This window comes from Cannabis sativa, chromosome 5 (assembly GCF_029168945.1).
Source record: "Cannabis sativa cultivar Pink pepper isolate KNU-18-1 chromosome 5, ASM2916894v1, whole genome shotgun sequence".
Classification (NCBI taxonomy): Eukaryota; Viridiplantae; Streptophyta; class Magnoliopsida; order Rosales; family Cannabaceae; genus Cannabis; species Cannabis sativa.
The window spans coordinates 49,067,649-49,139,737 of record NC_083605.1 but is presented as its reverse complement, the minus strand read 5'-3'; the positions used below and the strand labels follow the sequence as shown (position 1 = coordinate 49,139,737).

The following is a 72,089-nucleotide window of genomic DNA, read 5'->3' as shown; positions in this document are numbered from 1 at the left end:
CATTACTTGTTTAAACTCACAATGGATTTTAATCACTAGTGTCTTCCAAGTTATAAGAAGGTGAGTTCCTAGAAACTCTCCCACTACAACAAGGTACCGTGGACTATGTCTAAGAAAACTAAATGGTATAGACCTCTTCAGTTGTATTAAGACAACAGAGGCAGTGGGATCATCTTGTAAAATAAGATGATAGAACACTTTTGGAATCAAGAAAAAAATATCTCCTTTATTTGCTACTTTATTTTTAGACTTAGTCATTTTCTTAGAAAAGTGGTATTTGTTTAAACAAACACTTTCTTATCTAATGACTATGGGATGCTCCACCCCTAATCACTTAGAATAGCTAACAAACATGCAAACCAGGGTTAGCAGTTTTAGCTTTTCTTGAGATTTCGATTAGGTCATCCATGAATCTAGTAATGATTTACATTAAGTATACAACCATTGCATCATTCTGAAATTTTATTTCCATAGAAGGATTTAGGCAACGACTAGTAACTAATCATGTAATATCCCGATAAGCCTAATGGTAAATAATTAGGGTTTATATTTATATTATGAATTAATCAGGTAATAAGTGGGATTATGATCCTACTAATTTATTTCAGCATAAAATTTAAATTTTGCTATAAGTGAGTAAATAATCGTAATTTGTTAATTACGGAGATTTATATAGCATGTGTGAATGTAATATGAGCTATACGTGGAATAAAAATATTTTCAGGTTGGGCGACCCTGGAGACTCAATAAGTGGATACATAAGCGTAATTTGTTAATTACGGGGATTTACTTGAAATACGTGGATATAATATGAGTTATTTGTGAAATAAAAATATTTTCAAGTTTGGCGACCCTGGAGACCCGATTGGAGGCCAAAAATGTCACAACAGTTTTAGTTAGAAATATTGATGAGATTATTGGGATAAGTTGATTTTTGAAATATCGGGATATTTTAGAGTACTGTGCATGTATGTTATTTAGTGGTAACCCATTTAACAGGGTAGACAAATTAGAAAGATGACAATATGAGTTAAATTGTTGATATTCCCTAGTGGAATATAGAAAATGAGCAGTTAATGGAGGCATCGATCTAATTGATTCAAATAACAAAATCTTTTGTTTAGAAGTGATCTAGCGTTACCAAAGGTGGGACAATTTATGAGTAATGTTTGGAATCCTAGATGAATTGAAGGTGACGATTGTGTAGTAATTTTGAGATTATGTAGGAGTGGGACTACCTATGTTAGCAAGAAGCATCTTGTTTTGGTAGCTCACCATGACGGAACTCCATGGTTGAGTGTCCTTGACTTGGGGTGGTTTCATTTAAGAAATTTCCCCATGAAGCGTACGAGTCAGAGCAAAGCACGTTAGAAACACTTGGATTGGTTCGTAGGACCAGTCGTCAGTCCAAGAGACAGCTAGAGTGATGCAGTCATGTATAAAAGCCATTATTTCGTGGGAATAAGGGCCAATGGAGGCTTGAAGTAGTGATGTTACCGAGGTAATGTATAAAAGAACATCAGGAAGAGTAGTGGTATCACTAAGGTAAAGAAGATTACCTAAATTACTTAAGGTGATACGGTAATGATGGAGAGTACTTTATAATTGACTGGATAGTCAATATGGTATATAAGGAGACCATTGACATTCTGGGAAAAGATTACTATATTATGTAATTATGGAAAGGCATACTCACCCAGAATGGGGAAAAGCTTATGAATTGAGATGCAATTTAATAGACACGTAATTGAGTGATTGGTGGATGTTGGATCACAAAGTAGCTTGTTTATTAAACAACGAGTTATATAATTAAGTGTAGAATAAGTTTTAAAGTGGTTAACATAGTATGAAGATAGTGATGATTGCAGGGAAGCAATGGTATCATATGAACGAGGGAGTGAAACCTTAGTGGTGATGATGGAAAAAAAAAAAGAACACGAGAGTCTCAGATGTTGATGAATTAGCATCATTAATGGGAGACTCACTATAAGTTAGTATGGTAATTTGTACCAAGGGATTATCAATAAAACATATAATATAGTTGAGGTATGTATTTTTCTGGATGTGCTTGAAAATATTATCAATATTTTTACCAAACACAGAAAAGAAACTTCAAGATCAAGGAATGATCTTTAATTAATTGTTATTAGTTGAGAATTCGGGAAATGGGTATTTCCAGTTTAGTTGTGGGTACTTGGTATGAGCAGTGTTGCTTCCACTATATAGGTTTAATCAAATTACTTTATAATGGTGGTTAATCGTAAATGATTGGAAAAATAAATTAATTAAAAGTTGTGTCAATTCAAGGGAAATTGATACAAGTTAAAATAAATTGAGATGAACAAGATTTAAGTTGACAATAAGATGGGAATTCCTCAAGTTTAAGTGAACAAAAACCGATGAGGAATTGCAAGAGGTTTATGATGGGAGTAACGACAATTGAATTTTATTAATGAAAGAATGAAAGCAAGAAATACAATTAGGAACGACAAAGAAGCATCTACTTTCTGATAACCCACCATGAGTTTACTTTGGAGTTAAGCATACTTAAGTTGGGGTAATCTCAAGATGGGAAATCCTTCGGGGAGTCACCCCAAGAAGTGTATAAGTGAGGACAAAGTACGCTAGAAAGATTCATATTAGGATGCAGAATCGGTAGTCGTTCCAGAGATTATTAAGAGGAAGTGATGTGTTAATAAGCAGAAATTTACAAGGTATTGAGACAAGTAAGTGGGCGGAAATAAGAAGTGCTCTAATTGAATATCTATCAGAAATGAATACTTAACTTGTTACTAAGTTAAGTCAGTAGATCAACTTAGGAGATCTCATAGAAAGAATAGAAAGACATAATGACGAATTATGTACTATGAGATCTTATGATTTTGGCCGAGTAGTAACGGTTGGACATACATAGTTAATATGTTGTCTATCAATGTAGACAATTTATACTATAAATGAGAATACAGAATTCATACGAAGGGATAGTCTAATCTTGTAAAATTCCAAGGTTGATATTTTTGGCTATGATGTTAAGAATTAAAGAAGGTTATTGAGAACCATGGAGGTTAAAGCGAAAATAGTATAATGCTTTATTCTTGAAAGGTGGGTAACCTGCAAAGATCAATAGAATATTAGAAATATACTGTGAGCATATTTGATAAAGGTTAGAATATCTTAGAATAATATCTTCCCTGATGAGGTGTTTATTTAAAAAGTGATAATTAAATGTACCACTGGTTAGGTACCTTAATAAGTGTGGTACAAGAGAAATATTATATACCTGTTCACTGGATTAAATAGGCTAGGTAGCCTATTAGCTAGCCTTAACTTCTATGTTGTCCGGAGTGTATAATGTGTTTCATGTCTCCATGTTGAGAAAATATGAATCAGACCCGACCCATATTCTGAGTTGTGACGATGTTAAACTTCAGACAAATTTATTATATGAGAAAAATATCTTGTCCAGGGTTTGGACTAGAAAGATGAAATTAGACAATTCTACTAGTTAAGAAAGTGCTATAAAAAAAAAAAGCAAGATAGAAGCAGCAATGTTAGAATCATAAATATGGGGGTAATATCCTAAATTGTTTAAATAAATTTCGAGGACGAAATTTTTATAAGGAGGGGATGGTTGTAATATCCCGATAAGCCTAATGGTAAATAATTAGGGTTTATATTTATATTATGAATTAATCAGGTAATAAGTGGGATTATGATCCTACTAATTTATTTCAGCATAAAATTTAAATTTTGCTATAAGTGAGTAAATAATCGTAATTTGTTAATTACGGAGATTTATATAGCATGTGTGAATGTAATATGAGCTATACGTGGAATAAAAATATTTTCAGGTTGGGCGACCCTGGAGACTCAATAAGTGGATACATAAGCGTAATTTGTTAATTACGGGGATTTACTTGAAATACGTGGATATAATATGAGTTATTTGTGAAATAAAAATATTTTCAAGTTTGGCGACCCTGGAGACCCGATTGTAGGCCAAAAATGTCACAACAGTTTTAGTTAGAAATATTGATGAGATTATTGGGATAAGTTGATTTTTGAAATATCGGGATATTTTAGAGTACTCGAAGTTGACCAAATACCCTAGAAATAGAGATTTCTTAGTGGCTAAGAAATAATAAGATAATTATTAATAATAAATTTTTTATTAATATTATTATATTATTATATTATTATTATTATAATATATATATAAAAACGAAACAGAAGTTTCGAAACAGAAGTTTCGTTTTATTTAAATATATATATTAAGTTTTAAGTTATAACAGTACAGAATAGAACAGAACGAACGACGAACGAAACTCTCGCTCTCCCTCCTTCGATAAAACCTTCTCCCTTTATATCCATTTTCTTCAATTTTCAATCCAAAACTTAGCGATCTAAGCTCTGGTAGTAGCAGGATAGCAAATCCTTGAAGAGGGAAAGCTTAAGGGCTGAGATCATCGAGGATAGTTCTCCACTTGGGTTGGCCGAAATATATGAACCTGGATTAAAGGTAAAAGAAGTATATTGTACTGCATAGTACGTTGTATGTAATACAGTTAGTATTGTTATGAATTAATCAATATTGAGATATAGTTAATATTGTTATATATTGAAAAGTATATTGTACTGCATAGTACGTTGTATGTAATACAATTAGTATTGTTATGAATTGATTAATATTGAGATATAGTTAATATTGTTATATATTGAAAAGATTGATTGGTTGAGTATTGATAATGTGATAATATTATGCATGTGATATGTGGGCTCACCTGATTAGGTGATGCAATTTTCCTGGTAACGTACTGGGCGTAAGTACGGGCGTCAGTGATATATGATGAGTACCGAGTGTAGGTACGGGCTCACCTGATTAGGTGATGCGATTTTCCTGGCGACGTACTGGGCGTAAGTACGGGCGTCAGTGACATGATAAGTACCGGGCGTAGGTACGAGCTCGTCTAATTAGACGATGCCATATATATTGGTGCCAGATTGTGGCACGGGCTCACCTGATTAGGTGATGCAATTATATGATATATGGGTGCAGGTTTTTTTGGCACAGGCTCACCTGATTAGGTGATACAGTTATGCGACATATGGGTGCTAGGCTATGGCATGGGCTTGCCTGATTAGGCGATACAATACAAAATCATCAGATTAAAGCATCGACTTGCCTGATTAGGCAACATGATGTCATGAAGATGGTTGCTTTATGAGGTAACATATATATTATTTATATGATTAAATGAATATGAATTCCATTATTGGTATAATGGTTTTGTATTACCAAATATCTGTATACTAATGTTTATTCGTGACAGATGCCAGTAGTGATTTGGATTTCATCTTATGAACAAAGTGTGATGGTTTGATTCTTATTGTGTATAAATGACAATATTCGAATAATAAACTATATGATTGTTATTATTACTTTTCTTGCTGAGTCCTTGTGACTCACGGGTGCTATCTGGTGCAGGTAAAGGCAAAGAAAAGCTAGATCAACCATGAGGTGACAGTCTTCTCCAGCAATGTACATATTGACCTCACTGGCCTGCGTGCCGAGTTGCCAGGAGTTGTTTTGGACTGGTTGTATCTGCTGTGTATTTTGATTTTTATGTTTAAATGGTTGTCGTATATATTTTTTTAGCAAAACTTTGTATAACAGGGATTCCCGAAACACACTTTTTATGCCGTTATAATGTCCGTTTTTAGTGTTTTATTTTAGTCAAGTTTTTAATATTATCACAGTTTTTAATAATTAATTATTCTATTAGTATTAAACTAGTTTATAAAATCACACACGTGGCGTCCCTATAGATTAGGGCGTTACAAATCATCAATATGCAACTCGAATTTCTGGGGAGGTAAGTTTGGATATTATTCAAAATCAAATTAATGATCTTTGAACTGCATATCTACTAACTTTTTCTCCACCCCTATCAGTTCGCAAGATCTTTAACCACTTGCCTTCACCATTACTAGAAATTCATGAAAATTTTCAAACATTTCAAATTTCTTTTGCATAAGGTAAAATCTAGAGTGATCGTTTTAAGAATACAACGAAAACTTATATCCACCCCTGAATGTACATCCATCTACGAATGAGATGAACTTACTTTCAGTGGATATAGGCATATTAACTCTTTGCAGAGAATGATCTTGTCAAAACCACTATGAACAAGATACAAATGCCATAGATTTATAAAATATGTGGTTGTATCTTTTGATGACTTAAGTTACATCAACATCAAAGAGTTCTTAGAATAGTGCAAGTGGATTCTGGTCACAGAATACTAAACTCATACAGTTTGAATCCATTGATAGAAAATGGTTATGAAACACTTGTGAAAGTGTAACTGTATAATTAGTAATTCTTTCTTGGACCACCACTACTAATCTAACTCTATGATTTGCCTATACAAGTAGGAGATATCTAAGATTGAGGATTTATATCATTTTGGTATAGAATTCCGGGAATATAATCATATGCGTCATCTAAATTCTTAAGAGAAAATAAGACTTTATATGATTTATAGACCATTCATCCAATGATATGTCATTAAGCTAATTCGAAATGAATAAGCTAAGAGGAATTAGGATAATTTCGTTTTAAATAAGAATCCAACGATGCTCCGATTAGCGAGAGTCAAAGTAATCTTATTTATACAATCTTCTTGTTTCATATTGTAAAACACTAGTCTAAGGTGTCATCAATTGATGAACAGCTAGATGTTGCATATACAATATTTATCTTTCGAGATCTAACACTATTATGTTAGTCTAATGGTGAAAATCCATTAGGGATTTATCTCATTAGAAAAACAAATCAAGTTAGACCAACAATGAAGATTCGAAATTAAACTACAATTTAATAACAGAAAATAACATGGTTCAATACAAATTCATACACAATTCAGAAATTATGAAGCACATAGCAAGTAGGAATGACAAGTGAAAATACTAAAACATACAATCCTAAATAATTTCCAAGGTTTTCAACAAACTGATTTCAGTGTCCCATTTAGGCGAGAGTCAAAGCTACCATCCATTGAATAGAGTTGTCAGCTCATCTAAAATGATCAACATTCTAGCAACCTTTTATTCGATCAAGATTTGAATCCGCGTTGTCCCGTTTAGGCGAGAGTCAAGGCTATTGTAACACCCTAACTACCTTAGGCGTATTACGTGCTTTTTAAACGTACTGTGCAGCTCGTTGCTAATCAACGAGGTTTATGGAAAAACGTGATTAATTAAAATTTTGCTTTTTAATTAAACTTATAAAACCATATTACAAAAGACTCGGGATCCCGATTTATAAAATCATTTACAAAAGTTTTAACTGTTTAACTATTACATAAAATTAAAAGTCGTCTAACGACCAGTTACAAAAATTTCAGCCTTGCTGTCCCGAGGATCGTACGCTCCAGGCCTAACCGCCCCGACATGTACAATCTCATAAGCTCGCTCACGGTCCATCAGCTCTAGCCTTGCCTTTACCTACACATGAACATAAACTGTGAGTCGACAGACTCAGTAAGAAAAGCATAATAATATCATACATAATACTAACTGTCGTGTCCAACACGATACTGAGTCCCGCTACTGCCATGTCCAACATGGTACTGAGCCACTACTGCCATGTCCAACATGGTACTGAGTTCTGAACGTTCATAGGGACGGTACTATTGACACGTAACAACCTGATCGGTCGAACCGGTCATACTCCGCCGCCGGTCATACTCCGGCTGTACCGACGTGTTACTATATCCTCCTGATCGGTCGAACCGGTCATACTCCGGCTGCTGGTCATACTCCAGCCTGTACCGACGGGATACGTCAATAGCACGGAACCACCAACCAAGTGTCAGCCTGATCGGTCAAACCGGTCATACTCCGGCTGCTGGTCATACTCCAGCCTGTACCGACGTGACAGGGTTGGATGGTTCGAAGCCAACATACATAACTAATGTAATCTAACAGGCTTCCTACATGCTCGCTAAACATGTAATCTACATATGCATACTGTTATACTAATCTTACCTGGATTCCGAATTCAGGTGTGCCGGTCAACCTGACTGGAACTGAAGCTGAGCGGCGGATTACTGGCTCCTAAACCATAAAAATCACAACGCTATAAGTGACACGCTAAATCACTTCCCGGGGACTAAAACTAGGAACTAAAAGTTTCCCTATCGATAAAAAGCATGGCAATACCCCTAAAAACATAAAAACGAGGAAAACTAGGGTCCCTGAATTTTCCCCAACCGGTAGACCGGTTGCCCAACCGGAATTCTGGTTCTGGAAAATTCAGAACCCTCATCCGGAATTCCGGATGCACAACCGGAATTCCGGTTCCTCACAGGCAGCAAACCAAATTTTTCATAACTCGACCAGTTCAACCCCAATTGGTACCAAACTTTCCAGACCTGTTCTATACCATCCCTAGAACATATCCAAGGCATCAAAACCACCCAGAAACCTCAAACATGAAAAATGCCATTGGAGCTCAAGCTTGAGTTCTAAACTCAAACTTGAGCAAAAACACCTAAACATGCATTTCACTAGCTTAATTCAACTTAATCAAGCTTATCTAAGTCTCTGAAAAACAATTAAAAACAACAGCAACATCACAGAACAGATTCACAATAATTCAAGTTGAAAATCAAACTTTTGCAATAATAAACCTCTAGCATGATCAACCTAGGAATCATACTTCACAAGAGCTTAATTACCAACTAAAAATCATGCTTTAAACCACAGAAAACATCAACAAAACACAGCAGCAACAACCTCAATTAATCATGCATGCATCATCATTTTCATCATTTTTTTCAAGAAAAACCAAGTAAGAAACTAAAGCCAAGAAATACCTCAATGAAAATCACTTTGATCTTGCTAAAATAACTTGAATTCAACAAGGAAAAACCAGCCCTAGCTGCTCCCCAAGCTTGGCCGAACAAGAGAGGAAAAGAGAGAGTTTTCTTTGGAAAAAATCTATTTGTCTAACTTAGCATTTTTAATAAAAAGAGTAAATGAAATATAACACATACACTATTCATTTCAGCCAAGTATACACATAAATAATTATTTACTTTTCAACTAATAAACTCATATTAGACAAAACACTAATGGGGCAAAAAGACCAATTTGCCCCTCCACCATAAAACCACATAAATCACACTAAAGGGGTATTTTTGGGACATTCTAAATTCCCGGCCATTCCCGACATTCCCAATGTCTAAAACCCGTCCCCAAACTACTAACATACTAAGTTGTGATTTCTACTGAGCCAAACGCCGAGTTCCAAAATACCGGGCACCGGAAATGCAAAATATGCAACTACTGAATAACATAACCATGCATTTCTGAATTCCATAAATAACAGTAATAAATTATTTAAATAGCTATAAATAATTTCTTAATTAATCATAACCAACTGCTAATTTCCAAATTAACTAAGCGGGCTTTACAACTATCCCCCCCTTAAAAGGATTTCGTCCCTGAAATCTAACCTGAATAACTCTGGATATTGAGCTCTCATATCTGACTCTAGCTCCCAGGTGGCTTCCTCCACCTTGCTGTTTCTCCAAAGTACCTTGACCAAAGCTATGGTCTTATTCCGAAGGACTTTATCCTTTCTATCCAGGATCTGCACTGGCTGTTTCTCATAGGTCATGTCTGGCTGAAGCTGAAGACTCTCATAACTGAGTATATGAGAGGGGTCTGAAACGTATTTTCTCAACATTGAGACATGGAATACGTTGTGCACTGCTGATAGGGCTGGAGGCAATGCTAACTGATATGCCACTTGACCTATCTTCTCGAGAATCTCGAAAGATCCTGTAAATCTAGGGCATAACTTGCCTCTTTTCCCGAAACGTTTAATCCCCTTCATTGGAGATACCCGTAAAAATACATGTTCCCCTACTTGGAACTCAACATCCCTGCGTTTCGGATCTGCGTAACTCTTCTGTCTGCTCTGTGAGGCAAGCATTCTAGCTTTTATCTTCTCTATCGCCTCGTTGGTCCGCTGAACTGACTCTGGACCTAGGTATTTCCTCTCCCCTGTCTCATCCCAGTGGATAGGGGATCTACATTTTCTACCGTACAACAGTTCATAGGGAGCCATCCCTATCGTACTCTGATAACTGTTGTTGTAAGAAAATTCTATCAACGGTAGATACTTACTCCATGAGCTTTCAAAGTCCATAACACAGGCTCTCAACATATCCTCCAATATCTGAATTGTCCTTTCGGACTGACCATCTGTCTGAGGATGGAATGATGTACTGAATTTTAGCTTCGTACCCATTGCCCGTTGCAAACTTTGCCAAAATTTGGAGGTGAACTTCGGATCTGTCCGAAACTATAGACTTCGGTACCCCGTGAAGTCTCACTATCTCTCTGACGTACAGTTCTGCCAACTGATCCACTGAAAATGTTGTTCTAACCGGCAGAAAATGAGCAGATTTCATAAATCGATCCACCACTACCCAGATGGAATCATACATACCCGTGGTCCTAGGTAACCCGACCACAAAATCCATCGTAATATCCTCCCATTTCCATTCTGGTAGGGTTAGAGGCTGCAACAACCCTGCTGGTCTCTGATGTTCAGCCTTGATCTGCTGACAAGTGAGGCATCTCGATACGAATTCTACCAAATTCTTCTTCATACCGTTCCACCAAAAGTACGGTTTCAAATCTTGGTACATCTTAGTGGTGCCGGGATGCAGAGAATACGGGGTAGAATGAGCCTCCTCAAAGATCTCATTTCTAAGTTCCACACTGTTCGGAACACAAACCCTGGCTTTATACAAAAGCATCCCACTGTCTGACACTGAAAAGTCCTTGGCTTGACCAGCCAACACCTCATCTCGGATTTTCACTAACTCCGGATCTGTCATCTGAGCGACTTTTATTCTTTCCAACAGACCAGATTGCAGCGTTAAGTTGTGAAGCTGACCTACCACAAACTCAATGCTGGATCTAACCATATCCTCTGCTAGCTGAGGTGAGATCTGAATCATACTAGCTACTTGCCCGGGACCCTTTCTGCTCAGGGCATCAGCCACTACATTGGCTTTTCCGGGATGATAGAGGATCTCACAATCATAATCCTTCACTAATTCCAACCAACACCTTTGTCTCATATTCAAATCTTTCTGAGTAAAGAAATACTTGAGACTTTTATGGTCGGTATAGATCTCACACTTCTCCCCATAAAGGTAATACCGCCAAATCTTCAGTGCAAAAACCACTGCGGCCAATTCTAAATCATAAGTCGGGTATCGCTGTTCATAATCCTTTAACTGACGGGAGGCATAAGCGATAACCCGATCAGCTTGCATTAATACACACCCCAAACCCTGTTTGGATGCGTCACAGTAGACTACGAACTTCTCCTTGTCCGAAGGCAAAGCTAGCACCGGAGCAGTAATCAACCTCTGCTTTAGCTCCTGAAAGCTAGCTTCGCACTTATCTGACCAAATAAATCTCTGATTTTTCTTTGTAAGCTCGGTTAGGGGCATTGAAATTTTGGAGAACCTTCCACGAACCTACGGTAGTACCCAGCTAAACCTAAGAAGCTTCTGATCTCTGTCACTGTCTTCGGTCTCGGCCAATCCCTGACGGATTCAATCTTCCCGGGATCCACCTTGATCCCATCTTTACTCACAATGTGCCCTAGGAAGGACACCTGAGATAACCAGAACTCACATCTCTTGAACTTGGCATAAAGTCTATGTTCTCGAAGCCGTTGCAGTACCATTTGAAGATGTAACTCATGCTCCTCTTCTGATTGAGAGTACACGAGGATGTCGTCGATAAACACAATCACACAGATATCGAGGAAATCCTTGAATACTCTATTCATCAGGTCCATGAATGCTGCAGGAGCATTGGTTAGTCCGAATGACATAACCAGAAATTCGTATTGTCCATACCTAGTGCGGAAAGCCGTCTTTGGAATGTCCTCCTCTCGGATTCTCAACTGATGGTAACCCGAACGGAGATCAATCTTAGAAAAGACCGTCTTCCCCTGAAGCTAATCGAACAAGTCATCGATCCTAGGTAATGGATATTTATTCTTCACCATCAGCTTGTTCAATTCCCTGTAGTCGATGCACATCCTCATAGATCCATCCTTCTTCTTGACGAACAAAACCGGGGCTCCCCAGGGTGACACACTGGGCCGAATGAACCCTATGTCAAGCAACCCTTGGAGCTGAATCTTTAATTCCTTAAGTTCAGCTGGAGCCATCCTATACGGGGCTTTGGAAACCGGATCCACCCCTGGTGCCAAGTCAATCACAAAATCGATCTCCCGCTGAGGTGGTAACCCTGGAAGTTCTTCGGGAAAGACGTCCAAAAATTCCCGAACCACTCTGATGTCCTCTGGCCGAATGGTGTCTGGCCGAGTGGTGTCCACCACCACGGCCAGAAACCCTAAGCACCCGCCGTGCAATAATTCTCTCGCTGACATAGCCGAGATCACCGGGATCCGAGATCCCTGAACTGAACCCACAAATACAAATGGTTCTTCACTTTCCGGTTGGAAGACCACCATCTTCCTTTTACAGTCAATGCTCGCCGAATATTTAGATAGGAACTCCATTCCCAACATAATATCGAATTCGACTAAACTCATCTCTATCAGATCAGCGCTTAACTCTCTACCATCTATCCTGATCGGCATAGACCTAATCCACCTATTGGAGATAACCAATTCTCCGCCAGGTAACAGGGTTCCAAACCCTGATTCATATCTATCATAGGGTCTACCCAATTTACTAGAGATTCTAGCAGCCACACAAAAACAACCTTGACCCAAGCACTCACCCGGAGAATGCCTCTTACTAATAAGACACTCCAGTAGGAATAACGGGTCTTAACACTACCCTGACGATCGTCTTGATTCTGGTTCCCTCGGAACCTCTTGTTCTGCCTCGAGCCACCTGATGCAGTGGATGATTCCTCCTCCAGTCCATGGCCGAACCACTACCTCCCCTGCTGAAACCTGACGCAGAAGGGGTAGGAGCCCCGCCACATTCCGGAGTCCTAACTGATTCCACATACATCTAGATGCGCCCACAGCTCACCATGCTTTCTTCGCCATCTCAGCTTAGATGGTCTTATCGTCGGTAGTGATCATAAGGTCATACTTGATCTTCACATTAAGTCCATCGAGATATTTTCTTTCTTACTGAAATCGGTTGGCGCAAATCCCGAGGCTAACCTCGCCAACCGGCTGAACTGAGTAATATATTCCGTCATGCTCATATTCTCTCGCTGGGTCAGGTGGGCGAACTCTTTCCTCTTGGCGCTTCTGACCGCCTCGTTATAACATTTAACGCTGAAGAGTTCCTAAAACCTTTCCCAGGTCATAGTGATAACGTCATGGATCTAAGACACCATGTCCCACCAGACCAGAGCGTCTTCTTAAAACTGAAAAGTGGCACTCACCACTCTGTCGTTCCCGGTGACACCCCTAAAGTTCAAGATCTTGGTGATCACCGTCAGCCACTGCTCGACTTTCATCACGTCCGGACCTCCCAGGAAAACCGGAGGTGCCTGCTTCCGGAACCGCTCGTACAAAGGTTCCAATCTAATGGCCGCCACCACTATCTCGGCCTGGGCAGCAGGGGCAGGTGCCACTGGAACTACGGGCACTGGAACTGCAAGAGCACCCTGCTGTCTCAACCTCTGAATCTCGAGATCTTGCTCTTCTATCCGGGCTTGCATTTCCGCAAACCGTAACTTCCCAATTCTGGGCTTCCTGATTGACTTGGGCAGCCTGCAGCGAGTTAACATCACTCCAACCGCGAACCCTGCCCCTGGGACCTCTACCTCGGCCCGTAACACTTGAGGGGAACTGAGCTCCTCGACCTTGATCTGACCCGACTGAGATGCCCTGACTCCTAATATTTCGTCTGACGTCCATCTAGTCTGAACCGCCTCGAAATCCCGAGTTGGCACTCAGGTCACGATCATCGAGAGCTTACTAATGCCGCTTAATTTGGAAATTAAAAACGAAACATGCGCCTATTCTACTATCAGGCTACTAACATGCTTCCTAACAGGCTTTTCTTTTCCATAACTGAATAAAATAAACTACTAAAGCAATAAAGGCTTACTGAACCGTGAAACGAGCTAACTGCTGATGATGATTGTACATGTCGTGACGATCTTCGGAAGACAACCTGGCGGCTCTGATACCAAATTGTAACACCCTAACTACCTTAGGCGTATTACGTGCTTTTTAAACGTACTGTGCAGCTCGTTGCTAATCAACGAAGTTTATGGAAAAACGTGATTAATTAAAATTTTGCTTTTTAATTAAACTTATAAAACCATATTACAAAAGACTCGGGATCCCGATTTATAAAATCATTTACAAAAGTTTTAACTGTTTAACTATTACATAAAATTAAAAGTCGTCTAACGACTCGCTTACAAAAATTTCAGCCTTGCTGTCCCGAGGATCGTACGCTCCAGGCCTAACCGCCCCGACATGTACAATCTCATAAGCTCGCTCACGGTCCATCAGCTCTAGCCTTGCCTTTACCTACACATGAACATAAACTGTGAGTCGACAGACTCAGTAAGAAAAGCATAATAATATCATACATAATACTAACTGCCGTGTCCAACACGATACTGAGTCCCGCTACTGCCATGTCCAACATGGTACTGAGCCACTACTGCCATGTCCAACATGGTACTGAGTTCTGAACGTTCATAGGGACGGTACTATTGACACGTAACAACTTGATCGGTCGAACCGGTCATACTCCGCCGCCGGTCATACTCCACCTGTACCGACGTGTTACTATATCCTCCCGATCGGTCGAACCGTCATACTCGGCCGCCGGTCATACTCCGGGCTCGTACCGACGGGATACGTCAATAGCACGGAACCACCAACCAAGTGTCACTGATCGGTCAAACCGGTCATACTCCGCCGTCGGTCATACTCCAAACTGTACCGACGTGACAGGGTTGGATGGTTCGAAGCCAACATACATAACTAATGTAATCTAACAGGCTTCCTACATGCTCGCTAAACATGTAATCTACATATGCATACCGTTATACTAATCTTACACGGATTCCGAATTCAGTGTGCCCAACCCGACCGGATATGAAGCCGAGCGGCGGACATCGGCTCCTAAACCATAAAAATCACAACGCTATAAGTGACACGCTAAATCACTTCCCGGGGACTAAAACTAGGAACTAAAAGTTTCCCTATCGATAAAAAGCATGGCAATACCCCTAAAAACATAAAAACGAGGAAAACTAGGGTCCCTGAATTTTCCCCAACCGGTAGACCGGTTGCCCAACCGGAATTCTGGTTCTGGAAAATTCGAACCCTCATCCGAATTCCGGATGCACAACCGGAATTCCGGTTCCTCACAGGCAGCAAACCAAATTTTTCATAACTCGACCAATTCAACCCCAATTGGTACCAAACTTTCCAGACCTGTTCTATACCATCCCTAGAACATATCCAAGGCATCAAAACCACCCAGAAACCTCAAACATGAAAAATGCCATTGGAGCTCAAGCTTGAGTTCTAAACTCAAACTTGAGCAAAAACACCTAAACATGCATTTCACTAGCTTAATTCAACTTAATCAAGCTTATCTAAGTCTCTGAAAAACAATTAAAAACAACAGCAACATCACAGAACAGATTCACAATAATTCAAGTTGAAAATCAAACTTTTGCAATAATAAACCTCTAGCATGCTCAACCTAGGAATCATACTTCACAAGAGCTTAATTACCAACTAAAAATCATGCTTTAAACCACAGAAAACATCAACAAAACACAAGAAGAACAACCTCAATTAATCATGCATGCATCATCATTTTCATCATTTTTTTCAAGAAAAACCAAGTAAGAAACTAAAGCCAAGAAATACCTCAATGAAAATCACTTTGATCTTGCTAAAATAACTTGAATTCAACAAGGAAAAACCAGCCCTAGCTGCTCCCCAAGCTTGGCCGAACAAGAGAGGAAAAGAGAGAGTTTTCTTTGGAAAAAATCTATTTTTCTAACTTAGCATTTTTAATAAAAAGAGTAAATGAAATATAACACATACACTATTCATTTCAGCCAAGTATACACATAAATAATTATTTACTTTTCAAATAATAAACTCATATTAGACAAAACACTAATGGGGCAAAAAGACCAATTTGCCCCTCCACCATAAAACCACATAAATCACACTAAAGGGGTATTTTTGGGACATTCTAAATTCCCGGCCATTCCCGACATTCCCAATGTCTAAAACCAGTCCCCAAACTACTAACATACTAAGTTGTGATTTCTACTGAGCCAAACGCCGAGTTCCAAAATACCGGGCACCGGAAATGCAAAATATGCAACTACTGAATAACATAACCATGCATTTCTGAATTCCATAAATAACAGTAATAAATTATTTAAATAGCTATAAATAATTTCTTAATTAATCATAACCAACTGCTAATTTCCAAATTAACTAAGCGGGCTTTACAGCTATTCTATCTTATGAGCTTCCACCATTATTTCATATTCTTGCAAGTCTTATACAGTCGCCACCATTAGGGTGAGCATAAACTATGTAAAAAAAAACTTACAAGATTACTTATCTTTCGAGGTTAAATGGTACTTTGCTAATGAACGTTCCTCCATTAGGGAGGATTACTCACTAAAACAATAGCTATGTAAAACCAACAATGGAGATCGAATATCCTTATAATAATAAAGCTCATTATTTAATGAAGGGTTTGTATTTTCTTCTAATATTTATTTTAATCCATTTATTTAATTAAAATTTCCAATTTAGAATGAAAAATTCCAAATATAAATTTTAATTTAATATTTATAAATTATACTTAGATAGATAAATAACGTGAATTATTTCCATCTTAGTAATAATTTCCATAAATATTTAGAAAATTATTCAATTAAGTTGTTTCAAAATTAATTTGAATTAATTTACAACTCAAATTTAATTTTCTATAAATATATATTGCATTTTCGAAAATGCTTTTAAAATAAAATAAAAATAAATCCTGGAAAATTACTCTAATTTTATGTTGGCCCAAAATTAATAAAAATTAATTTTCAACAAAAAATATAATTTTCCTATTTAATCAAATATCTAAGAAAAATTTCAAATATTTAAGTATCATGATTAAAAAATCAACTTAAATATTAATTTTCTATTTAATTAAATATCACTAGAAAAATACTTCAAGCAAAACAGATAATATCTATCTAGACTTTCATAGACTAATTAATCCAATTTTTAATTATAATATATTTTAGTTCATTTATTTTAATTAATCATTAAATGAAAAAATCAATGACTTAAGTTGGTCCAAAATTAAATAAATAATTTTCAACTTTAATCTATTTTTCAAATAAAATTCGAAATTTCTACATCAAGGTGATGCAATTTTGAAATTTTGGGAAATGATTAATAAAATAAAATAAAATATATTTTGAAAATTATTCAAACTTAAGTTATTCTGAAATAAGATTCCAAACTTAAAATAATTTTCAACTTTAATTAAATAACATGAAAATAACAATATTAAAGTATCATGATTAAAATCAACTTAGATATTGAAATTTTCAATTTAATTAAATGTATTAAATTCAAGAAATAAATAATTAAGTATAGAGGAAACTTAATTATTAATTCTAGTTTAATACTAGGAAAATATACTAAACTTAGATTGTACCAAAATTAATTAAGAGACAATTAATTTCACAATCAATGATATTTTCCTATTTAATATTAGAAATAATAACTAGTACTAGAAATAACTATCTAGAATATATCATTGACTAAGTGTTTTTCTAAAATTAACTTTAAAATATTACAATGAAAAATAAATTTCATATATTTTAAAAGTTAATTATGTTGCTAATTCAATTTTAATTAGGTTAGACTAATATAATTAACCTAATACAATTATTTAAATAAGGCAAATGGGCCTTCACAATTGGGGTAGTTCATGTGAGGGGGAGCTGGGTTCAGTATGTCGTACCCACTTCTATGGCCCCCAACTCTCACACAAGGCCCAAAAGAGAGGAATTTAACCTTAAAATAAACAATTGTTATTCATTGAATAAGCCCAAATCTAATTCGACCTAAATAAATTTCCTTATGTCAAAATTTATTTTAGCAACCTAGTCCATTTACTTAGTAAAAACTTAAATGGGCTTCCTATATGCATCTAAGTCCAAAAGCAAACATATAGGCTCACACAGGTCAAATGATTTGGATGGACCCTATCATGTTACTAGGTTTACACAGATGAAAGAAGTACAAAATTTACCTGTTACAAATTATTTATAAGATCTATCGTCAATTGGACTATGATTAAAATCAGATCATTAGATCATGATCTGTCAACAAGTTAATCATAGCAATTTAGATCAGATAAATAATAGGTTTGTAAAAAAGTTTTGAATAAACAATATAAATAAACAAACATTGTACATGTAACAGATGTGAAAATAAGATATTAATATAATTAAATTATTATTCTTAAACTAACCAAATAAAGGAAACTAATTTTAAAATATCTAGGTTTATTTGAATCAAATTAAATTAAATATCTAATAAGATCAATGATTTGAAAGGAAAGAATCTCCAATATCACTTTCAGATCTTATAATTTAATAAAATAAACCAATTCTAAAATAGATTTGGTTAGATAACTATTATTTTAGAAATAAAATAATAAATAAATAATAATTACCATAATTATATGTCAAAATATCTCAAATTAAGCAATATTTCAAATCTCTACAAAAATATCTATGTTATTTAAATATTTAAGATATGATTTATAAATTTCTAATAAGAAAAAAATGATATATATAGAAAAAATATCATTTTTAAACTTATAATTTATAAATAATTAAATATTTAACAAAATAACAAATTTTTGAATTTGAAAACATTATGGTAAGTATATCTATAAAAATATCTATGTTAATTTCAAATTTATTGATTATTTAATTTGTCATATAAGATAATTTTAATATAATATTTTAAATAAAAAGACAAAGTTATCTTTTAATTTAAAATATCTTAAATATCAAAATATTTAATCTTATAATTAAATAATAAATAAATATTAAAGAACTTAACAAATTTTTAAATCTGACCATAATAGGAAATATTTAAAAATTGGAAACAATCCAAAATAGAAATATTTAAAATTGGAAAAATTCGAAATTGAAAATATTTAAAATTGGAAACATTTTAATTTAGAAATATTTAAAATTGGAAAAATAAATTTTGGGAAACAATCCCATGAAAAAATTGGATTTTTGGGGAAAAACCCCAAAAATCGCAACTTTTTGGGAAACTGCCCAGGAGGCTGCATGCAGCAGCCCCTTACGCGCGCGGAGGAGGGGCTCACGCCGAGGATCTTCGGCGCCTGCAGCATGCCTGACCGAGAAAACTCTGTCAGCTGCAGGGTGCGCACGGGCGGAGGTGCAGGGTGCACACGGGCTGGATGCACAACCCACGCGTGCGATTGAGCACCCATGCATACCCGAAATTCGATTTTTCCAAAAATCATAACTTTTTCAATTTTTATCGGAATCGAGTTCCGTAAAAACAAAAATTGCTCAATTTTTCACAAGGAATCCAAATAAAATATTTTCAAAAATTGAAAAAATATATTTCATGGAAAAATTTCGTACAACATAAACATTCATCACATAAGCACATAAACCAACATGAAACCATCCAAATCATCGTTTTAATTCATATTACATGAAAGTAAATCATTACCATGGCTCTGATGCCAGTTGTTGGAAATTATTTTACCAGGATCTAGATTTACTAACAAGTATGTTGGATTAACAACCTAATATGAATTCTAAAACAATGAAAATAAACACATATAAAGTTAGAAAACCTTACAAAGGTGCAAATAAATAATATGACTCCTTCCGTTCAGATCTCTAGCCCTTGATTCCTTTCTGTAGCAGAGCATCACCAAGATCTGAACCTGGATCTTCTTTTCTCCTTCTTTGATGCATAAATTCCATAGTCTTCCATACTATGATTGAGATACCACTTGATGTGTGTGGGCACTACTCATTCACTCAAAGTTTCGAAATTACAAAGAAGAAAAGAGAGAGAGAAGGTGGCGTGTAAGGCTTTTTCTGAGAGAAACAAAGTGATCAAAGATGTGTGTCTTAGTTTCCTCAAGCCAACACTTTCTATTTATAGAAAATCCTCTAGGTTTAGGTTAGAATTGTATGGCATTAAAATAATGGAAACTACAAATGGTATTTCTCATGCATAGGGCCGGTCATACAAAGGGTATTGGGCCTCACTTTGCAACTTTCCCATTTTGTTATTTTCCATTCCCATTTTCTCAAAAATGCCAATTTTCCAATTTACCCTCTTAAATGCCAATTCTAATTATTTAATAATTTGGAAATAATTATAAAATAATATTTTCATTTAATATATTTATTAATTTAGTCATATAAAGTCTCTTAATCAATAAATAAACCTAAAATCTCTTTTCTTTACAATTTCGCCCTTGCTTAGTGAAAATTCATAAAGTAGACATAGTCTAACTTTTAGAATTATAATTGATTAATTAAAATCAATTAACTGAGTCTTACAAGCAGTATGGTTTCAACTAGTATGGGGACCATGGGTCTATATAACCGAGCTTCCAATAAGTCGAACTGAATTTACCAAGTAAATTCCCTAACTTATTAATTCCTCATTGAATCCACACTTAGAACTTGGAATTGCACTCTCAGTCATATAGAAACGCTCTATATGTTCCACGATATAGACACGTCATTAGTTATCCATTGTTATAACCCTAATGTGATCAATGATCCTCTATATAGATGATTTACATTGTACAGGGATTAAATTACCGTAACACCCTACAATGTATTTTATCCTTAAAACACTTAACCCTGTATAAATGATATTTCACCTAAGTGAAATGAGATCTCCACCATTTATCTTCGTTTTCTTAAGCTCGAAGGAAATCATCCTTTACTTCTATTTGCCAAATAGAAGCTATAGATTCCATATTTATGTTAGCGCTCCCACTCAATTGCATTACCGTGTTCCCAAAATGTAAGTATCACCCTAACCCAAAAGTAGGCTTAACTTAACAAATTAAACAACACGAATAACACTCTTGAGATTGAGCCTAACTATATCAGAATTTCGATCATGTGATCTAGGATCAACAGGTGATATTGAATTGAATAGATATTACGGTAAATTTTAACATATCTAATCAAAGTTCAATATCGGTCCCTTCCGATGTATAATCCATACATCCGATACTGGTAAACTTTGCCAATGTCCTGGAAAGGACATAACACTTTTCCAAGGTGTAAGAATACCTATCCCTGATTATACCATGTCAGTCTAAATCCAGTGTTCTGACAAATCAGGGAATAAACTTTTGAACATATGATTAAAGATTATATTCCACTGTGCTGACAACACTATAATCTTTAACCAACTCATATGTTCTGGACTTAAAAAGAATTCATACATTATATACATATAATCATGAAATAAATCATGTGAACCATGCAACATAAAATGTTATTTCTGATCTTTATTAATAAGTAAATCTGATTATATGAAATGAGTTTTATTTAGGGCATAAAACCCAACAGTCCCCGCACTAGTTGAGATAATATTGCTTGTAAGACTCATGTAATTGGTTTTGATTAATCAATTATAATTCTCAATTTAGACTATGTCTATTTGTGAATTTTTCACTAAGTAAGGGCGAAATTGTAAAGAAAGAGTTTTAGGGGCATATTTGTTAATTATGATACTTTGTATGGTTCAATTAATAAATATGATAAATGACAATATTATTTAATAATTATTTATAGTTATTAAATAGTTAGAATTGGCATTTAAATGGTTGAATTTGAAAATTGGCGTTTTTGAGAAAATCAAATGCAGAAAAGATAAAACTACAAAATTGCAAAAAGTGAGGCCCAAATCCACTAGTATAGGGCTGGCCACTTTTATAGGAATTTACCTCTGATATTTTCATTATTTTAATGCCAAATAATTCAAACCTAACCCTAGTGGAATGCTATAAATAGATAGTGAAGGCTTCAGGAAAATTACACTTAAATTTTCTACTTTTTCATTCAGAAAAAACTGAGCCTTCTCTCTCCCTATCTTTGGCCGAATCCACTCTCTCTCTCTTCCTCATTGAGATTTCGAAATTCTTAGTGTATGAGTAGTGCCCACACACAGCAAGTGATACCTCAATCATAGTGAGGAAGATCGTGAAGAAAGACTTTCAGCAAGAAGGAGTTTCAGCATCAAAGATTCAGAGAAAGAGATCTAGGTTCAGATATTGATAATGCTCTGCTACAGAAAGGAATCAAGGGCTAGATATCTGAACGGAAGGAGTCATATTATTCCGCTGCACCCAATGTAAGGTTTCCTAAACTTTATATGTGTTTATTTCATCGTTTTAGAAAGTTCATATTTAGGGTGTTAATAAACATACTTGTGAGTAGATCTAAGATCCTGGTAAAATAAATTCCAACACTTCCTTTGCCAATTTTCCAACGTAATCCTTTAATGAGCAACTCACGTCCCCAAATGATTCCCTGACAAGTTAAAGAGGGGTTGTGTCCATGAGGAGCATGTAGGAAATCATTATGAGGAAAGTAATGACTTTTGAGTAATTGGCCAAGAAGCGAATCTAGTTTTTCCAACAACCTCCATGCTTGCTTTGCCAACAAAGCTTGATCAAATTGTTCAAAAGATCGAAATCCCATTCCACCATCTGTTTTAGATTTACACAGTAAATTCCAAGCTCTCCAATGTATTTTTGAACCATTCTCATTTGACCCCCACCTAAAATTAGCCATCATAGATTCAAGGTGGTTGTAAACATAGATTGGAAGTCGAAAGCAGCTCATAACATATGTTGGAATAGCTTGAACAACAGCTTTGAGAAGCACTTCACGCCCCCCAGTCGAAAATATTTTCTCGTTCCAATTGTTCATTAGGCGCCAAATCTTCTCTTTAATGTCACTAAACAGCTGTTGTTTGTCCCGGCCAGTGTATGATGGAAGACCCAAATATTTTTCATGGCATTCACAAATGGGCATGGAAAGATGTCTGTGAAAAAAGACCTGTGACGCCAAGGTGGTATTTGGAGAGAAAGACATTATTGATTTATCATGGTTCAGAAGTTGGCCTGAGGCTCGGTGATAAATATCCAAAACTGTCTTTATTGTAAGACACGAACTTTCGTTGGCATGACAGAAAAGGAGACTGTGGTCTGTAAATAGCAAGTGTGAAATCGATGAGGCATGTCTAGTGAGCTTGAAACCAATCAACTGTCCCGCTTGTTCTTCAAATTGCAACAAATCTTGAAAGGCCTTCAGAACAGATGAGGAACAAGTATGGAGACAAAGGAAAGCCTTGGCGCAAGCCACGAGTTGGGATCAAGGATCCTGAAACTTCTCCATTAACAGTAAAGGAGAAAGTGTTTGTTGAGAGGCAAGTCATAATAAGGTTGATCCATTGCTCTACAAAGCCCATTTTCCTCATTACTTCTTCAATAAAGCGCCATTCAACTCGATCAAAGGCCTTACTCATGTCCAACTTAAGAGAAGCAATCCCCTTCCTTCTCGTGGTTCTATTTTTAATGGCATGGACAAGTTCAAATGCCACTAAAAAATTATCGATGATGAGACGGTTAGGCAAGAAGGCACTTTGAGTTTCCGAAATGATATGCGGGAGAACAACCTGAAATCTTGCAACAAGAACCTTGGTAATGAGCTTTGAAATAACATTGCAAAGGCTGATCGGTTCGTAATCTTTCATGTTCTTTGGCTTTTTAATTTTGGGATCAAGGTGATAATGGTACGGTTCAATTTAGTAGGGTCAGCACCTTCATTGAGAACCCCGAGCACAGCTTTGGAGACTAAATCCCCCACTAAATCCCAATGTTATTGGTAAAACATCGCTGACATACCGTCGATTCCGGGGCTTTTATCAGGACTCATACTTTTCAGCGCTTCATCAACCTCAGCTCTAGTAAAAGGCTTTGTAAGATCATGGTTCATATCAGTAGTGACCATTGTTGGAATGGTTTTAAGAACAGAGCACATCGCTGCATCATCTGTGGAGGAATTTTGAAAAATATTCTGAAAATAATCTTCAATTACAGTGACTAGGTCCGAGCGGGAGTGTACTTTGTGTCCAGAATTATTGATGAGAAATTTAATTTTATTGTTGGAGTGTCGTGCTGAAGCTTTCGCATGAAAGAAATTTGTGTTTCGATCTCCCAAATTCATCCAATCTACACGTGAGCGTTGTTGCCAATACATCTCTTCTAGTTCTAATACATCATCAAGAATTAATTCAGAGGTTTTAAGCTCTTCCATGATGTTGTTAGATCGAACCGAAGTGTTATTGAGTTCATTGACGCGGGATTGAGCCTCAGCGATCGTTTTCTTCATACGGCCATATTGTTGGAAATATTTTACCAGGATCTAGATTTACTACCATGTATGTTTCATTAACATCCTAATATGAATTCTAAAACAATGACATAAACACATATAAAGTTTAGAAAATCTTACATTGGGTGCAGCGGAATATAATGACTCCTTCCGTTCAGATCTCTAGCCCTTGATTCCTTTCTGTAGCAGAACATAATCAAGATATGAACCTGGATCTCTTTCTTTCCTTCCTTTGATGCTGATTCTCCTTCTTGATTGGATTCTACACAATCTTCCACACTATGATTGAGATACCACTTGATGTGTGTGGGCACTGTTCGAAATTATTTTACCAGGATCTTAGATCTACTCACAAGTATGTTGATTAACACCCTAAATATGAACTTTCTAAAACGATGAAATAAACACATATAAAGTTTAGGAAACCTTACATTGGGTGCAGCGGAATAATATGACTCATTTTTTGGGTTTTATGCCCTAAATAAAACTCATTTCAATATAATCAGATTTACTTATTAATATAGATCAGAAATAACATTTAATGCTGCATAGTTCACATGATTTATTTCATGATTATATGTACATAATGTATGAATTCAACTGAAACCCTTTTCACATACTTGATCCTGTTTATTGTGCCGTCAACACATTGGAAAGTAAACATGACTATGTGAATAAAGATTCCTAGATTTATCAGACATAGGGTTTTACTGATATGATAATCTACAACAGAGTTTACTTGCATTTGGAGAAGTGCTATGTTCTTTCCAGAGCATTGGTTAAAGTAAAGCTCAGGTTGGATGCATGGAGTATGCATCGGAAGGGACCGATATTGAACTTTGACTTAGATTTATTAAACTTACCGTAATATCTATTCAAGTCAATATCGCCTAGTTGATCCTAGATCAAATGATCTTAATCCTGTTATGATTAGGCTCAATCTTGAAAGGCTATACGTGTTCTTTTATTTGTTAGTTAAGCCTACTTTTAGGTCAGGGTGATACGTACATTTTGGGAACACGGTAGTGCAATTGAGTGGGAGCGCTATCATAAACATGGAATCTATAGCTTCTATCTGGCGAATAGTAAGCAAAGGATGATCTCCTTCGAGCTTGACCAAACGAACATAAATGGTGGAGTACTCATTTCACATAAGCTGAAATATCATTTATACGGGGTCAAGTGTTTTAAGGAATAAATACATTGTAGGGTGTAACGGTAATTTAATCCCTTTACAGTGTAGATCATTCATATAGAGGATCAGTGATCAAATTAGGATTATAACAATGGATAACTAATGATGTGTCTATATGGTGGAACATATAGAGCATTCTATATAACTGAGAGTGCAATTCTAAGTTCTATGCGTGGATTCAACGAAGAATTAATAAGTTAGTGAATTTTAGTGCTAAATTCTTGATCTACTTATTGGAAGCTCGGTTATATAGACCCATGGTCCCCGCACTAGTTGAGATAATATTGCTTGTAATACTCATATAATTGGTTTTGATTAATCAATTATAATTCTCAAATTAGACTATGTCTATTTGTGAATTTTTCACTAAGTAAGGGCGAAATTGTAAAGAAAGAGTTAATAGGGGCATATTTGTTAATTATGATACTTTGTATGGTTCAATTAATAAATATGATAAATGACAATATTATTTAATAATTATTTATAGTTATTAAATAGTTAGAATTGACATTTAAATGGTTGAATTAGAAAATTGGCATTTTTGAGAAAATCAGATGCAGAAAAGATAAAACTGCAAAATTGCAAAAAGTGAGGCCCAAATCCACTGTGTAGGGCCGGCCACTTTTGTAGGGTTTTTCCCTCTGATATTTTCATTATTTTAATGCCAAATAATTCAAACTTAACCCTAGTGGAATGCTATAAATAGATAGTGAAGGCTTCAGGAAACTTACACTTTTCTTCTGACACTTCTGATTCAGAAAAAACTGTGCCTTCTCTCTCCCTATCTGGCTGACCACTCTCTCTCTTTCTTCTTCTCAAATTTCGAAATCCTTAGTGTATGAGTAGTGCCCACACACAGCAAGTGATACCTCAATCATAGTAAGGAAGATCGTGAAGAAAGACATTCAGCAAAAGGAGTTTCAGCATCAAAGATTCAGAGAAAGAGATCCAGGTTCAGATATTGATAATGCTCTGCTACAGAAAGGAATCAAGGGCTAGATATCTGAACGGAAGGAGTCATTATATTCCGCTGCACCCAATGTAAGGTTTCTTAAACTTTATATGTGTTTATTTCATCGTTTTAGAAAGTTCATATTTAGGGTGTTAATAAACATACTTGTGAGAAGATCTAAGATCCTGGTAAAATAATTTCCAACAACTGGCCTCAGAGCCATGGTAACTGATTTACTTGCAAGAAATTTGGACTTTAAAACGATTGTTTGTTTGTTTTTGGATGGTATCATGTTGTATTGAGTGTTATTTGATGATTGATTGATGTTTGTGAATTTTCGTGAAAAATAATTGCGATTCTATTTCTGGAATTATTTTTATTGGATAGTATGGAAAAAATTAAGCAAGTTACTTTTTTACAGAACTCAATTTCGATTTAATTTGAATTAGTTATGATTTTTTTAAGATTCGAAAAAATCAGAGTTGTGATTAAATTTTCCTGCGATCGCGAAAACTGTCCGTACAGCTCACAATTTTTTCGTTTTTCTTCGATTTTTCATGCTTTTTCATGGAATTAATTTCTGATTTTTTATGTAGTTTTGTATTTATAGATTTACTATTTCTAATTCAATTCTAATTATCATTATGAATTAATTTAATATTTTTTAAATTTAATTCAAGATATTAGTGTAATTTGAATTTTAAAATAGTAAATATCTATCTTATTGCTTAATTATCTATCTTTTTTTTAAATTTGATTATATCTTATCTTATTTTTAAATTTAAGGTCAGATTTTAAATTTTTAAATTAAATCTTTTTTTAAGTAATTTGACCTTATTTAAATTTAAAATAAGATAACTATAATCATGTAATTTTAAATAGATATAAGATATTTTGCTAACTTTTAAATTTTGTTATTTTATGTATTTAAATTACATTTAAAATCTGAAAAAGATATTCATTTATCTTTTTTAATTTTTTATTTAATTTTTATTTATAAAATAACATTTAAATTTTAAAAGTAGTTAGCAAATTTTGAAATTGTAGGTTTAATTTTAAATTTAATTTTTTTTTTTAAATTTCGAACTATTCAATTTTTTTTTTTTAAATTTTCGAAAATTATTTTCTATTTAATTAATTATTTCGAAATTAATAATTTAATTCAAAATTAAATAAATCCTACATCCAACTATCCAGCTAACCTTGTTGCAGGAGTATGTGTTCCAACTATCCAGCTAACCTTGTTGCAGGAGTATGTGTTTTAGCTTGTGTGTAAGTTTTCAAAACCTATTATTACTTGATTGCAAATAGCCATGGTTACTTTTTGCCAGATCTAATGATCTGATGGCTCCCTTGGTCAAGATAATAATTTGTAACAGGTATATTTACAATCTTCTTTCATCTGTGTATGACCTAGCAACATGATAGGACCCATCCAAAGTGTGCCTGTGTGAGCCTATGTGTTTAATTTTATTATAGATGCATATAGGTTGCTGTTGCTAAAATAAATTATCATAGTTCTTGATAGAATTTATTTAGGCCCATTTAGTTTTTGGGCCTATTCAATTAATAACAGTTGTTCTTATTAAGGTTAAATTCCTCTCTTTTGGGCCTTGTGTGAGAGTTGGGAGCCATAGTAGTGGGTACGACATACTGAATCCAGCACCCCCTCACATGAACCACCCCAATTGTGAAGGCCCATTTGCCTGATTTGAATAACTGTACTAGGTTAATTAAACTAGTTTAACCTAATAAAATTGATTAGCAACATAATTAATTTCATTTATTTTGAAATTAATTTAAGAAAATTATAGTTTAAAGAATTTTTTATTCTAAGCTAAACTATATGTATTTTCTTGTATTTAATTAAATATAGAATTATAATCATCTAGATTCTTTCTGGAGCTTAATTTAAATTTTTCATTAAATATTCCTATTTAAGTTGATATTTAGTTATCTTCAACTAACTAACTTAAAGCTGAATATCTTTTGGATTTAAAATTTCAAAATTAAGTTGAGGAATTTTAGGCATTGGTTATTAAGATTCTTTAGATATTTTTTAAGTTAATATCTTTTCGAATATTAACTTAAAATGGAATATTTTAGATATTTTTTAGGTTAATATCTTTTCGAATATTAACTTAAAATGGAATATTTTTGAATTAAGTGGTTACAACTTAATTTTTGATATTTAATTAAATTTAAATTTGAAAATATTTAAGTTCTAGATTTTTTCTAATACAACTTAAATTAGATATTTTTTCAAATTTTGTGGAAAAGATACTTAGTCAAATAAGATATTTTCTAGATAGTTATTTCTAGACTACTTATTATTTCTAATATTAAATAGGAAAATATTATACATTGTGAAATTAATTATTTAAATAATTAATTTTGGTACAATTTATTTTAAGTATATTTTTTCCTAGTATTAAACTAGAAATTAATAATTAAGCCTTCACTACACTTAATTATTTAATTCTTGAATTTAATACATTTAATTAATTTGAAAATTAAATATCTAAGTTGATTTTCATCATGATACTTAAATATTTCTTTTTCATGACACTTAATTAAATAGAAAATTATTTTTAGTTAAAATTTAATTTTTCAACTAAATTTAAATAATTTTCAAAATATATTTTTTCTTTATTTTATTAATCAAATTTCGAAATTGCATTTCTTAAATGCTGGAATTTCGAATTTTATTTGAAAAATAGATTAAAGTAGTAAATTATTTATTTTAATTTTGGACCAACTTAAATCAATGATTTTTTCATTTAATGATTAATTTAAAATAAATTGAATTAAAGTATATTATTAGAAATTGAATGGATTAGTCAAAGGAAAATCTAGATAGATGATATTTTTGCTTGAAGTATTTTTCTAATGTATTTAATTAAATAGAAAATTAATATTTAAGTTGATTTTCATCATCATACTGAAATATTTGAAATTTTTCCTATATATTTAATTAAATAGGAAAATTATATTTTTTGTTGTAAATTAATTTTATTAATTAATTTTGGGCCAACATTAAATTAGAATAATTTTTTCCAGGATTAATTTTTTATTTTAATATGCATTTTTTGAAAATTGTATTCTTAAATACTTTATTTTTTCAAAATGCAATATATATTTATAGAAAATAAAATTTGAGTTGTAAATTAATTTAAATTAATTTTGCAACAACTTAAATTGAATATTTTTCTAAATATTTATTGGAAATTATTACTAAGATGGAAATAATTCATGTTATTTTCATATCCATCTAAGTAAAATTTATAAATATTAAATTAAAATTTATATTTAGAATTTTTCATTCTAAATTGGAAATTTTAAATAAATATATATTTAAAATAAATAAATTAAATAAAGAGAATCAAAGAAAATACAACTCACTTTAAATAATGAGCTTTTAATCAAAAGACATTCGATCTCCATTGTGGGTTTTACACCGCGTTTGTTTTAGTGAGTAATCCTCCTTAATGGAGGAACGTTCATTAGCAATTTCGCACCGTTTAACCTCGCATGATAAGTAGTTTGTAAGTGTTTTGTATGGTATGGATCACCCTAATGGTGGCGACCATGCTTGACTTGCAAGTTATGAAACAATGGTGGAAGTTCATAAGATAGAATTGCCTTGACTCTCGCCTAAACGGGACAACGCTGAATTCCAATCTTGATCGAATAAAAGGTTGCTAGAATGTTTATCATTTTAGATGAGCTGACAACTCTATTCAATGGATGATGCTTTGACTCTCGCCTACACGGGACACTGTATCAGTTTGTTAAAAAACCTTAGAAATTATTTAGGATTGTATGTTTTAGTATTTTCACTTGTCATTCCTACTTGCTATATGCTTATAATTTCTGAATTGTGTATGAATTTATATTGAACCATGTTATTTTCTGTTATTAAGTTGTAGTTTAATTTCGAATCTTCATTGTTGGTCTAACATGTTTGTTTTTCTAATGAGATAAATTCCTAATGGATTTTCACCATTAGACATACATAATAGTGTAAGATCTCGAAAGATAAATATTGTATATGCAACATCTAGCTGTTCATCAATTGATGACACCTTAGACTAGTATTTTTACAATATGAAACAAGAAGATTACATAAATAAGATTACTTTGTCTTTCGCTAATCGAAGCATCGTTGGATTCTTATTTATAAACGAAATTATCCTAATTCCTCTTAGCTTATTCATTTCGAATTAGCTCAATAATATATCATTGGATGAATGGTCTATAAATCATCTCATGTCATTATATTTTCTCTTAAGAAATTAAATGACGCATATGATTATAATCTCGAAATTCTATTCCCAATTGATATAAATCCTCAATCTTAGAAATCTCCTACTTGTATGGGCAAATCTGACTTAGAGTTTGTATTAGTAGTGCTGGTCCAAGATAGAATTACTCATTATATTTGGTATAAATTTAAGTCTTTGACTTTAATTTTAGATTCCAAATAGAAATTTTCTTATATTTCTAATTCCAGAATACAATACAGTTACACTTTCTCAAGTGTTTAATATCCATCTTCTATTAATGGATTAAAACTGTATGGAATATGAGTTAGGTATTCTGTGACCAGGATCCACTTGCAGTATTCTAAGAACTCTTTGATGTAACTAAACCTATGTCATCAATAGACACTACCACATTTTTTTTAATCTATGGCATTTGTATCTTGTTCATAGTGGATTTGACAAGATCAATCTCTGCAAAGAGTTAATATGCCTATATCCACTGAAAGTAGTTCATCTCATTCGCAGATGGATGTACATTCAGGGGTGGATATGAGTTTTTCGTTGTATTCTTAAAACGATAACTCTAGATTATACCTTTTAGCAAAGAAATTTGAAATGTTTGAAAAATTTCATTAATTTCTAGCAATGGTTAAAACCATTAAGGTAAGTGATTAAAGATCTTGCGAACTGATAGGGGTGGAGAAATACTTAGTAGATATGCAGTTCAAAGATCATTAAATTGATTTTTGAATTATATCCAAACTTACCTCCCCAGAAATTTCGATTTGCACATTGATGATTAGTTATCAGTCATTGCCTAATTCCTTCTATGGTAATACAATTTCAGAATAATGTGATGGTTGTATACTTAATGTAAATCATTACTAGATTCATGGATGACCTAATCAAAATCTCAAGAAAAGCTGGAACTGTTAACCATGGTTTGTTAGCTATTCTAAGTGATTAGGGGTGGACCATCCCATTGTCAATAGATAAGAAAGTGTTTGTTCAAACAAATACTACTTTTCTAAGATAATGACTAAGTCTGAAAACAAGTAGCAAATAAAGGAGATATTTAATTCTTGATTCCAAAAGTGTTCTATCATCTTATTTGATATATGATGATCCCACTGCCTCTGTTGTCTTGTCACAACCGAAGAGATCAATACCATTTAGTTTTTTTCGACATAATTCACGTTACCTTATCGTAGTGGGAGAGTTTCTAGGAACTCACCTTCTTATGACTTGGGAGACACTAGTGATTAAAATCCATTGTGAGTTTAAACAAGTAATGGATTGTCAAAATAAGAGACTAAGAAGAAAGCCAATAGAACTACGGTTTAATCCATTCACATGGAATAACCTAAAGTTTTCTATTATAAGGATATAAAAGGAAATTTACGTTTATAAGTCTATTCAATGGACATAACAAAACTTCCTGTTCCTAGTATTATAGGTTTGAGTTTATCTAAACCTATGGCTTGTGGTATACCTGGTAATTACTTACTCTAATGCAAGCAACTTACTTTAGTAAGATGCTGAAGCATTTTCTTTCTAATGGAAATCTATAGAAGCTTCACAACTTCTTAGGCATAGATTTTATTTATCTAAGGAAAAGTCTCAACTATTCCAGAAAAGATAAAGCCATGAAAGAATTTCTTATATCAACAGTGAGAGGTCTTAGATATGCTTTTGTATGCCTTAGACTAGACACCTGCTGTTGAGTGGGAGTAATGAGTAGGTATCAGATTAATCCAGGAGAAGAACATTGGAAGACAATCAAGTAAATCTTAAGATAAAGAAGAGGAACTATATGTTAGTCTATAAGGGTGTGTTTAAAACTCTTAGACTACACCATATCAGATTTCGAAATTTGCCTTTGTGCTAGTAAATCTTTCTGATAAGATGGTGATTACTCTGGGGGTGAAATAGTGATTTTGGAGAAGTGTAAAAACCTATCTGGAGTCTCTAGGTCTACCAGAAAGGGACTGAATGTTAAAGCTCCAGGAAAGGTACTTATTCAGTCTAAGGAAAGTTCTATACATCTTTGGCACCATTCCAAATTGCCTTAAATTACTAGTGTTAATTTCCTGATTAACCAAAAGTAGTTGCCAAAGGTATAGAATCCAGTATCCCAAGAGAGTAGACATATATAGAGGAATCTCACATTATCAATGATTTTGTGATTAAAGGAAGAGCAATGGTGGAGAAAAGGTTGTGTTTAATTCAACCTTTCAGATCCTATTACGAGGAGTTTACTACTACTACACTTGATTTGTATATCAAGGTGTTGAGATTATTTGAAACGCACTTTTTGTTTTATATTAGTGCAAGTGGGAGTTTGTTGGGTTTTATGCCTTAAATAAAACTCATTTCAATATAATCAGATTTACTTATTAATATAGATCAGAAATAACATTTAATGCTGCATGGTTCACATGATTTATTTCATGATTATATGTACATATTGTATGAATATATCTGAAACCCTTTTCACATACTTGATCCTGTTTATTGTGCCGTCAACACATTGGAAAGTAAACATGACTATGTGAATAAAGATTCCTAGATTTATCAGACATAGGGTTTTACTGATATGATAATCTACAACAGAGTTTACTTGCATTTGGAGAAGTGCTATGTTCTTTCCAGAGCATTGGTCAAAGTAAAGCTCAGGTTGGATGCATGGAGTATGCATCGGAAGGGACCGATATTGAACTTTGACTTAGATTTATTAAACTTACTGTAATATCTATTCAAGTCTATATCGCCTAGTTGATCCTAGATCAAATGATCTTAATCCTGTTATGATTAGGCTCAATCTTGAAAGGCTATACGTGTTCTTTTATTTGTTAGTTAAGCCTACTTTTAGGTCAGGTGATACGTACATTTTGGGAACACGGTAGTGCAATTGAGTGGGAGCGCTATCATAAACATGGAATCTATAGCTTCTATCTGGCGAATAGTAAGCAAAGGATGATCTCCTTCGAGCTTGACCAAACGAACATAAATGGTGGAGTACTCATTTCACATAAGCTGAAATATCATTTATACGGGGTCAAGTGTTTTAAGGAATAAATACATTGTAGGGTGTAACGGTAATTTAATCCCTTTATAGTGTAGATCATTCATATAGAGGATCAGTGATCAGATAACTAATGATGTGTCTATATGGTGGAACATATAGAGCATTCTATATAACTGAGAGTGCAATTCTAAGTTCTATGCGTGGATTCAATGAAGAATTAATAAGTTAGTGAATTTTAGTGCTAAATTCTTGATCTACTTATTGGAAGCTCGGTTATATAGACCCATGGTCCCCGCACTAGTTGAGATAATATTGCTTGTAAGACTCATATAATTGGTTTTGATTAATCAATTATAATTCTCAAATTAGACTATGTCTATTTGTGAATTTTTCACTAAGTAAGGGCAAAATTGTAAAGAAAGAGTTTATAGGGGCATATTTGTTAATTATGATACTTTGTATGGTTCAATTAATAAATATGATAAATGACAATATTATTTAATAATTATTTATAGTTATTAAATAGTTAGAATTGGCATTTAAATGGTTGAATTAGAAAATTGGCATTTTTGAGAAAATCAGATGCAAAAAAGATAAAACTGCAAAATTGCAAAAAGTGAGGCCCAAATCCACTGTGTAGGGCCGGCCACTTTTGTAGGGCTTTTCCCTCTGATATTTTCATTATTTTAATGCCAAATAATTCAAACCTAACCCTAGTGGAATGCTATAAATAGATAGTGAAGGCTTCAGGAAATTTACACTTTTCTTCTGACACTTCTGATTCAGAAAAAACTGAGCCTTCTCTCTCCCTATCTGGCTGACCACTCTCTCTCTTTCTTCTTCTCAAATTTCGAAATCCTTAGTGTATGAGTAGTGCCCACACACAGCAAGTGATACCTCAATCATAGTGAGGAAGATCGTGAAGAAAGACATTCAGCAAAAGGAGTTTCAGCATCAAAGATTCAGAGAAAGAGATCCAGGTTCGTATATTGATAATGCTCTCGCAAAGGAATCAAGGGCTAGATATCTGAACGGAAGGAGTCATTATATTCCGCTGCACCCAATGTAAGGTTTCTTAAACTTTATATGTGTTTATTTCATCGTTTTAGAAAGTTCATATTTAGGGTGTTAATAAACATACTTGTGAGTAGATCTAAGATCCTGGTAAAATAATTTCCAATATCCTTCCGTTCAGATATCTAGCCCTTGATTCCTTTCTGTAGCAGAGCATTATCAATATCTGAACCTGGATCTCTTTCTCTGAATCTTTAATGCTGAAACTCCTTTTGCAAAAAGTCTTTCTTCACGATCTTCCTCACTATGATTGAGGTATCACTTGCTGTGTGTGGGCACTATTCTCACACTAAAAATTTCGAAATCTCAATGAGGAAGAGAGAGAGGGAGTGGTCGGCCAGATAGGGAGAGAGAAGGCTCAGTTTTTTCTGAATCAGAAGTGTATAAATTTAGTGTAAATTTGTAGATGCCTTCACTATCTATTTATAGCATTCCACAAGGGTTAGGTTTGAATTATTTGGCATTAAAATAATGAAAATATCAGTTTAAATTCCCTACAAAAGTGGCCGGCCCTATACAAGTGGATTTGGGCCTCACTTTTTTCAATTTTGCAGTTTTATCTTTTCTGCATCTGATTTTCTCAAAAACGCCAATTTTCAAATTCAACCATTTAAATGTCAATTCTAACTATTTAATAACTATAAATAATTATTAAATAACTATAAATAATTATTAAATAATATTGTCATTTATCATATTTATTAATTGAACCATCAAAGTATCATAATTAACACATATGCCCCTAAAACTCTTTCTTTACAATTTCACCCTTAGTGAAAAATTCACAAATAGACATAGTCTAATTTGAGAATTATAATTGATTAATCAAAACCAATTATATGAGTCTTACAAGCAATATTATCTCAACTAGTGCGGGAACCATGGGTCTATATAACCGAGCTTCCAATAAGTAGATCAAGAATTTATTACTAAAATTCACTAACTTATTAATTCCTTAAAGAGAGTTGTATTTTCTTTGATACTTATTTTAATCTATTTATTTTAAATATATATTTATTTAATTAAAATTTTCAATTTAGAATGAAAAATTCTAAATATAAATTTTAATTTAATATTTATAAATTTTACTTAGATGGATATGAAAATAACATGAATTTCTTCCATCTTAGTAATAATTTCCAATAAATATTTAGAAAAATATTCAATTTAAGTTGTTACAAAATTAATTTAAATTAATTTACAACTCAAATTTAATTTTCTATATATATATATATATTGCATTTCGAAAAATTAAAGTATTAAAGAATACAATTTTCGAAAATGGATTTAAAAATAAATCCTGGAAAAATTATTCTAATTTAATGTTGGCCCAAAATTAATTAATAAAATTAATTTACAACAAAAAATATAATTTTCCTATTTAATTAAATATATTAGAAAAATTTCAAATATTTAAGTTTGATAATGAAAATCAACTTAAATATTAATTTTCTATTTAATTAAATACACTAGAAAAATACTTCAAGCAAAAACAAATAATATCTATCTAGATTTTCATGGACTAATTAATTTATTTTCTAATTAAATATATTTTACTTCATTTATTTTAATTAATCATTAAATGAAAAAATTCATTGATTTAAGTTGGTCCAAAATTAAAATAAATAATTTACAACTTTAATCTATTTTTCAAATAAAATTTGAAATTCCAGCATTTAAGAAATGCAATTTCGAAATTTGATTAATAAATAAAGAAAAAATATAATTTGAAAATTATTTAAATTTAGTTGAAAAAATAAATTTCAACTAAAAATAATTTTCTATTTAATTAAGTGTCCTGAAAAAGAAATATTTAAGTATCATGATGAAAATCAACTTAGATATTTAATTTTCAAATTAATTAAATGTATTAAATTCAAGAAATAAATAATTAAGTGTAGAGAAGGCTTAATTATTAATCTCTAGTTTAATACTAGGAAAAATATACTTAAAATAAATTGTACCAAAATTAATTATTTAAATAATTAATTTCACAATGTATAATATTTTCCTATTTTAATATTAGAAATAATAAGTAGTCTAGAAATAACTATCTAGAAAATATCTTATTTGACTAAGTATCTTTTCCACAAAATTTGAAAAAAAATATCTAATTTAAGTTGTATTAGAAAAAATCTAGAACTTAAATATTTTCAAATTTAAATTTAATTAAATGTCAAAAATTAAGTTGTAACCACTTAATTTGAAAATATTCCATTTTAAGTTAATATTCGAAAAGATATCAACTTAAAAAATATCTAAAGAATCTTAATAACCAATTCCTATAATTCCTCAACTTAATTTTGAAATTTGAAATTCAAAAGATATTCAAATTTAAGTTGATTAGTTAGTGATAACTAATTTTCAACTTAAATAGGAATATTTAATGAATAATTTAAATTAAACTTCAGAAAGAATCTAGATGGTTATAATTCTATATTTAATTAAATACAAGAAAATACATATAGTTTAGCTTAGAACAAAATTCTTTAAACTATGATTTTCTTAAATTAATTTCAAAATAAATGAAATTAATTATGTCGCTAATCAATTTTATTAGGTTAAACTAGTTTAATTAACCTAGTACAATTATTCAAATCAGGAAAATGGGTCTTCACAATTGGGGTAGTTCATGTGAGGGGGTGCTGGGATCAGTATGTCGTACCCACTACTATGGCTCCCAACTCTCACACAAGGCCCAAAAGAGAGGAATTTAACCTTATAATGAACAACTGTTATTAATTGAATAGGCCCAAAATTAAATGGGCCTAAATAAAATCTATCAAAAACTATGATATTTTATTTAGCAACAACAACCTATATGCATCTATAATGAAATTAAACACATAGGCTAACACAGGCACACAATTTGGATGGATCCTATCATGTTGCTAGGTCATACACAGATGAAAGAAGATTGTGAAAATTACCTGTTACAAATTATTTACTTGACCAAGGGAGCCATTAGTTAAAATCAGATCATTGGATCTGTCAACAAGTTAACCATTGCTATTTGCAATCAAGCAATAATAGGTTTTAAAAACTTACAAACAAGCTAAAACACATAATCCCACAACAAGGTTAGCTGGATAGTTGGATGTAGGATTTATTTAATTTTAAATAAATAATTTCGAAAAATAATTAATTAAATAAATAAAAATTTATTTTCAAAAAATTTTAAAAAAATTTTAAAAAAATTTCGAAATTTTTAAAAAAATTTAAAATTAAACCTACAATTTTGAAAAATTAGGTTTCAACCAACCTAAATATCATTTCAAAATTTGCTAACTACTTTTAAAAATTAAATGTTATTTTATAAATAAAAATTAAATAAAAAATTAAAAAAGATAAATAAATATCTTTTCAGATTTTAAATGTAATTTAAATAAATAAAATAACAAAATTTAAAAGTTAGCAAAATATCTTACATCTATTTAAAATTAAATAATTATAATTATCTTATTTTAAATTTAAATAAGGTCAAATTATTTAAAAAAAGATTTAATTTAAAAATTTAAAATCTGACCTTAAATTTAAAAAATAAGATAAGATATAATCAAATTTAAAAATAAGATAGATAATTAAGCAAAAAAAGATAGATATTGACTATTTCAAATTCAAATTACACTAATACCATGAATTAAATTTAAAAAATATTAAATAAATTAATTATGATAATTAGAATTGAATTAGGAATAGTAAATGTATAAATGCAGCACTATACAAAAAATCGGATGTTAATTCCATGAAAATCATGAAAAAACGAAGAAAAACGAAAAAAATTGCAAACCTCAGCGCAGGGGGCTGCTAGCAGCCTCTCCGCGCGCGCACGTGCCCTGTTGCTCAACCCCGATTTTTGCGAAACTTTAAAAAATCATAACTAATTCAAATTAAATCAAAATTAAGTTTTGTAAAAAAGTAACTTGCTTAATTTTTTCCATACTATCCAATAAAAATAATTCCAGAAACAGATATTCAATTATTTTTCACGAAAATTTACAAACATCAATCAATCATCAAATAACACTCAATACAACATGATACCATCCAAAACATCAAACAATCGTTTTAAAGTCCAAATTTCTTGCAAGCAAATCAATTACCATGGCTCTGAGGCCAGTTGTTCGAAATTATTTTACCAGGATCTTAGATCTACTCACAAGTATGTTGATTAACACCCTAAATATGAACTTTCTAAAACGATGAAACAAACACATATAAAGTTTAGGAAACCTTACATTGGGTGCAGCGGAATAATATGACTCCTTCCGTTCAGATATCTAGCCTTTGATTCCTTTCTGTAGCAGAGCATTATCAATATCTGAACCTGGATCTCTTTCTCTGAATCTTTAATGCTGAAACTCCTTTTGCAAAAAGTCTTTCTTCACGATCTTCCTCACTATGATTGAGGTATCACTTGCTGTGTGTGGGCACTATTCTCACACTAAGAATTTCGAAATCTCAATGAGGAAGAGAGAGAGGGAGTGGTCGGCCAGATAGGGAGAGAGAAGGCTCAGTTTTTTCTGAATCAGAAGTGTAGAAATTTAGTGTAAATTTCCTGATGCCTTCACTATCTATTTATAGCATTCCACTAGGGTTAGGTTTGAATTATTTGGCATTAAAATAATGAATATATCAGTTTAAATTCCCTACAAAAGTGGCCGGCCCTATACAAGTGGATTTGGGCCTCACTTTTTGCAATTTTGCAGTTTTATCTTTTCTGCATCTGATTTTCTCAAAAACGCCAATTTTCAAATTCAACCATTTAAATGTCAATTCTAACTATTTAATAACTATAAATAATTATTAAATAATATTGTCATTTATCATATTTATTAATTGAACCATACAAAGTATCATAATTAACAAATATGCCCCTAAAACTCTTTCTTTACAATTTCGCCCTTACTTAGTGAAAAATTCACAAATAGACATAGTCTAATTTGAGAATTATAATTGATTATCAAAACCAATTATATGAGTCTTACAAGCAATATTATCTCAACTAGTGCGGGGACCATGGGTCTATATAACCGAGCTTCCAATAAGTAGATCAAGAATTTATTACTAAAATTCACTAACTTATTAATTCTTCGTTGAATCCACGCATAGAACTTAGAATTGCACTCTCAGTATATAGAATGCTCTATATGTTCCACCATATAGACACATCATTAGTTATCCATTGTTATAATCCTAATTTGATCAATGATCCTCCATATGAATGATCTACACTGTAAAGGGATTAGATTACCGTTACACCCTACAATGTATTTAATCCTTAAAACACTTAACCCCGTATAAATGATATTTCAACTTATGTGAAATGAGATCTCCACCATTTATTTTCGTTTGGTCAAGCTCGAAGGAGATCATCCTTTACTTACTATTCGCCAGATAGAAGCTATAGATTCCATGTTTATGTTAGCGCTCCCACTCAATTGCACTACCGTGTTCCCAAAATGTACGTATCACCCTGACCTAAAAGTAGGCTTAACTAACAAATCAAAGAACACGAATAGCCTCTTGAGATTGAGCCTAAACATAACAGGATTAAGATCATTTGATCTAGGATCAACTAGGCGATATTGACTTGAATAGATATTACGGTAAGTTTAATAAAACTAAGTCAAAGTTCAATATCGGTCCTTTCCGATGCATACTCCATGCATCCAACCTGAGCTTTACTTTAACCAATGCTCTGGAAAGGACATAGCATTTCTCCAAATGCAAGTAAACTCTTGTTGTAGATTATCATATCAGTAAAACCCTGTGTCTGATAACTAGGAAACTTTATTCACATAGTGATGTTTACTTTCCAATGTGTTAACAGCACAATAAACAGGATCAGGTATGTGAAAAGGGTTTCCGACGAATTCATACATTATGTACATATAATCATGAAATAAATCATGTGAACCATGCAACATTAAATGTTATTTCTGATCTATATTAATAAGTAAATTTGATTATATTAAAATGAGTTTTATTTAGGGCATAAAACCCAACAGGCACTACTCTATCACTAGGGTATTTCGAAATTTAAGAGAAGAAAAGAGAAGAAGAGGGTGGCGGCTATGGGTCAGGTTTTTCTCTGAAAAAGAATAAGATCCATGTCCATAGTTTCCTGAAGCCATCTCTTTCTATTTATAGAAAGCCATCTAGGTTTAGGTTAGAATTATATGACATTAAAATAATGAAAATATAAATGGTAAAATACTTGCATAGTGGCCGGCCATGATATGGATAATGGGCCTCACTTTGCAATTTTGCCATTTTGTCATTTCTGCATCTCATTTTCTCAAAAATGCCAATTTTCTAATTTAACCATTTAAATTTCAATTCCAATTATTTAATAACTAAAAATTAATTATTAAATAATATTGTCATTTAATATATTTATTAATTTAGACATATAAAGTCTCTTAATTAATAAATAAACTTAGAATCTCTTTTCTTTACAATTTTGCCATTGCTTAGTGAAAATTCATAAACTAGACATAGTCTAACTTTAGAATTATAATTGATTAATCAAAATCAATTAACTGAGTCTTACAAGCAGTATGGTCTCAACTAGTATGGGGACCATGGGCCTATATAACCGAGCTTCCAATAAGTCGAACCAAATTTACCAAGTAAATTCCCTAACTTATTAACTCCTTATTGAATCAACACTTAGAACTTGGAATTGCACTCTCAGTTATATAGAACGCTCTATATGTTCCACAATATAGATATGATATTAGTTATCCATTGTTATAATCCTAATTTGATCAATGACCCTCTAATAGATGATCTACATTGAATAGGAACTAAATTACCGTTACACCTTCAATGTATTTTATTCTTAAAACACTTAGCTCCGTATAAATGATATTTCAGCGAAGTGAAATGAGATCTCAACCATTTATCTCTGTTTAGCCAAGCTCGAAGGATATCATCGTTTCACTTCTAAATTCCTATAGAAGTTATAGACTCCATATTTATGTTAGCGCTCCCACTCAATTATACTATCATGCTCCCAAAATGTACGTATCACCCTGACCCAAAAGTAGGCTTAACTAACAAATCAAAGAACATGTATAATACTCTTGAGATCGAACCTAACCATATTAGGATTAAGATCATTTGATCTAGGATCAACAGGTGATATTGAATTGAATAGATATTACGGTAAATTTTAATATATCTAATCAAAGTTCAATATCGGTCCCTTCCGATGTATACTCCATCCATCCGATACTGGTAAACTTTGCCAATGCCCTGGAAAGGACATAACACTTATCCAAGGTGTAAGAATACCTATCGCTGATTATATCATGTCAGTCTAAATCCAGTGAACTGACAAATCAGGGAATAAACTTTCGAACATATAATTAAGATTATATTCCACTGTGCTGACAACACTATAATCATTAACAAATTCATATGTTCTGGACTTAAATAGAATTTATACATTATATATATAATCATGAAATAAATCATGTGAACCATGCAACATAAAATGTTATTTCTGATCTTTATTAATAAGTAAATCTGATTATATTGAAAGTTAATTATGTTGCTAATTCAATTTTAATTAGGTTAAACTAATATAATTAACCTAAAATAATTATTTAAATAAGGCAAATGAGCCTTCACAATTGGGGTGGTTCATGTGAGGGAGGGCTGGGTTCAATATGTCGTACCCACTACTATTGGCCCCCTAACTCTCACACAAGGCCCAAAGGAGAGGAATTTAACCATTAAATAAATAATTGTTATTCATTGAATAAGCCCAATTCTAATTGGGCCTAAATAAAATTACCTACGTGAAATTTTATTTTAGCAACCTAGTCCATTTAATTAATAAAACTTAAATGGGCTTCCTATATGCATCTAAGCCCAAAAGCAAACATATAGGCTCACACAGGTCAAATAATTTGGATGGGCCCTATTATGTTACTAGGTTTACACAGATGAAAGAAGTATAAAATTTACCTGTTACAAATTATTTATAGGATCTATTGACAATTGGACTATGATTAAAATCAGATCATTGGATCTGTCAACAAGTTAATCATAACAATTTAGATCAAATAAATAATAGGTTTGTTAAAAACTTTTTGAAATAAAATATTAATATAATTAAATTATTATTTTAAACTAACCAACTAAATTTTCAAAATTTAGGGTTGTTAAAACCAACCTTAAAAATCTCATCAAAATTTAAAATTCAAAAATAAAAACTAATTTTAAATATCTAGGTTTATTTGAATTATTTTATCAAATTAAATTAATTATCAAATAAGATAAATGATTTGAAAAATAATATTTTCAATATCATTTTCTAATCTTATAATTTAATAAAATTAAATTAATAAAATAAACCAATTTTAAAATAGATGTGGTTAGACAATTATTATTTTAAGAATAAAATAATAAATAAATAATAATTATCCTAATTATATGTCAAAATATCCCAAATTAAACATAATTCAAATTTCTACAAAATTATCTAGGTTATTTAATATTTAAAATACAATTTATAAATTTCTAATAAGTAAAATAATTTATAAACAATTAAATATTTAAAAAAATAACAAATTTTTGAATTTGAAAATATTATGGTTAGAATATCTATAAAAATATCGAGGTTAATTTCAAATTTATTAATTATTTAATTTATCATATAAGGTGATTTTAATATAATATTTCAAATTAAAAAGATAATGCTATCTTTAATTTAAAATATATTCAATATTAAAATATCTAACCTTAAAAATAAATAATATATAAATATTAAAGAAATTAACAAATTTTTAAATTTGACCATAATTTAAAAAATAAAATAATGAATTTTAAATTTAAACTTCAAAATATCAAAGATTAATAATAATCTATTAAAATAAATAAATATTATTAATTTAAAATTGATATTTAAGTTTAAATATATTAAAAATAATATTTTATTTTAAAATTAGGGTTTGAAAATTGCAAAAATCCGAAACTGGGAAACAATCCCACAAAATTCGGGTGTTGTGAGGTGGCTGCCCAGGAGGCTGCGCCTGCAGCTCAGGAAGTCTGCAAGCAGCCCCATATGCGCGCGCAATGAAGGAGCTGCAGCCTCCTTGACCGAGAAACCTCGGTCAGGTGCACCATCAATAGGCGCGGGTCGTGTCTGAAGGCTCCGTCTGGTGCGAGGTGAGGGAAGCTTCAGACAGGGCTTTGTCCCCTTGTCCGCGTGTGTTAGGCTTCCTTGTCCGAAGCCTGGTGCATGCGATTGAGGCATATGCACCTCGATTTTCAAACTCTCATAACTTTTTCAATTTTTATCACAATCGAGTTCCGTAAAAATCAAAATTGCTTAATTTTTCACAAGGAATCCAAATAAAATTATTTTCATGGAAAATTTCGTAAAACACATACATTCATCAAACAATCACATAAACCAACATGAAACCATCCAAATCAACACAAACATCGTTTTAATTCATATTTCATGAAAGTAAATCATTACCATGGCTCTGAGGCCAGTTGTTGGAATTATTTTACCAGGATCTAGATTTACTACCATGTATGTTATTTAACATCCTAACATGAATTTCTAAAACAATGAAAATAAACACATATAAAGTTTGAGAAACCTTACAGTGGGTGCAGCAGAATTAAATGACTCTTTCCACTCAGATCTCTAACCCTTGTATCCTTTCTGTAGCAGAGTATCACCAAGATCTAAGCCCGATTCTCCTTCTTGTTGATTGGATTCTTCAGAGTCTTACATACTATGATTGAGGACCAACTTGATGTGTGTGGGCACTTACTCTATCACTCAAGGTATGAAAATATGAAGAGAAGAAGAAGAGAATGTGGTTTGAAATTAATAGAAAAGAAGGCTCAAGAAAATTTGAGTGAAGGTGAATTTTTCATCATCTTTTGGTGTGAGCCAACACTATCTATTTATAGGCAACCACCTAGGTTTAGGTTAAGATTTATTAGGCATTAAAATAATGAAGAAATTAAATGGGAAATCCTATCCCTAGTGGTCGGACATAGGATATTTGGCCCCCACTTGAAATTTTTCCATTTTATCACAATCTTTCCTTATTTTCTCAAAAATATCATTTTTCCAATTCTAACCATTTAAATGCCAAAACTATTTATTTAATAATTAAAATATCTATCAAATAAAATTGTCATTTAATATATTTATTAATTAGACTTAATAAAGTCTCTTAATTAATAAATAAGACCTAAGATCTCTTTTCTTCACATTTAAGCCCTTGCTTAGTGAAAAATTCATAAACTAGACATAGTCTAATTTTAGAATTATAATTGATTAACTAAAATCAATTAACTGAGTCTTACAAGCAGTTTGTCTCAACTAGTATGGGGACCATGGGCCTATATAACCGAGCTTCCAATAAGCAGACCTAGAATTTACTAAGTAAATTCACTAACTTATTAATTCCTCATTGCATCCACCATAGAACTTGGAATTGCACTCTCAGTTACATAGAATGCTCTATATGTTCCATGATATAGATACGCTATTAATTATCCATTGTTACAATTCTAATAATCAATGATCCTCTTTAGATGATCTACATTGCATAGGGATAAAATTACCGTTACAACCTTTCAATGTATTTTATCCTTTATCCTTAAAACACTTGGCCACCTATAAATGATATTATAGTGAACTAATATGATCACTAAAATGAGCACTCTATCATTTATCTCTATTTAGCAAGCTCGAAGGAAATCACCGTTTCACTTCTAAATACCTATAGAAGCTACAGATTCCATATCTATGATTAGCGCTCCCACTCAATTGTACTATCATGTTCCCAAAATGTACGTATCACCCTAACCAAAAAGTAGGCTTAACTAACAAATCAAAGAACACGAATAACACTCTTGAGATCGAACCTAATCATGTCAGGATTAAGATCATTTGATCTAGGATCAACTAGGTGATATTAAATTGAATAGATATTACGGTAAATTTATCATATCTAATCCAAGTTCAATATCGGTCCCTTCCAATGTATACTCCATACATCCGATACTGGTAAACTTTGCCAATGCCCTGGAAAGGACATAACACTTATCCAAGGTGTAAGTATACCTATCGCTGATTATCATGCCATTCGTAATCCAGTGAACTGATAAATCAGGGAATTAAACTTTTGAACATATAATCAAGATTATATTCCACTGTGCTGACAACACTATGATCATGAATAAATACATATGTTCTGGACTTAATAGAATTTATACATTAAATATAAACATGAAATAAATCATGTGAACCATGCAACATAAAATGTGATTTCTGATCTTTATTAATTAGTAAATCTGATTATATTGAAATGAGTTTTATTTAGGGCACAAAACTCAACATCATCTTCTCTATTTTTTCTCTATATAATTTAAATATTATATTTTTAATATATTTTATTCATTTTATATTAATAATTCATATAATATTACGTACATATATAAAAAAAAGTTAAAAAAAATAATATTAAAATATGTTTAGCTCAATGAAAAAAAAATATATAAAAAATAGCTAACGGTTTATTGCATTTGGTGATAGTTCAATTTTGTAATTTTTTCTCAATAATTTAAAAATTGAGCTATTTAGTTCATCTCTTAGGAGTACTCTTAGGATATAATTCATAAGATAGACATTTAGTATTAATATTATACCATCGAATGATACCTTTGGACTAAAATATGATAAAAAAAAAGTTGGACTCAGATAATAATGATATTAATACAAACTGTAGGGGTACATTTTGCAAATATATATGTATTATTTTTATATGTATTTATATATATATGGACTGAGCTGAAGCCATAAGTATTGAACTTCCACTTACTGCATTGTTTCGAACTCAATTTTAGAGAGAGAGAGCTCAATCTGCCAGTACTATTTCCAGGCCACCATTTCAACACTTGTTCAAATAGCCCCCCCACCCCCCCCCCCCAAAAAAAAAAAAAAAACGAAAAAAAAGAAGAGAAAAATTACAGAATAAAAACAAAAAAGCAAGAGTTTTTTATTTTTGTTTTCTGCTTCTTATTAATATTATTTAATTTCTGGGTTTGAATCAATTTGGGTGCCAATGTCCTCTGATATGTTCATATTCGATGGAAGCTCTTTCTTCAACCATTCAAGCCCAGCAGAAGAAGTGGCAGTTTCTTCTGGAGCAGACTTGTTCCTCAGTGATGAATTACTCTCACCTTTCTCAGATTCCGCCATGGATATCCTCCAAGCTTACTCAGACCATAATAATCAGCAAAACCCAGTTGAGGAATCTCATTCCCTTGACCAAATCTCTTCTTCAATACTCTCATCTTCTTCTCCTCCATCTCACCAGTTACAAAGCTTAAACCTTTATCACCATTATGATCACCATCAGTCTACAACAGCAGCAACCCAATTACAAAATAATCAAAATCAAAATCTCCCAAATGGGTTCGGAATCAATTTCTCTGGTTTGGATGCTTTTCATGTTAAAACAGAGGAATGTCAAATGGGTTTCGAGAACAATGGTTATTATAATAATACTAATAATAATAATTATGGTACTTGTGGTCTCTCTTCATCTTCATCAACTGATCATAATAATGTAACAAAGTATATTCAGAGGAGTTTAAGCAGTAACTCCTTTGATGGAAGTAAGCCTTGTTTTTTATTCTCACCTCTGTTTGATTCTCTCACGGAGTCACCAAATTTTCATCACCATCAAGCCTTGAGCTCTCCTGAGATTGATAATGGATTCTTAACTGGTCAAATGAGAAGGGTTTGTAGCACTGGAGATTTACAGGTGAGAATTTATTTATTTACTTTCCTTAAAATTTTCCTCTGTTTTCATGCACATTTAAAATAAAAATAAAATTTTATTTTATCTTATTTTATGAAGAATTTCGGAACGGCAAGAACAACCCAGAGATCATTTTCGAGTCCTTTAGCTTCAGAGAGTTCGTTCATGGAGGAAGCCAATAACAACAACAACAACTTCAAAGTGGGAAGGTACAGTGCAGAAGAAAGAAAAGAGAAGATTTCAAAGTACAGAGCCAAAAGAACACTCAGAAACTTCAACAAGACTATTAAGGTAACGGAATAGAATTAATCAACAAACTTTTTCTTTTTGTAAGGATTAATAATCAACAAACTTAAATAATGAAAAAGAAATAAGTCACAACTTTATTTGTGTAAAAGAAAATATCTCTTTTGCTAAACATATATATATGTATATGATGAATACGTGTTGGAATCTAAAAATTTAAAGAGTGGGTTTTTACGTTTTAATGTTGTTTTTGTGTTAATAAGTATGCATGTAGAAAAACACTAGCCGACAACAGACCCCGCATACGTGGCAGATTCGCACGCAACGACGAACCTGGTGAGATTCCCAAGACTGCATGTTCATTCAGAGATGAAGACGAAGAAAACCTCTGGGTATGCAATTTACATATATGCACCACTTATTTTCATCACCATTCTGCTCCTGTTTTCTTACTAATAATATTTTATAAAATTATTCCATTCAATTATGTTGCATTTAATTCATTTTTTAATTATATTATTTGTAATATAGGAAAATTGTTTTATATATTATTTTTTTAATTTTTTTTAATTTATGATTTGGTTTGTAATAAAGATTTTTATGTAAAATTCTGTAAAAATAAAAAAAAAACTGTCTTAAATATAAAAAGGAAAAAGTCTCTATTATATTTACACCACTTAAATTCACAATTAAATCTAGATAAATAAAAAAATTAGTTTTTTAAGTACAAAAAGTTACTATTTTTAACGATAATCTTTAAATTCCAATATAACTTTTTGTGACTAAAATATAATATTTAGATATAAGTTGTCACTAATTTAATTTTAATTACAAGAAAAAATATTGCGACTAAAAATAAATTTAGTCATAATAAATATTAAATTTTATGACTAATATTTTTAGTCATAATTTTTTTTTTTTTACTTTTAATCACAAATTTTATTATAAATAAAAGTAAAAAAATTGTAGTATTTAGTGCGTTATCACTACTTCAAATTTAAGCGTATTATATATGTTGTAATATTATATACAATATGATATTTTTTAAAAAAGAAAAACTATATAAAAATAGATGGGATTAATTAAAAAAATATTATACATCTAAGTAATGTATATATTTCTTCTTATATATAATTAAATTTATGTTTATGGTTTTTTTCTTTAGCTTGAAGAGCTGCATGAAGAAGAAGAAGACATGAATGGAACAGTACTAAGATCAGGACAGTTTGTGATGAACAATGGTACTTATAATGGCTCTACACAGTTTCAATACTATGGCTTTTGATTTATATATATGTGATGATTATGATGATGAAGAAGAAGAAAGGCTTTTTCATCACTTTGGTGGAGTTTTTCTTTACAATATTATTTTAGGTTCGGACCACAACATGACCACAAAATGCCTTTTTGAGAAAAGAATCAAAAGGGCTTTTCTATTTTCTTTCTCTTTTTTATTATATTTTCTTTTCAATTTAATAAGAAAGACAACAAATTAAAGTGTTGCTGAGGTTATGTATTAATCTAGCTTAGTTAGTTGGGTAGTTTTAGGCTGGTAGCTCTATAGCAGTTAGCTTATTGTAGTTTTGTATTTGTATTTTCTTTTTTCTTTTTTTTTTTAAAAAATGATTATTTAACTTCTCTAATGTACAAAATGGTCAAATAATAATGACTACTTTCTTTGTTATATATATTTTCCACTCTAAATCTTTGACCTTTGCATGTAAGTTGTATTTAAGAGTTTACTTTGGCAACAAATTATATGTATTTCATCATTAAAGTATACCACTCCGGTAGAGAAGGCAAATTAGTCATCTTCTTCTAATTCATATGACCTTTTCCTCCATAAATTTGTATAAATATATATTTATAGCGATTCATGAATCTTATATTAGGAATGTCATTTTACTACTAAATACTCTTTTTATATGAAAGTTTTATTATTATCAATGACAAATAAATTTTAAAATATTCAATTGTCTGTGTAGTTACATTCAAAATTTGACTCAAAAAAAAAAAAAAAAAGAATTGTGACCTAAACATAATTTATTATTACTATTATTATATTATTACTAAAAAGTTAATGATTAAAAGTATTCAATATTAAATTATTTAATGTTTATGAAAAAAAAAATATTTTTTTTTCACATAACTAGTAACAAAATTAAATAAATTATAATTATTTAATGTCTCCAACAACATATTAAAATAAATAAAATAACAAATAACAATTCAAATGAAGAAAAAAATTGTAGGTATAAAGAAATGTTTACTTTTATTTTATATTATATGTAGGAAAAAAATTATAATATATTAGACTTTTAAATTACTATTTTCTTTATATTAAAATTATTTATATATACAATTTTCTAATTTTTTTTATAAAGATGTGTGAATTGGATTGGATCGGTTACTTTTACATGTTAATTAACATCCAATCCACACAAGTACGAATTTTAAATTTTCCAATCCAATCCAATCCACACAAGTACGAATTTTAAATTTTAAATTTTTATAAAGTGCGGATTGGATTGGATTGGATCGTGCAGATTGGATTGGATCGACTATTTTATGAACACCCCTATATCACTAAAAAAAATTACTTTTAGTGACAAAGTTTTAGTTTCAACAAAAATATTTTATGATTAAATATGACTTTTCGTTACAATAAAAGTTTTTGTGACTAAACATAATATTTAGATATACGTTGTGATTAATTTAGTTTTAGTCACAGCATGTATTGTGACTAATAACACATAGGGCTCATTTGGTACGCTGTATTAGGCCGTATTGTATTGTATTGTATTATATTAAATTGGATTATATATCATATTTTTATATAATACTATGTTAAACTTTAATTTATACTGAAATATTATATATTTATATGTCCATACAAGTCAATACCACATATAATTTTATATAAAAATATTGCATAAAATATAATTTAATATAATACTATATAATACAATACAGTGTAATACGACGTACCAAACGAACACTTAATCACAACAAATTGTGATTTTTGTGATCAATACTTTTAGCCACAAATTTTTTAATCACAACGTAGGATTAATAATTCATAATTAATTATAATTTTTTTTTTACATTTAGTCAAAAAATTTTATTGTGACTAAAATTAAAATATTTAGTAGTGCATATTAAAAGAATATATCTATTTAATATATGAGTGACTATTTAATGGTTACATTTTTTTGTGGACCTGTAATAGTAAGTTATCAACATGTAAAAATTTCTTTTTTAGAATTAAATTAACTATAATTAACTATTTTTTAAAATAATTAATTTTTAATTTGAATATATAATAGAGTAATTTGTGGCATAAATACTTAAGTTTTATGCCGAGTACGTATTTTTGGCGGTAAAAATACCTTCCGTCACTAGTGTGGAACTTCCGTAGGTACTCGGCCGTTATGTGCCAAGTTAGTGTCCACGTGTCATTCTTTGATTAGCCCACGTCATTTAATTTTAAATTTTTATTTGTAAATCAATTTAAAAATTAAAAATAAAACAAAAATAGTTTTAAAATAAAATAAAATAATAAATATTTAATATTCATGTTTATATTTTAATTTAATTAAAATAAAATAAATCATTCATTAAAACTCAAAACCTAAAACTAATTCACAAACACCAATATCTTGCCCTTTTCTTCTTCGTCCCCTTCATCGTCCTCTTCTTCTTCCTGCCCTTTCCTTCTTGCTGAAAATCAGTATTCTTGTCTACATCTCTATCCCATTTCTCTATCAAAAACCCTAATTTATTTTCCCCATTTTTCACAGAGAACTTAAGCCGGAGAACATTCTGCTCGACTCCAGAGGGAACCTCAAGCTCGCTGATTTCGGCTCTGCTGAGTGGCTTAACGAGGATGGCTTGGTCGAATGGGTGGTGGGTACGCCGTATTATGTGGCGCCGGAGGTTCTTTTGGGCAGAGAGTACAACGAGATTTTCCAGTCGTGTGTATTGAGGGGAAACTTGAGGTTTCCGACGAGGATTTTCTGGTCGATTTCTCCATCGGCTAAGGATCTTTTGAGAACGATGATCTGTAAGGATTCTTCCAGAAGATTAACTGTTGAACAGGCACTAAGTTTCTTTCTTTTTTGCATTTTTGGTTTTAATTTATTGTCTAAGGTTGATATTTTCTTGAATCTAAATATTGGTATCAACCTCACTATAGTGTATAAAGATTGTTCTGAAATTACTCTTTGAACCTTGCAATTTTTATGTTGATTTTCTGCGACTAATCTCTGTTTTAGGTTTGCCACAGAGTGAGCACATTAATGATACATCCCCAATAAGATGCATGAGATTAGTTATTGTAGGATAATGATATTCATAGGCTAATGGCATGAGGTGTGATTTAACAAATTTCCGAGTTAGGTTTGTACTTACAGTAATGTATAATTGTTCATTGTCAAAAGTATTTTTTCTGGGTTTTTTTTTTATTATTACTCAAGTTTTTCTGGGTTTTCTTGGTGGTCCGATTTTTGTTGTCAATTTGATTTTGCTAGATAGATGTTGGTGAGTGATGAGGTTTTCGACCGCATTTGATGTTGCTACAGGTAGATCTGAGTAAAAGAAAATTGGGGAAGAACAATGGATGAATTTGAATTGGGGTTAGAAATTTTCTGTGTTCAGGAGCAATGGATGAATTTGAATGTATATTAAATGTGTTTAATTTTATTTTAAGTATGTAATTTTTTTTTGAATAAATTATGTTTAATTGTAATATAATTTTTACATTTTTTAATGATTTTTTTAATATTAAAATACTTTTTAAATGTTTAAATCAAATTTTTAAATAAAATATATAAATTAAATGACGTGGACTAATCAAAGAATGACACGTGGACACTAACTTGACACATAACGGTCAGGTACCTACGGAAGTTCCACACTAGTGACGAAAGGTATTTTTACCGTCAAAAATACGACTTAGGTATTTATCTACTACTCGGCATAATACTTAAGTATTTATGCCACAAATTACTCTATTTAATAAGACACTCTTTAGCAATTAATATTAATAATTTTATTTTTATATTTAAGTTTGTATTATAATGTTTTTTTTAATAATTAAGCCATTTAATTATAATATCTACAATAAAACTCTATTATTTTATAAAATTTAAACTTTCACCCTTTCTAAAATATATTTTTGAATAATTAATCACAAAATCTAAGAATAGTGCAAAATACTAGAATATGAGAATTCATGATCTATACATCATATTTAAACCCCCATTTTATCCGTATATCGTTTTAGGCATAATTTGAAAATAAACTAACAATTTCATATATGTATATTTTTAATGATGTACTAACTTTGTTGATAATACATAGTCAAAATCAATAATCAATAATAATCAATAACATCAGTTGCTAAGTTATGTTCAAGATCCATAATTAATAACAATTAATATTTTTTAAAGTTTCAATAATACATATTCAATATCAATAACCAATAACAATTATTAACTTTCAAACTTTTTCAATAACACACATTCAAGATCAATAACTGATAACAGTTAGTAACTTTCAAACCTTTTAATAATATATATTCAAGATCAATAATCAAAACGATCAATAATGTTTAAACTTTTGCAATTTTTTATTATTTTTTATGATTCCTCTCAAATCAAATGATACATATACAGTATATTAATAATTTAGAACTGCGAAGAAGGAATGATAAAGTGACTTTCTCTTTGAGAAAGAAGAATTACATGACAGAGGGTGGAATGAAGTACAAATGTGTCGAGTGTTGTAAAAAAATTATCATTCATTTTATAATTGCTATTAGATTTTATTTTTTTTTTAGAAAAAAAAATTAAATCACTTGAACCAATCTTGGACTTGCACACTTATTTAGCACTTAAAGTATTGATAATAAGATTGAGTGTAGAATATTAAATAGGTTATTCTTCCTATTTTTTATTAATTAAGGTTATGTGTGTAATATTTTTAAATTCTAAGTTGTTTTATTATAAATATTTTAATAATTTAAGTCCAAAAAGGTTAATTTTTAAAAGATTATTATTTAGTAACAAATTTTAAAAAATTAATTAATGATTATTAGTAATTTAATTTTAAATATAATTAATATTAATTAAAATTTTATAAGGAAATAAATTTTCGAGTTACGATCAGGTTATAAGTTATTTATTTATTTTAATTACTAAATTAATCACAATTATTCAATAATAATCTAATGGCTAAACATAAATGTAACCATGATGGTTACATATTTGATGTAACCATTGAAATATCTTCCATATATATATATATAAAAAAGATTTTGCACATAATAATGTTATCATGAGAAAAGGAAAGTGTTTGCTTCTTCATCTTCTACACTATAAGATCACTTGATTCATTTTCATATAATATACATTTATATTTATATTGTGAGATTTTTCGTTATGACATTCAAAATTATAAAGGTGTAATGGTTACGCTCCATTAACTAAAAATTGATATTACATAGAATGAAAGATATTATGTTTTAGGGTGGGCGTAATTTTTATTTTACATATAAAAATATGCAAAATTTGAGTTTAAATACGTGTGTGGTATGCTAGCATGATCCATATTTTTTTTATAAAAAATATAGTTCATGCCGCACTGTGTCATAAAAAATATGGCTCGTGCTGTATCATGTAACAATTTTATAGGGTAGGCCTAGTATGAACATCAAGCCTAGTAGTTTTGTACCGTCACTACTACAAAAACCCCTTTTAGAGGCGGTTTTTAAACCCTTTCAGCGTCGGTTTTTGCGAAATTCACTACCGACTCTGATCAGGGCGACGCTAAAGGGTTTATATGAACCGACGCCATATGTACCCTTATGGCGTCGGTTATTAGCTAGGAACTCCTATGGCGTCGGTTCCTAGCCAATAACCGACGCCATATGTGGCGTAGCAACCGACGCCATAGGTACGCGAATTTCAGTTTTTTCATTTTTTTTTAATTTAATTATATAATTTTAATTACATTTTAATTATATATTTATTAATTTATATATTATTTTATTTAATTTAAATTATATATTTATTTTTTAAAATGTAAATTAAATATTATTTAAATTTGAGTAAAATACATAATTTAATTTCATAAAAGTAATTAAATATTACACAAACACTAATGTAAAATTAGTTAAAAATATTAATAAGTTAATAAATCTAACTACAAGTTAATCTATAAAAATTACATAATGAAGAAAAATTCTTGGATCTTTCAACCTTAATCGTCACCGTGAATCACCGCCATCAATTGTTCGATCCACTTTCGTTGTAGTGGTAACAATTCTATTTTTGGATCGTATTGCTTCTTACCCCCAAACTGTTAAAAAAATTAAAAATTTATATCAGTTTATGTATATGTATATTATATATTTGTTATTATAGAATTTATATACTATAATCAATAATTAAAACTTACAGCTTTTTGATCTTGTATGTAACGACTGGGGTTGGCACGTGCGACGATGTCAGTGATATATTTCAAAACATAAAAACCGCATTCTTGGCTTTTAGGTTGTATTGGACAGTTTGCTTGGTTAATTCCTTGCCACGGGCCAAGATACTCATGTGCGTTCCCTATATACATGAATGCCCTGTTTTGGAAAATTATATTAGCATTTCAATTCGTTAGTTAATTTAAATTCGTTACATAAGAAGTCATTAAATTATTACCTTCCGATCATTTGTTCTATTACTTCGGGAATTGGGCGGCCACTTAAAGGGTTTAAATAGATAATTTTCCTTGGCGTAACCACCACTAGCGTCCAATGCATCCTAAAAAATTATATTGGAATATAAGTAAGATAGTATAAAAATAATTTGAAGACATAATATAGAAATGAACAATTAGCACTAAAGAATTTAATAAAGTTTACCCGATATTCCAAGAAATAAAGAACATTTGGTGGTTGTTGTTCATTAATGATAACCAATTAGCCAATCGTCTTGCCGCATCGTCAAAAGACTGACTCTTGTCTTCATCGGTGATCCCATGCACTATGAGAAGCTCTGGGTCGTAAAACTTGAAAATTTTCCTCAGACCGTTGATGCTCTCCCATATGTGCCTGCCAAAAAAAGTGTTAGTGTCTTATAATAATTTAACTATAATTTGATATAAGGTTAATTAGATTAAAGAAGAGTATACATCATTCCAAACAGCATTCCCTGGTTGCCGATGTAGTCACACGTAGCAACCTGCTACAAATCCTCTCCAGATAACGTGATCTGGGTACGCGGTGCAATGAATCCTCGGGGGACAGGAATTGTGATTATATCACGTTTATCTTTGAGCCTCAGGAATTCATGAATCATCCATTTTAGCGAATTAGGGATCAACGCCATCTTCTTTTCCGTGAACAAGTCATCTTCCCGTGCATCACGGCCTTGTGGAGAAAGCATCGGAGCTTTCCCCTTTGACGCATCACGTCTTGAGGGTGGTTGAGCGAGTGGACCCTAAACAAAACAGAACATAATATATATATCAAAATTCTACCGAAATTTCGGCAGCATAACGGTTGTAATTGAATGACCCCAAAAATTTTAAACATGGCTGTATAACGACAAATAACACATATATGACAGTAGTTTGTTCATCCATCCCACCGCAGCACATATATTCGCAGAACAAACATGGTTAGAGTCAACATTTGAAGTAATAGAAAAACAAACCAAAATTCTAACAAATAACAACTTACCTGTATGTCTTTCCAAACTTTATTTTTTAGAGTCGGGTTGACTTCTTTCCAGTTTTTATAGGCCAACCCTATCGTCTGCCGACATCTGACTCCTAGAGTGGATACGAGCTTCGCATAGCTTTTTCCACAGTATTGTCCTTTGTCATTAACCTCGAGGGCCACTCTTTTGCCCTGATCCATTAGTTTGGATATTTCATTCATTTGCGTCGGCCCTCGTGTAGGTATTGTGGTTGGACACTCATTTTCTGCGCCCGAGTCAGATCCTGATTCTGAGTTCGCCATGTCTACACCATTAACAAACAAACTTTAAAGTTAGCTATATATATAACAAGTAGTGTATATGAAATATTAAAAGCATAAACAAATTGTTAAGTATTCAGGAGCATTCCTCCTGTGCTTCGTTAAGCAAGTCCAATGGATAATCATCGAAATCATTACCCTCGATATCATCTACCCCCCGCTTTCCTAATGGATATGGATCATTAGGTAAATGTTCGCCATGGTAATACCAATAAGTATAACTTCTATTGAAACCTCGTAAATACACATGGTCTTTAATCATTGTAATATTCCCTTTAGATACATTACAACAATCTACACACGGACAATGAATACGATCGTGATTTTTAGAATTCTTTAAGGCAAACTCTAAAAATGCATCGAACCCTACTTGAAATCGCAGTGTGTCTCTCTCCTCACGCATCCATGATTTATCCATAACAAAAATCCTATCCAAAAAAATTCAGTATTTAGTAACTAATTATAGCTAGTTACTAATTACACAATGTAACTAACTAAGTTTCTCACAATTTATTCATATTAATTTATAAATTACTCAAATTCTCGTTTTAGATTAGTTCATATTATTAGGTTGTTTTGTTGATTAGAATGTTGGTAAAATGTTAAATATTTTTAATAAAAAAAGTTGAGGGGAAAAGATTTTGGTAAAGCAATAAGGGTATTAACTAATATTTTCCCCTTTTAATTAACTTTTGCTCTTTATTTTCTTTGAAAAATAAAAATCCACATAAAACCTCTCAAATGAAAGAAAAAAAAATAAAAAAAGAAGAATTTTATATGTTTATTTTGTTAATGTATTTAGTAACAAATTATAGCTAGTTACTAATTACACAATGTAACTTACTAAGTTTCTCACAATTTATTCAGATTAATTTATAAATTACTCAAATTTTCGTTTTAGATTAGTTCATGTTATTAGGTTGTTTAGTTGATTCTACTCTTGGTAAAATTAAAAAGTTTACATAAATGTGAATATTATTATTTTTTATGTGACCTAACTTCTTATCACTATGTTATAATTAACTAGTTATTTGTGTTATGTAAATATTATGAATGGTTTTAGTAAGATTTATCCTAATTCTACCGAAATTTCGGCAGCATAACGGCTGTAATTGGACGTTCCCAAAATTTTTACAAGTGCCTAAAATAACAAACAAAACAGATAAAACAATACAAAATTTATCCACCCATCTGATCGCAGTACATGTATTCGCAGAACCTACTTCACTACGGATGAATATTTAAGATATTCAAACTCAACTAACATGCATTGATAATTAATTATATAATAAGAAAAAGTTAGTTAAAGTATATACCTATAATTGCAAGCCCAAATACGCTACACACAAAATTATGCCGAACCCCTACAATATAAAGAAATACAACGAAATTACAAAATTAATTATTTCATTACTTATAAATAGTTATAAAAAATTGTAACAAGTTACTTAGTTACTAAATTATACATACATATATATAATCAATTATATCTCACACTATTATCTCAAAAAAATAAAATTATATCACACACTAATTCAATTTTAAAATTTTTATTTCTAAACTAATGAAATCCCTCCAATGTTATTTTATTCACAATAAATATATATTACAAAAAATATGTAAAATACAGTTACAAAATTTATTTCCATAAAAAAATATACACACACTATATACACACAATATATACACACATTATATACAAATATTCAATAAAATATACAAATACATATATATACTATACATTGAGGTATAAATTATTACCTAATAACCGCAATCCGACGACCACCGTAAAAAATCCCGGCACTATACACATAAAACACAATAATATTAATAATAAAATAAAAAAACTCAAATAATAATTTACAAAAATAAAAAATAAAACAATATACATAATACAAAAAGAATAGAAGCTTTATTTATACCTTAAACGAGGTTGAGATTCAAGGATTTCTCAAGAAAAATGGGTGGCCGGATTTCAAACCCAAACTTTACTATTTGGGTTCGGATGACACTCAAAGAGGGTAAAAAATTAAAACTTTTTAGGTGTATGTTATTAAGTATCGAAAATGGAGGATTTAAAAAAAATGGGCTAAAAAGGTTAAGAAATGGGGGAGATATGGTGGTGAGGAGGGGGCTGCGGCGAGGGTTTTGCTGGGTATATTGCTCTCTGGTTTTGCTGGTTGCTGAGTGAAGTGGGAAGGAAGAAGACGATCGAACATAATATACTCTGAACGACCTTATGGCGTCGATTCCTTCATAGGAACCGACGACATAGGGTACACGTGTCAGCAAACCTTGTACCCTATGCCGTCGGTTCCTATGCAGGAACCGACGCCATAGGGTCGTTCAGAAAAAAAAATTAATATTTAATTTCCAACCGCCTCTAAATGGTATAATGCAATTTTATACCTACGGTTTTTATCAAAAAATTGCCTCTAAATGTCAATTTCGAACATAGCGGGTATTTTCACACCCTTTAGCTTCCCTTTTTATGAATGGGGGTGAAAAAACTGCCTCTAAAGGCTAACATTGTAGTAGTGCGTACTCGAATTCGTGTTGTTCTTTATTCGGGCCAACTTATTTTTCTTGAATAAACCAACCTGTTTTCTTATACGAGCTCAAACTCATGCTCTATATGTTTAAATTGTAATAAAATTGATGAGCTAATTACTAAAATATATATGTATTTTATAGATTTATATGCTTACATCTTTTTTCAACAATAGTTACACAATCATATAAAAAATAATTATAATTATTAAAATTTGAATAATGCTATCATTTTAATTGATAAATAAATATTTGTCATTGTTAATATTATCGAATTATCAAGCTTTTTAATGTTATATTTTTGAGCTAATCTATTCATGCTTACGTGCCATGCTTTAAGACTTTTTGTATCGTGTGGTGCCAATTTGTACTGTGATGTGTGTCGTGCCTAAGCTCATATTTTTTGTCATGTCGTACCTATTATTTTGTGTCCAGTCGTGCTCGTACTAGTTTCGTGTCGTATCAAAAAACTCAACCCATATTTATATCATTAATGTCGGTTCTTATGTTGCATATAAGAATCAAATTGAGAAAGAGATTAATACATGGTGTCACATAGAAGTGAGGGAAAGAGGGAGAGAGAGGTAGGAAGAAAAAAAAGGGTAAGCTTTTTTTATGAAAAAATAAATACTGAGTTGAAATATTTTTATTATTATATTATCTTAATAGATTTTATGTGTTAACGCAGATTTTCGTTAACAAAAAATAATTAGCCTTTACGTAATAAATATATAACAAAAATAATGAGAAATGATAAATGTATAAATGACACAAAATATTTTTATGTGGTTTTGCAGTTAAATGTGCATACTCCACGAGTCTATCTTATTTAAGATATTTTCTGAATACAAGATACAATTGATAGTATCTCTTTTTTCTCTCTAAGATTCTTCGTTCCTTTTTCTATGGGATCTGCCCCTATTTATAGGAATATAGGTTGTCAGTTATTTACATTTAATTTAAAATATAACTGTTAATGAAACGTGATCAATCCCCACATTTCATTTAAATCATATGTTAGATAATACTAGATAACCACTTAACTGCTTCTTATTCTTATCCTTTTTCGATGGTCAATGCTGATTTGGCCAAAGGTATCTCGCTAAACCCGAGTTAATTTCCTTGTTTATCTTGATGTAGAGAAAATACTAAGTGTTGGAAGATATTTCACCTCGTCATAGCTCTTCATTTGTATTAATGTTGCGCGGTGACTGTCTCGCTAAATATATAATCTGAGGCTGCGTTTTGCATGCATTCATTCTATTCTAAAATAATAATCTTTTTTGGTTGTGTACTCCGAGGTAGATGCGTGTCTCGTCAATATGGGTTTACTAGTCTTTTATCTTTGTCTCACTTAAGGCTATATAGTTAGCGAGTTATGAATATTTTCTATTAACCCTTTTATTAACAAGTTTTCTTATCTTGCATTTAATGACATAATTATATCAGGTTGTTCATATTCCACTGCAAGTCACGTGTCACCTCCTGAAGTGTACCTGAATTTTGGGTATAACAATTGTCCCTTAAAAAGTTCTTTTTTTTTTTTTTAATAAAAAGAGCTTTTTAAATGATTATAAGGGTATTTTTGTCTTAATCCAATTTTGAAAAATTGCATACTTTGAATTTTAGCAGTCATGATTTCAAGACACATCATTAACATTAATTGCCCATCTTTTCCAATTCTTCCGTGTTCTCATCTGTTAGATCTTTTTCCTCCTAATCTAACGATGATTGTTCTTAAAGTATAAAACTCAAGAGAAAACAACTACTTCACCATTTCTTCCTTTCAAACCATCAAGCTTTTATGCAAAAATCATCCTCGACTTCTCAATACCATGAATGCCCTCTCTATCATTGACTTATTTTTTGCGAGTTTTTTCGGATTTAATCTTCAACCTCAGGAGTTCTCAGAGTACGCTAATTCACTCATCTCAATCCCAGTTACAGAACTCTTTCTTGTGCAAAAATCCACATATGAACAGTAAGTGATTTATACCTTTCTTTTTGGTATTTCTTTTTCCTGAGTTGGTACTCTTATATTAATTGCATCATTGCTCACTTTATTTGGTTTAAGTTACTTTCAATTCAATTTTTGGATAATTTCTAGGGTTTAAAAGAGAAAAACTTAGGTTTATTACATTCATAGGCTTCTGGTTTGAATAAATTTCTTCCAAAAATTGGGATTATTCTTTTTTGTAAAAATGGCCCAATCTAGTTTTGAAATTTCAACTCCTGATTTCCTAGAAATATAATGTCCTAAGGAATTAGCTCTTCCATTCAAACCCCAAATTTAAAAACTTCAATCCAAATTTGAGATAAATGATGCTAAAATTAGGGACCATTTAATAAAAACCAATCATGATGAAGTTTCTAGTCACTATAGGCGATTTTTACAAGAAATAACTAAGGGTAAACGTCGTTATCTACGAGATGCAACTTGGCTTGAACCCCAAACTTTATCTTCTATTCCTTTAGCAAGACCCTTGTTTTTACCCCGACTCACTATTGCTTTTTCGTCAGGTGACCTTGATTTTGAAATTATGTTCACCAAGCCTCGTAAATCAAAGACCCCACAAGACCCTAATGTCACTTTTGAAGCCGAGCTCATCGAGTTCAAAGTAAGGGCCATTGGCGATTATGTCGGTGGTGTATTAAAGACTTGTGGTGTCAAGCAAGGGTGAGGATGCCGCATCAGATCCGTTGCTCCTTGAGAATTTAGTTGCTTTTCTCCAGAATGAGTTATTCGCGAGGAATATAGTGGCACCAGTACTAGTGGCTCGTCTGGGATAGGCGCTCAAGCCTCGAGCACATCAAGGCTGGAGCATTTCTCCCCCTAAGAGAGTACTACAAAGAATTTTGTAATTATCTTGGAATTTCTCCTTTCCAATTGATTCCAAGTTCTTACAAAATTCTGGCACGCCTAAAAGTTTTGTACCATATTTTAGGCTAGGAGTGTCCCATTCCCCTCGAGATAGTTTATTTATACTCTGTCAAAACTGTTCCCGCAAGGAAGTGAGGTTCATGAGGTTTCTGTTACCTCGGTACTCACACAAATGATCACAGGATCATTGTGAGGTTACCCAACAAAAACTGAGTTCAAAGATGACTTCTTCTAGACTACGGGTCTTTCTCCAATCAACACAATCGCGTTTTGCATTATACGTAAGTGACTTCTCTCTCAAAAGCTTGGTTTTGAGTTTTTAGATTAATAAATCTAAGATTGCTTACTTATTTCATCCCCCCGAGATGGTTGAGCGCCACAAAATCCTGCTGGGTCTTCTTTAAGGATTGTGATCAGCAGATTTCTTGTTGAACGAGTCCAGTATGAGGATTGTAAACCTCCTTTGATCGGACCAGTTCACTTGTGACTACAAGGTTCTGAAGTACTCTTCGTGGGAAAAAGTCCCAGTCCCATCCAATGAGGGAAGCCAGGATTACATTACTCGCATCCACTATCTCCAGAAAGTAACCCCTCAGGAAGCTGAAGAAGAAGCATCCGAAGGTAATCAATGTGGATGGTCACCCACCGTACTTAGGACTGCCCGTACCTCGCTAGTAACCTTTAGGGATAGCCAATAAAATTTTTATACATGGGACAACTTCTGTATAGATCGCATAACCCATAGGTTTGATAGCTGGTACCCTCAATTCCATGTCCAACTTAGTTGCACTAGTTCATATTACGAGATTACCGAGCAGTACCAACTTGGATAGGGCGAGCCATCCAGATTCAAATTGAGATTTTCACTACTACAAAATTGGGTTTTCCCAACGGTTAATAAGGGGGTCAATTATGAAAACTGTTGGAAAAAGTAAGCGAAGATTTTTCCCAACATTTTAAAACTGAAGCAAAGAAACCGTTGGGAAAAACCAATGCCAACGGTGGACAACCGTGGGCAATACTAAATAATTTTTTTTTTTAAAAAAACAGTAAATGCCAACAATTTATAACTGTTAGGAATACTTACTATTCCCAACGGTTGTAAACTGTTGGGAATACTTAGTATTCCCAACAATTTACAACCATTGGGAATCAATTTACAACCGTTGGGTACACTTAGTATTCCCAACAGTTATAAACTGTTGGGAAATGTTCTTTTTAGTATAAAAAAAAATCAAATTTAAAAAAAAAATGGTTAATAAAAAAAAATTATATTTAATAAAAGAAAATACTAAAAAAAAGTTTTAGATTAAAAAAAAATGAAAGAATTTGTACTTTTTTTTGCTTAATAAAAAAATATTTAATAAAAGAAAATACTAACAAAAAGTTTCAGATTTAAAAAAAACGAAAGAATTTGTACTTTTTTTTTTTGCATAATAATAAAAGAAATTAGTATTTAATAATATAAGGGGAGTTCAATTTGCACTCCATAAAATGATAAATATACCCTTTTATTAAAAAAAAATAAACTTAAATAATTTTTAAAAATTACTCTTAATATTTTTTTGTATATTTTTTTTCCACACATTATTTTATCTTAATTTCAATATTTATTTTGATTTTATTTTCATAATTTTTTGTAAATCATGTATATTTTTTTTTTTATTTTTTTCTAAGAAAATTTCATATAATTTTTTTATTTTTATTTTTTATCATAATATTTAAAATATAATTTATTTTTAATTGATAAATATATATTTTTTAAGAATATGAATTGAAAGAAAAAAGTTAAAAAAACTTAGTACAATTAATGATATAAATTTTATATAAAATAAAAATTATTAAAATTGGGTGTTTTTAGAAAATTTTTAGGGTGTAAATAAGATTTTCCTAAAATAAAATACAAAAAAAAAGTTTCAGATTTAAAAATAAAAAAAGAATAATTTTGTTTGCTTAATAAATTTATAATTTAAGAATTCATAATATTGAGAAATTTAAAATTTATAGATTTTTAATTAGAGGATAATTTTAGAAATTAGTTGTATTTAAAATGTATTGTAAAAGTTATTCAAAAAAATTATCTAAAAGAGAAAAATTATTAAGGGACTAAAATACTATTAGACAATTATTTTTAATTAAAATGTGATTGGAGAATTAATTTGGGCCTTTAATTAAAAATTGTGGCATTTTACTTTTATATAAGATTTGGGATTTTTTTTTGAATGAATAAGATTTGGGATTTTTAATTTGGAGTCTTTAATTATATCAAAATTTTATTGATTAAAATGAAATAAATAAAATTAATTTTGTAAGGAAAATTGTAAGGTATAAATAGAAAAGGATAAAAAAAACCCTAAGTGAAAACCCTAAGGATAAAAAACTCTCTTTGCCTTCTCTTTGTGCAGCCACTAAAGTCGGCCACAGCCCCTTCACAACGATGCAATATTGCAATCTCACGAGCAATGTTCATTTCCTTGTCTCAATATTACAATAAGTTTCAGATTCAAATGAACCAGAAAACAAACCCCTCTCCCTCTTCCTTGTCTCTCTCTCGCTCTCGTTCTCTCTCTCTGTGCGTTTTCTCTTGGGCGGAGGCAGAAAGTCAGCCACAGCCGGCGCTAGTGGTTGAAAGGTATGATGGCCATTTCTCTACATCAAACGAACCGTTCCATTTTACTATGTTTTTGTTTTTTTTTGATAGATTCGAACGATTGTGCTTCAACTTTCAATTTTTTGATGCGTTTTGTAAATTTTTTTTCTCAGATTTGAAGGAGACTTGTGCGAGTTGTTTGCCTGACATCGTTCTGGTCTGAGGCGAAAGCTTCTTCGGTGCTCACTGCGTTCATCAATTTTGCTCTTACTCCAGGATCGGAGGTGCACAACTCGTTGGATCGAAATCGGAGGTGCTCACTGCGGCGGCTATAGCCTATTATCCGATTTCTCCCTTGTTTAATCTTTATTTTTTTTTTTGAGAATTGTATCTTTGATTTTGTGTAATAGTCTGTGTGTAATAATCTTTGATTTTGGTATAATTTTAATGAATTATGATATATTTTCTTAAAAACAAATTTTGTAATGAATTATGATATTTAAAGTTAGAAATATATTAATTTCATTTATTTTAGTTAATATTATTTTTTTATAAAAATTAATACTATTATATATATTTAATATTTTAAAAATATATATTAAAAAGAAATTAAATTTAATTTAAATAATATTTTTGCCAACAGTTATAAATAGTCATTTAATGTGACTTTTTCTAACAGTTGTAAAACGTCATTTAAATTGACTTTTCCCAACAGTTATAAAACGTCTTTTAAAGTTCCGCATTTTTATGACACCCACATAGCCAATAGTTTTAGGAACCGTTGGCAAATCGTATAAAAGACAGTTATAAACTGTTGGAAAAACCCAATTTTGTAGTAGTGTTTTCTCCAATAAACCCTTTTATCATTTCATGATCACAGGGTCTAGGGAGTTTAGTAATTACTATAGTCCTCCCTCTTCATCATCTGATGATTATGATAACTTTTCTTTAAGTGGGAGTTTATTCCCCATTTTTCTTTTAACTATTTTTGAACAAGTGTTCAAACATTTATTTGCCTCGTACATATGGATCTAGGAAACCTTCTGAACACCTCTGGCAAAAAAGGAAAGAAGAGGATTGTTGCCTTGGAAACTTCATCGGGGATGAATCTGGAACCTCTGAAGAGATCAAGGAAGACCACTACCAACAAGTAACGTGCCTCACAGCCTATAAATCTCGAGTCAGCAGAAGATGAAGTTCAAGCTCACACTCTAGCCATTGTACACGTTGATGAGAAAGCTCAGGCTTCGACTCACCAAGCCAAGTCCTCGGGTAAAGGACTTGAGATGGTTCTGCTTGAACCTTCTTGCCCCTTGCCCAGCGAAGTAGGGAGCACTGGCTTGTAGTACTGCTCGCAATATGCCACCTTTAGATGGCACCATTTCACATCCTTTCAGCCTAACAACTAGGATTTGGTTAACAATGGTAGCTATGAAGAGTTATTTGAGAGGAGTCTCAACTTTAGCCTCTCTGTTAGTTCCCTTTTTATTCTCTTTGATCTTCCTTATATTTCTTTCAAATTTATATTTATAAAAGAAATTATTTTATACTTTTTTGTAGGCATCCTTTCTGTCTCATGTTACACAACATTGGGGTCTTTAGAAAGTCCAACAACTAGAAGCTAAACTTCGTAAATCCATTGAAAAACGCAAAGTCATTGCAAAGCAATGGAATGATGCCTAAAAAGAAATCACGCGATTGACTAAGGATTCTGAGGAGTTAAAGAGGAGCCACAAGACGGAGCTTGAGGTTGCTCAGAAAGAAGCCAAAGACAAATGTGAGGTCTGTCAAAAACTCCAGGAAGAACTCGATGAGGCAAATGTGAAGCTCAAGGGAGCCGAGGCTGATGCTAAGGAATGGTGCAACAATGTTGCAAAGCGATCCATCCACAGAGCCTGGCTGGCCAACCCCAACATGGATTTGAGCTTCCTGGGTGAAGGTGCTAAAGAGGTTCTGGCTTACTGCGAGCGAACCAAGAGAGAAGAGGCAGTGGACTCCGAGGAAGAAGAAGAGGATCCATCCAAGTCTCCCACCATGTATGCTTGGTTTTTACTTGTTTTTTTTTATTTAGAAAAATGGCCCTCCGGACGAGACAATGGTTGCCCCTAGTGGTATTATTTTTGTAAAGATAATTTTGCATTATTAGATGGCCAACTTTACTTTTTATACATTTATCTTTACTTTCAATGTCTCGTACCTTATATTTCGATTGAATATATCTGTTCATGGTATTTTATTTCACAATTTAAATATTTATATTTGATCCAAGTTACTGATACTCTAGGAAGTATTTCCATTGTTCTCCCTTTTTCTTTGATGCATTTAAGTAGTTATTAGTCTACTACATATGTGCGCGAGCAGATATAATATGCGTATAGTTTCAATTCGCGAGCAGTTCTTATCTACTTTATTTTATATGAGCAATTTTAATCTGCCTTGTTATACGCGAGTAATTTATAATCTACCAAATATTGTACGAGCAGTTTTAATCTGCCGTATATAACATCGTTATATATATTTTTAGAGCAAACTTAAAAATACTTTGAATAATTCACTTCAGGAACTATTTTGTATAGTTTTTGATTGCTCATATGAATAGTTAGGTCTTCTATTATATTTTGGCTTAAGTATTATTTTTCTAGCCATTCTTGTACCTCGTTTATAATACATGCCAGAATAATGCGAGCCGTTAAGTATTCAACTTCGCATGTAGCTTTATGTTTTTTTATGAGTTGATCTCATTTACAACTGCTACTTTTTGACTTTTTTCCTTTCTAGAGGAAAGGTAATTCAATTCCCTGACTTTATATTGTCCATAAATAATTTTAATCAATTATCCTTTCCTTTGTGGAAAAAATTTAATATGGGTTTGCAATATAGTATGTATTTCTAGATGAATTCCTGTTAATATACATATATATATGCTGTTCAAGTAATTTTAAAGAAGATAAATATTGTAATTACTTGAACAAACTTTAAATTTATTAATAATAAAAATTTACATATTACAGAGATAAATACATCATTTATATTTTAACTTTATTGGTAATAAGGTCGCAAATGTTCACTATTCCAGTAGTTCTTTATTAGCGAACTGTTAAGCTGAGCTAATTTATAAACCCCGGTTCCCACTACCGCTTCAATAACATGAGGTCCTTCTTAGTTTAGGTTAAATACTCCAGTAGACGGATCTCGTGTGTTTGCAAATACTCGTTTTAACACCAAATCTCCAACATTAAAGAGTCTTTTCTTAACTCTTTTGTTAAAGTATCTCGTGATTCGATGTTGATAGGCTGCATTAGTTATTTGCGTCTCATTACGTCTTTCTTCAAGTAAGTCCAAAGACAGGTTCAGGAGCTCTTGGTTTTCTACTTGATTATAGAATTCACGTCTATGGGTCACAATATTAACTTCTACTGGTAGCATTGCCTCCAAGCCAAATGCTAACGAGAATGGAGTATGTCCCGTTGCTGTTTTCTCTATTGTTTTGGGAGCCCAAAGTACCTGTGGTAAATCATCTACCAGTCTTCCTTTTTTAGCATCCAACTTCTTCTTAATATTATCTTTTAAGGTTTTGTTAATAGCTTCTACTTGTCCGTTTGGTTGGGGTCTTGAAATTGACGAGAAGCTCTTAATAATTTTATTCCTTTCACAGAACTCAGTGAATAACTCACCATCAAACTAAGTTCCATTTTTAGATACTATTTTAATGGGTATTCCAAATCTACAAATTATGTTCTTGACAGCAAAATTGAGAACTTTTTTACAAGTTATGGAAACTAGAGGTTTAGCCTCTGTCCATTTTGTGAAGAAGTCGACTACTTCTACCGCATACTTTGTGCCTCCTCGCCCTCTGGGTAATGCCCCAATTAGATCAATTCCCCATATTGCGAATGGGTATGGCGAGGTCATCATCCTCAATTCTGTTGGTGGTACACGAGGTATATGTGAAAACTGCTAGCACTTGTCGCATCTCTTGACAAATTCATGCGTATCTTTTTTGATTGTTGGCTAATAGTATCCTTGACGGATAATCTTCTTTGATAAACTATGCCAACCTGCGTGATCTCCACAAAAGCCCTCATGAATTTCATTGATTATTTCATTGGCTTCTATTGGTAACACACATCGTAAGAGAGGCATAGAGTAACCTCTCCTATACAATTTTCCCTCGATCCCTCGACTACAGTATAGCGAGGTATTGAATACAAGAGTTTGCATGCTTCGGTTTAATCTGTAGGAAGTTCTCCGTTGAGTAAATATTTGAATATGGGTGTCATCCATGTTGGCGAGACATATATCATCTCAACTTTTTCCTTTTCACATATACTTGGGTCGTTCAAAACTTAGATCGATACTAGATTTAACTTATCAAGTTCATTTTGTGAGACCAATTTTGCCAGTGCATCGACATTTGAGTTATGTTCTCTTGGAATTTGTTCAATCTTAAAATAATCAAACTTCTCCAAGTTCTTCTGAACCTTCTCTAAGTATTTAGCCACCTTTAATCCTTCGCCTAACACTCACCTAAAACTTGATTCACAATCAATTGCGAGTCGCTATAACATATAAGATTCTTAACTTTTAATGCTTTAGCTATCCTCAAGCTAGCCAACAAAGCTTCATATTCTGCTTTGTTGTTTGAAGTTTCAAATTGGAATCTTAACACATAGTGGAATTTAAAGTTATCGGGCGACATCATTATTACTCCTGCCCCTGAGCCATTCTCATTCGATGCTCCATCCACATATAATTTCTAAGTTTTTGTATCGTGCTTGACGAGTGGTCTTCTTCTGAGATTATCCCTTCAATTAGAAAATCGACCAAAGCTTGGCTTTTGATTACTGTTCTTGGGTGGTAGGTTACATCAAATTGTCCCAATTCGATTGACCATTTTATCAATCTTCCTAAAGCATTAGGTTTTTGATAAAACTTGTCTTAGTGGTTGATCAGTTAAGACTTTTAAGAGATGTGCTTGGACATAAGGCCGTAGTTTGCGAGATGAATGAATCAGGCATGAGGCAAGTTTTTCAAGAGGGGGATATCTTGACTCTGGCCATAGTAACCTTTTACTAACATAGTAAACAGGTTACTGGCGCTTTCTTTCTTCTCCCACCAAGGCTGGATTGCATCTTCGAGACAGTTAAATAAGGGTATAAAGTTTCTTCAGTTATTGGTTTGGCCAAAACTGAGTGTGTTGATAAATGTTTCTTTCTGCCTTTAAAAGCTTCCTCACATTCTTCTGTCCATTCAAACTTCTTGTTGCCTCGTAAAACATTAAAGAATGGTAGACATTAATCTATTGACTTTGAAAGGAATCTGTTCAATGATGCCATTCTTTCTGTTAAGGCCCGGACCTCTTTCAGCTTCTTGGTGAAGGCATCTCAATCAGGGCCTTGATTTTTTTTTTGGGGTTGGCTTCAATTCCTCTTGCATTTACTATGAAACCAAGAAATTTTCTTAAGGAGACCCCAAAAGAGCATTTCTTTGGGTTAAGCTTCATATTGTGTTTTCTAAGTATCCCAAAGCATTCTTCGAGGTCCCTCGTGTGATCTTCACTTTTTATCAACTTTACCAGCATATCATCGACATAGACTTCCATATTTTGTCCAATTTGTTTTTCAAACATCCCGTTCACTAGTCGTTGATACGTTTTCCTAACATTTTTAGACCAAAAGACATCACCTTAGAGCAATAAAGTCCCATATTGGTTACAAAACTTTGGTGTTCTTGATCAGGGATGTGCATATTGATATGGTTATATCTAGAATATGCGTCCATAAATGTCATCAGCCTGTGTCCTGCAGCTGCATCCACTAACTAGTCGATCCTTGGTAGTCGGAAACAATATTTTGGACATGCTTTATTCAAATCCAAAAAACCAATACAAGTTCTCCAAGTGCTGTTTGGTTTCGAGATAAGAATAGGATTTGAAATCGAAGAGGGGTGGAAGGCTTCACGTATGAAATCATTGGTTAATAAATTGTTCACCTCTTCTTTAAGTGCCTCTTGTCTTTCAGAATCTAAGGGTCACCACTTTTGTCTTTTTGCTAGGTAGTTGGGGTCGATATTCAAATGTGGCAAATCACTTTAGGGTCAATCGCTATCATGTATGAATAGCTCCAGGACAATTAATCCTAGTTTGCCTTCAGAAATTTAATTAACTGCGATTTTAGTTTTTCATCCAGATTTTTCCCAATTAACACATATTTAGTGGGATTGTCTGGATCTAAAAGAACCTCTTCCAGCTCTTCAATTGATTTTAACTGGTTTTTCTCGTCTTGGATTCTAGGGTCTAGATCTTCTTTCTTTTCTCTTTCTTCTGTTATGAACACTATTAATTGATGGTTGGCTCTTCTATTTTGGAGTTTTATGCGATAACATTCGCGAGCAACAACTGGTCCCCTCGTACTACACCTATTCCTGCTGGTGTTTGGAATTTTTATGATAGGTGTTTGATTGAACTGACTGCCCCTAATCCAATCAACATAGGGTGACCCATCAATATGTTATAAATTGATGTTAGATCAACAACTAAGAATTCCATCATCAGTGTTGTAGATAATGGTGGCTCTTCTATAGTCAATGGGAGTCTAATGATGCCTTGGCTGGCGACACTATCTCCGGTGAATCTGCATAAGTTCACCGTGAAAGCTTTTAACTTTGCATCTTGTAATCCCATTTTCTTCAACGTATCCTTGTAAAGGATATTTACTAGAGCTTCCATTATCCACCAACACCCTTTTTACTCTCTTATTGGCGAGCTGAACTGTAATGACGAAAGGATTTACATGTGGATACCTCACTTGCTTTGTATCTTCCTTGGAGAATATGATTAGAGGTTCTTCTATTTTGGCTTTTTTCAGTGGTTCTGGAGCAAACACCAATTGCTTGTTTTTTAGTTCATTGACATATCTTTTCTGGG

General features: G+C 31.9%; 2 protein-coding genes across 2 annotated transcripts; one reads left to right on the top strand and one right to left on the bottom strand.

The window, feature by feature from the left end:
- Window positions 1–23,422: 23,422 nt before the first annotated feature.
- On the bottom strand, window positions 23,423–23,896 carry LOC133038376 (secreted RxLR effector protein 78-like). Its single transcript, XM_061116503.1, has one exon. It carries the CDS (start codon window positions 23,894–23,896, stop codon window positions 23,423–23,425), a length of 474 nt encoding a protein of 157 aa, XP_060972486.1.
- Window positions 23,897–47,050: 23,154 nt separating this feature from the next.
- LOC115701990 (uncharacterized) lies at window positions 47,051–50,039 on the top strand. The gene is made up of 4 exons (XM_061115726.1): window positions 47,051–47,866; window positions 47,963–48,154; window positions 48,373–48,501; window positions 49,275–50,039. Exons 1-4 carry the CDS (start codon window positions 47,162–47,164, stop codon window positions 49,392–49,394), a joined length of 1,146 nt encoding a protein of 381 aa, XP_060971709.1. The 5' UTR covers window positions 47,051–47,161; the 3' UTR covers window positions 49,395–50,039.
- Window positions 50,040–72,089: the final 22,050 nt, after the last annotated feature.

Excerpts from the sequence above, each read along its gene's own strand:
- LOC133038376 (XM_061116503.1), bottom strand. The coding sequence starts at position 23,896 with ATGAAAGATTACGAACCGATCAGCCTTTGCAATGTTATTTCAAAGCTC.
- LOC115701990 (XM_061115726.1), top strand. The coding sequence starts at position 47,162 with ATGTCCTCTGATATGTTCATATTCGATGGAAGCTCTTTCTTCAACCAT. Across the intron at positions 48,155-48,372 it reads ACTTCAACAAGACTATTAAG|TATGCATGTAGAAAAACACT; the intron begins GTAACGGAATAG and ends TGTGTTAATAAG. Across the intron at positions 48,502-49,274 it reads AAGACGAAGAAAACCTCTGG|CTTGAAGAGCTGCATGAAGA; the intron begins GTATGCAATTTA and ends TTTTTTCTTTAG.